Source organism: Spinacia oleracea, chromosome 6 (genome assembly GCF_020520425.1).
Source record: "Spinacia oleracea cultivar Varoflay chromosome 6, BTI_SOV_V1, whole genome shotgun sequence".
Classification (NCBI taxonomy): domain Eukaryota; kingdom Viridiplantae; phylum Streptophyta; class Magnoliopsida; order Caryophyllales; family Amaranthaceae; genus Spinacia; species Spinacia oleracea.
In genome coordinates, this window is record NC_079492.1 from 79,172,197 (window position 1) to 79,233,144 (window position 60,948).

The 60,948-nt window shown below is 41.7% G+C and overlaps 1 protein-coding gene and 1 pseudogene across 4 annotated transcripts; both read left to right on the plus strand.

The window, feature by feature from the left end:
• The first annotated feature begins 12,491 nt into the window (after nt 1-12,491).
• LOC130463819 (eukaryotic translation initiation factor-like) lies at nt 12,492-15,103 on the plus strand (annotated as a pseudogene).
• Nucleotides 15,104-25,750: 10,647 nt separating this feature from the next.
• On the plus strand, nt 25,751-56,649 carry LOC110802078 (DNA-directed RNA polymerase III subunit 1). 4 transcript variants are annotated; one of them, XM_056830822.1, is made up of 11 exons: nt 25,752-26,160; nt 26,279-26,408; nt 40,624-40,785; nt 44,333-44,496; nt 44,898-45,010; nt 45,178-45,277; nt 54,963-55,091; nt 55,197-55,345; nt 55,433-55,574; nt 55,653-55,793; nt 56,432-56,649. In XM_056830822.1, exons 3-11 carry the CDS (start codon nt 40,680-40,682, stop codon nt 56,525-56,527), a joined length of 1,140 nt encoding a protein of 379 aa, XP_056686800.1. In that variant the 5' UTR covers nt 25,752-26,160; nt 26,279-26,408; nt 40,624-40,679; the 3' UTR covers nt 56,528-56,649. The 4 variants fall into 4 exon arrangements, with proteins under 4 accessions (XP_056686801.1, XP_056686800.1, XP_056686803.1 ...); XM_056830825.1 differs by lacking the exon at nt 40,624-40,785 and adding an exon at nt 28,349-28,391 and having other exon boundaries at nt 25,758-26,160; XM_056830823.1 differs by lacking the exon at nt 54,963-55,091 and having other exon boundaries at nt 25,751-26,160.
• The last annotated feature ends 4,299 nt before the right edge of the window (nt 56,650-60,948 follow it).

Sequence of the window (60,948 nt, forward strand, 5' to 3'; positions counted from 1 at the left end):
GTCAGAACCAGGTGAGGCGCATTGGACTGCTGCCAAGAACATCCTAAAGTACCTGAAAAGGACTAAGGATCAGTTTCTGGTTTATGGTGGTACAGATGAGTTGATTGTTAAGGGCTATACGGACGCAAGCTTTCAAACCGACAGAGATGATTTCAGATCACAGTCTGGGTTTGTGTTCTGCCTCAACGGCAGAGCAGTAAGCTGGAAAAATGCTAAGCAAAGCACTATTGCGGATTCTACAACTGAAGCCGAGTACATTGCTGCCTCAGAAGCAGCAAAGGAAGCTATTTGGATTCGGAAGTTCATCGAAGAACTTGGTGTTGTCCCCTCCATTAAAGGACCAGTGGCTTTGTATTGTGACAATAGCGGAGCCATTGCCCAGGCAAAGGAGCCTAGGAGCCAACAGAAGTCCAAGCACGTACTGCGGCGATTTCATATACTTCGAGAGATCGTTGAAAGAAAGGAAATCGATATTTGCAAGGTTGGAACTGACGACAACGTCGCGGATCCATTGACTAAACCGTTGCCACAAGTGAAACACAACGCACATGTAGCAACCATGGGAATCAAGCATGTTGGAGAATGGCTTTGATTTTCTAAGTATTGTTTTAGAACATCTGTTAGATCTATGTTTAAAACAATTGGTTTAACCATTTCATATTTATGAAATTTATTATTTCATATTCATTTAATTGTGGTTTAGAATTAAATGATAAGTCCATGTGATTCAAATCATTCAAATGGGATGTCAAGATGGATTCTTTGGCAAAGAAACACCCATAAGTGAACTTTAATATTGAAGTCACAAAGGATCCCTAATCCAGGTCATTGAAAGGTGGACGACCAATGACTAATAAAGATTAGATTGCAAGTAGATTACTTAGTTCCGTTTCTTGAACTAGAGTGACTGGATGTCAGAATCTTTTGCATAAATACTTATTGGATCTTGTATCGGATTGACCATGAGAACTCTTTAAGAGATTAAAGTCATGTCATAGGTAGTTCTCATTAATGGTGATTAGAAACCGTTCCTAAGAACATGAGCGATTATGTCTGCCCGTTTGAGAATTAGTTCGCTTTGATACTAGCTAAACGTCGCACCGTAAAAGGAGGCTATAAAAGCAGTTATTGGGCGTACTATGAATCAAAGTGAGTGTTCATAGATTGCAAGAATGGATTGTCCTCCTATCTTTGATAGGATATGGTGTTGTTGTGTAACAAGGCCTCTCGGAGAGTTAGATACTGTAAAATGCATGGTCGTGCTCAGAATGGTTAGGCTTAACCTTCTGCAAAAGTTTGAGAGTTGAACTCTGTAATCCGAGAAACACTTCTGGACCTAATAAGGATGACTTGGATCTTACCTTATGTTCAGTAAGTAACACTAAGTGACAAAGGAATGTGGATGCACACTTGTCTGAATGACAAGTGGGAGATTGAAGGAAATATGTCCTTCACCCAAGGTGCATTAAGTCTAATACCAAGGTTCAGATTAATTGCAAACAATTAATTCAGTGAGATCAAGTGATCGGAACAGCTAGCTGGAGCAATGCTTCCGATCAGTGAGTTCTAATGGATATTGAACTCACAACTTACTCTTGACTGAACCTACAAGGTCACACCAATGACACGTAACAGATCACCGGATTAAATGAATCGGAAATTCATTTAATAGCTTTTCGGGATTTAAGTTGGAAACGTATTATACGATACGACCTTGCATCGGAATCATATATCATATCGCGAATATTCGTAAGCTAGGCGAAACGAATAAATCGTATCGTACGACGGTGATTCGTCGTATACGAAACGATAAATAATATATCGGAAATATATTAAATGCGAATACGAAGAGAGGCCCACGAGCCGAGTGCGCGAAGCACTCGAGGCCCATGGGCGCGCGCTAGGCGAGCAAGCAAAGGCCAAGGCAACACGGCAGCGCTGGCCCATGGCTGAGCGGAGCTGCGCGTGTGCGCGAGGGCCTGTGCAGCGACACAGCCACAGCAGCGAGGCCCATGGCCCAGCGCGCTGTGACTTGTCTCACGCGTGGCTTGCTGGCCGGCCTTGCCTACGGGCTTGGTCGGTTTAGTAAGGTTATGTAAATAACCTTATGACCTAATTTCCAACTACTACAATCACAATTTAGATTACACACAACCCTAGGAGAAAACAGAGAACCCTAAATATCTCTGTGCCTCCATAGTGTGTTAATCCCAAAAGCAAATCTCTTGATCGATTGTCTAAGCTACGATAATCAAGACGGATCTGATCGTGTCGGTGAACCAAGTAGAAGAACGACAAGTGGAGTTCTTTGTTCGTGTTCGTTGACGGATTATTGTGGAAAACACGCTTCGAATGTAAGTATGCTTAATCTGTGCTTTATACATGTTTCCTGGCTTTGGGGATTGTTCCGCACATGTTATTATGTTTAACTGTATTTTCCTACATCTCGTCATGGCACATGCCTAGCCACATGTTGGAGCTCAAAATCGCTCACAACCATGTTCTCTCGTCGTAACTTATGACACGTTACCTCTCGTCATAAGTCTATTGCTCTCGTCATGACTTGCAAGCTGTCATCCTAAAGATCTCGTCCTGACTCATTCCTAGCCACATGTTGGAGCTTAAAATCGCTCACAACCATGTGACCTCGTCGCAACTTATGACACGTTACCTCTCGTCATAAGTAAAATGCCTTCGTCATGACTCGCAAGGCGTCGTCCTAATGCTCTCGTCATTATTCATACCTAGTCAAATGTTGGAGCTCAAAATCGTTCACAACTATGTGCTCTCGTCGTAACTTATGACACGTTACCTCTCGTCATAAGTTTATTACTCTCGTCATAAGTAAAATTCCTTCTTCATGACTTGCAAGGCGTCGTCCTAATTCTCTCGTCATGACTCATGCCTAGCCACATGTTGGAGCTCAAAATCGCTCACAACCATGTGCCCTCGTCGCTACTTATGACAAGTTACCTCTCGTCATAAGTAAAATGCCTTCGTCATGACTTGCAAGGCGTCGTCCTAATGCTCTCGTCATGACTCATACCTAGCCACATGTCCGAGCTAAAAATCGCTCACAACTATGTGCTCTCGTCGTAACTTATGACACGTTACCTCTCGTCATAAGTGTATTGCTCTCGTCATAAGTAAATTGCCTTCTTCATGACTTGCAAGGCGACGTCCTAATGCTCTTGTCATGACTCATGCCTAGCCACATGTTGGAGCTCAAAATTGCTCACAACCATGTGCCCTCGTCGCAACTTATGACACGTTACCTCTCGTCATAAGTAAAATGCCTTCGTCATGACTTGCAAGGCGTCGTCCTAATGCTCTCGTCATGACTCATACCCAGCCACATGTTGGAGCTCAAAATCACTCACAACCATGTGCTCTCATCGTAACTTATGTCACGTTACCTCTCGTCATAAGTCTATTGCGCTCGTCATGACTTGCAAGGCGTCATCCTAGTGCTCTCGTCATGACTCATTCCTAGCCACATGTTGGAGATCAAAATCGGTCACAACCATGTGCCCCTGTCGCAACTTATGACACGGTACCTCTCGTCATAAGTAAAATGCCTTCGTCATGAATTGCAAGGCGTCGTCCTAATGCTCTCGTCATGACTCATGCCTAGCCACATGTTGGAGCTCAAAATCGCTAACAACCATATGCTCTCGTCGTAACTTATGACACGTTACCTCTCGTCATAAGTCTTTTGCTCTCGTCATGACTTGCAAGGCGTCGTCCTAATTCTCTCGTCATGACTCATGCCTAACCACATGTTGGAGCTTAAAATCGCTCACAACCATGTGCTCTCGTCGCAACTTATGATATGTTACCTCTCATCATAAGTAAAATGCCTTCGTCATGACTTGCAAGGCGTCGTCCTAATGCTCTCATCATGACTCATGCCTAGCCACATGTTGGAGCTAAAAATTTCTCACAACCATGTGCTCTCGTCGCAACTTATGACACGTTACCTCTCGTCATAAGTAAAATTCCTTCGTCATGACTTGCAAGGCGTCGTCCTAATGCTCTCGTCATGACTCATGCCCAGCCACATGTTAGAGCTCAAAATCGCTCACAACCATGTGCTCTCATCGTAACTTATGACACGTTACCTCTCGTCATAAGTCTATTGCGCTCGTCATGACTTGCAAGGCGTCGTCCTAGTGCTCTCGTCATGACTCATTCCTAGCCACATGTTGGAGCTCAAAATCGGTCACAACCATGTGCTCTCGTCGTAACTTATGACACGTTACCTCTCGTCATAAGTTTATTGCTCTCGTCATGAATTTCAAGCCGTCATCCTAAAGCTCTCGTCATGACTCATGCCTAGCCACATGTTGGAGCTTAAAATCGCTCACAACCATGTGCCCTCGTCGCAATTTATGACACGGTACCTCTCGTCATAAGTAAAATGCCTTCGTCATGACTTGCAAGGCGGCGTCCTAATGCTCTCGTCATGACTCATGCCTAGCCACATGTTAGAGCTCAAAATCGCTCACAACCATGTGCTCTCGTCGTAACTTATGACACGTTATCTCTCGTCATAAGTCTATTTCTCTCGTCATTACTTGCAAGCCATCAACCTAAAGCTCTCGTCATGACTCATTCCTAGCCACATGTTGGAGCTTAAAATCGCTCACAACCATGTTCCCTCGTCGCAACTTATGACACCTTACTTTTCGTCATAAGCAAAATTCATTCGTCATGACTTGCAAGGCATCTTCCTAATTATGCTCTCGTCATGACTCATGCCTAGCCACATGTTGGAGCTCAAAATCGCTCACAACTATGTGCTCTCGTCGTAACTTATGACACGTTACCTCTCGTCATAAGTGTATTGCTCTCGTCATAAGTAAATTGCCTTCTTCATGACTTGCAAGGCGTCGTCCTAATGCTCTCGTCATGACTCATGCCTAGCCACATGTTGGAGCTCAAAATTGCTCACAACCATGTGCTCTCATCGTAACTTATGACACGTTACCTCTCGTCATAAGTCTATTGCGCTCGTCATGACTTGCAAGGCGTCGTCCTAGTGCTCTCGTCATGACTCATTCCTAGCCACATGTTGGAGCTCAAAATCGGTCACAACCATGTGCTCTCGTCGTAACTTATGACACGTTACCTCTCGTCATAAGTCTATTGCTCTCGTCATGAATTTCAAGCCGTCATCCTAAAGCTCTCGTCATGACTCATGCCTAGCCACATGTTGGAGCTTAAAATCGCTCACAACCATGTGCCCTCGTTGCAACTTATGACACGGTACCTCTCCTCATAAGTAAAATGCCTTCGTCATGACTTGCAAGGCGTCATCCTAAAGCTCTCGTCATGACTCATGCCTAGCCACATGTTGGAGCTTAAAATCGCTCACAACCATGTGCCCTCGTCGCAACTTATGACACGTTACCTCTCGTCATAAGTCTATTGCGCTCGTCATGACTTGCAAGGCGTCGTCCTAGTGCTCTCGTCATGACTCATTCCTAGCCACATGTTGGAGCTCAAAATCGGTCACAACCATGTGCTCTCGTCGTAACTTATGACACGTTACCTCTCGTCATAAGTCTATTTCTCTCGTCATGAATTTCAAGCCGTCATCCAAAAGCTCTCGTCATGACTCATGCCTAGCCACATGTTGGAGCTTAAAATCGCTCACAACCATGTGCCCTCGTCGCAACTTATGACACGGTACCTCTCGTCATAAGTAAAATGCCTTCGTCATGACTTGCAAGGCGTCGCCCTAATGCTCTCGTCATGACTCATGCCTAGCCACATGTTGGAGCTCAAAATCGCTCACAACCATGTGCTCTCGTCGTAACTTATGACACGTTATCTCTCGTCATAAGTCTATTTCTCTCGTCTTTACTTGCAAGCCGTCAACCTAAAGCTCTCGTCATGACTCATGCCTAGCCACATGTTGGAGCTTAAAATATCTCACAACCATGTTCCCTCGTCGCAACGTATGACACCTTACTTTTCGTCATAAGCAAAATTCCTTCGTCATGACTTGCAAGGCATCGTCCTAATTATGCTCTCGTCATGACTCATGCCTAGCCACATGTTGGAGCTCAAAATCGCTCACAACTATGTGCTCTCGTCGTAACTAATGACACGTTACCTCTCGTCATAAGTGTATTGCTCTCGTCATAAGTAAATTCCCTTCTTCATGACTTGCAAGGCATCGTCCTAATGCTCTCGTCATGACTCATGCCTAGCCACATGTTGGAGCTCAAAATCGCTCACAACCATGTGCTCTCATCGTAACTTATGACACGTTACCTCTCGTCATAAGTCTATTGCGCTCGTCATGACTTGCAAGGCGTCGTCCTAGTGCTCTCGTCATGACTCATTCCTAGCCACATGTTGGAGCTCAAAATCGGTCACAACCATGTGCTCTCGTCGTAACTTATGACACGTTACCTCTCGTCATAAGTCTATTTCTCTCGTCATGAATTTCAAGCCGTCATCCTACAGCTCTCGTCATGACTCATGCCTAGCCACATGTTGGAGCTTAAAATCGCTCACAACCATGTGCCCTCGTCGCAACTTATGACAAGGTACCTCTCGTCATAAGTAAAATGCCTTCGTCATGAATTGCAAGGCGTCGTCCTAATGCTCTCGTCATGACTCATGCCTAGCCACATGTTGGATCTCAAAATCGCTTACAACCATGTGCTCTCGTCGTAACTTATGACACGTTACCTCTCGTCATAAGTCTATTGCTCTCGTCATGACTTGCAAGGCGTCGTCCTAATTCTCTCGTCATGACTCATGCCTAACCACATGTTGGAGCTTAAAATCGCTCACAACCATGTGCTCTCGTCGCAACTGATGACATGTTACCTCTCATCATAAGTAAAATGCCTTCGTCATGAATTGCAAGGCGTCGTCATAATGCTCTCATCATGACTCATGCCTAGCCACATGTTGGAGCTTAAAATCGCTCACAACCATGTGCTCTCGTCGCAACTTATGACACGTTACCTCTCGTCATAAGTAAAATGCCTTCGTCATGACTTGCAAGGCGTCGTCCTAATGCTCTCGTCATGACTCATGCCCAGCCACATGTTGGAGCTCAAAATCGCTCACAACCATGTGCTCTCATCGTAACTTATGACACGTTACCTCTCGTCATAAGTCTATTGCTCTCGTCATTAATTTCAAGCCGTCATCCAAAAGCTCTCGTCATAACTCATGCCTAGCCACATGTTGGAGCTTAAAATCGCTCACAACCATGTGCCCTCGTCGCAACTTATGACACGGTACCTCTCGTCATAAGTAAAATGCCTTCGTCATGACTTGCAAGGCGTCGTCCTAATGCTCTCGTCATGACTCATGCCTAGCCACATGTTGGAGCTCAAAATTGCTCACAACCATGTGCTCTCGTCGTAACTTATGACACGTTATCTCTAGTCATAAGTCTATTTCTCTCGTCATTACTTGCAAGCCGTCAACCTAAAGCTCTCGTCATGACTCATGCCTAGCCACATGTTGGAGCTTAAAATCGCTCACAACCATGTTCCCTCGTCGCAACTTATGACACCTTACTTTTCGTCATAAGCAAAATTCCTTCGTCATGACTCATTCCTAGCCACATGTTGGAGCTCAAAATCGGTCACAACCATGTGCTCTCGTCGTAACTTATGACACGTTACCTCTCGTCATAAGTCTATTGCTCTCGTCATGAATTTCAAGCCGTCATCCAAAAGCTCTCGTCATGACTCATGCCTAGCCACATGTTGGAGCTTAAAATCGCTCACAACCATGAGCCCTCGTCGCAACTTATGACACGGTACCTCTCGTCATAAGTAAAATGCCTTCGTCATGACTTGCAAGGCGTCGTCCTAATGCTCTCGTCATGACTCATGCCTAGCCACATGTTGGAGCTCAAAATCTCTCACAACCATGTGCTCTCGTCGTAACTTATGACACGTTATCTCTAGTCATAAGTCTATTTCTCTCGTCATTACTTGCAAGCCGTCAACCTAAAGCTCTCGTCATGACTCATGCCTATCCACATGTTGGAGCTTAAAATCGCTCACAACCATGTTCCCTCGTTGCAACTTATGACACCTTACTTTTCGTCATAAGCAAAATTCCTTCGTCATGACTTGCAAGGCATCCTCCTAATTATGCTCTCGTCATGACTCATGCCTAGCCACATGTTGGAGCTCAAAATCGCTCACAACTATGTGCTCTCGTCGTAACTAATGACACGTTACCTCTCGTCATAAGTGTATTGCTCTCGTCATAAGTAAATTGCCTTCTTCATGACTTGCAAGGCGTCGTCCTAATGCTCTCGTCATGACTCATGCCTAGCCACATGTTGGAGCTCAAAATCTCTCACAACCATGTGCTCTCGTCGTAACTTATGACACGTTATCTCTCGTCATAAGTCTATTTCTCTCGTCATTACTTGCAAGCCGTCAACCTAAAGCTCTCGTCATGACTCATGCCTAGCCACATGTTGGAGCTTAAAATCGCTCACAACCATGTTCCCTCGTCGCAACTTATGACACCTTACTTTTCGTCATAAGCAAAATTCCTTCGTCTTGACTTGCAAGGCATCGTCCTAATTATGCTCCCGTCATGACTCATGCCTAGCCACATGTTGGAGCTTAAAATCGCTCACAACTATGTGCTCTTGTCGTAACTAATGACACGTTACCTCTCGTCATAAGTGTATTGCTCTCGTCATAAGTAAATTGCCTTCTTCATGACTTGCAAGGCGTCGTCCTAATGCTCTCTTCATGACTCATGCCTAGCCACATGTTGGAGCTCAAAATCGCTCACAACCATGTGCTCTCATTGTAACTTATGACACGTTACCTCTCGTCATAAGTCTATTGCGCTCGTCATGACTTGCAAGGCGTCGTCCTAGTGCTCTCGTCATGACTCATTCCTAGCCACATGTTGGAGCTCAAAATCGGTCACAACCATGTGCTCTCGTTGTAACTTATGTCACGTTACCTCTCGTCATAAGTCTATTTCTCTCGTCATGAATTTCAAGCCGTCATCCTAAAGCTCTCGTCATGACTCATGCCTAGCCACATGTTGGAGCTTAAAATCGCGCACAACCATGTGCCCTCGTCGCAACTTATGACACGGTACCTCTCGTCATAAGTAAAATGCCTTCGTCATGACTTGCAAGGCGTCATCCTAAAGCTCTCGTCATGACTCATGCCTAGCCACATGTTGGAGCTTAAAATCGCTCACAACCATGTGCCCTCGTCGCAACTTATGACACGGTACCTCTCGTCATAAGTAAAATGCCTTCGTCATGAATTGCAAGGCGTCGTCCTAATGCTCTCGTCATGACTCATGCCTAGCCACATGTTGGAGCTCAAAATCGCTCACAACCATGTGCTCTCGTCGTAACTTATGACACGTTACCTCTCGTCATAAGTCTATTGCTCTCGTCATGACTTGCAAGGCGTCGTCCTAATTCTCTCGTCATGACTCATGCCTAACCACATGTTGGAGCTAAAAATCGCTCACAACCATGTGCTCTCGTTGCAACTTATGACATGTTACCTCTCATCATAAGTAAAATGCCATCGTCATGACTTGCAAGGCGTCGCCATAATGCTCTCATCATGACTCATGCCTAGACACATGTTGGAGCTCAAAATTTCTCACAACCATGTGCTCTCCTCGCAACTTATGACACGTTACCTCTCGTCATAAGTAAAATGCCTTCGTCATGACTTGCAAGGCGTCGTCCTAATGCTCTCGTCATGACTCATGCCCAGCCACATGTTGGAGCTCAAAATCGCTCACAACCATGTGCTCTCATCGTAACTTATGACACGTTACCTCTCGTCATAAGTCTATTGCTCTCGTCATGAATTTAAAGCCATCATCCAAAAGCTCTCGTCATGACTCATGCCTAGCCACATGTTGGAGCTTAAAATCGCTCACAACCATGTGCCCTCGTCGCAACTTATGACACGGTACCTCTCGTCATAAGTAAAATGCCTTCGTCATGACTTGCAAGGCGTCGTCCTAATGCTCTCGTCATGACTCATGCGTAGCCACATGTTGGAGCTCAAAATCGCTCACAACCATGTGCTCTCGTCGTAACTTATGACACGTTATCTCTCGTCATAAGTCTATTTCTCTCGTCATTACTTGCAAGCCGTCAACCTAAAGCTCTCGTCATGACTCATGCCTAGCCACATGTTGGAGCTTAAAATCGCTCACAACCATGTTCCCTCGTCGCAACTTATGACACCTTACTTTTCGTCATAAGCAAAATTCCTTCGTCATGACATGCAAGGCATCGTCCTAATTATGCTCTCGTCATGACTCATGCCTAGCCGCATGTTGGAGCTCAAAATCGCTCACAACTATGTGATCTCGTCGTAACTTATGACACGTTACCTCTCGTCATAAGTCTATTGCTCTCGTCATAAGTAAAATGCCTTCGTCATGACTTGCAAGGCGTCGTCCTAATGCTCTCGTCATGACTCATGCCAATCCACATGTTGGAGCTCAAAATCGCTCACAACCATGTTCCCTCCTCGCAACTTATGACACGTTACCTCTCGTCATAAGTAAAATGCCTTCGTCATGACTTGCAACGCGTCTTCCTAATGCTCTCGTCATGACTCATGCCTAGCCACATGTTGGAACTCAAAATCTCTCACAACCATGTGCTCTCGTAGTAACTTATGACACGTTACCTCTCGTCATAAGTCTATTGCTCTCGTCATGAATTGAAATTCGTCATCCTAAAGCTTTCGTCATGACTCATGCCTAGCCACATGTTGGAGCTTAAAATCGCTCACAACCATGTGCCCTCATCGAAATTTATGACACGTTACCTCTCGTCATAAGTAAAATGCCTTCGTCATGACTTGCAAGGCGTCGTCCTAATGCTCTTGTCATGACTCATGCCTAGCCACATATTGGAGCTCAAACACTAGTGGAAAAACGTTTAATTGCATCGCTGCATTTGCGTCGCCATTCTGAACATGTGACGCAAAAGACAAATTTTCACATAAAATTTAGTCATTTGCGTCGCAGCTTTGTTAAACTGCGAGGCAAATGACTCTAGGATGCTCCCAGAGTCATTTGCGTCGCAGATTAGTAAAACTGCGACGCAATTTACTCAATCAAGTGCGTCGCAGTTTTACTATTCTGCGAGGCAAATGACTCTGGTAGCATCCTAGAGTCATTTGCCACGCAGTTTAACAAAGCTGCGACGCAATGTGTATTTTTTTTCCTTTCAAATTCGCGCTTCACCATTCTGACTTAGGGTATTCGGCAAACGAATTGAAACATTGCTTCTACTCCCAAACGAAACCAACACTGCTTCTACTCCCAATTCCTAAACGAAACCAACACCAACACTGCTTCGTTCTCACCGGCAGCCATCGTTCACTGCCGTCGCCCACTCCTCCACTGCTTTCCCCTTGCGCTGCACTCCTTCTTGCCTCCCCTGCGGTTCTGCCATTCCCCTAAACCCTGCGGTTCCCCTAAACCCTGCTTCCCCTGCGGTTCTGCCGCTCCCTATTTAGATCCGCCGCCCACGGCAGTCGCCCACAGCACGGCCGCTGCCCAAGGCAGTCTCCCACAGCACAGCCGCCGCCGCCCACTCCGCCTCCATTGTTCATTGTCCTCTCTCCTCTCTTAGGTATTGAATTTTAATTTTGATATTTATTGAATTTTAATTGTGTATTTTAATTTTAATTGTAGACATTATGATTGAATTTTAATTATGCATTTTAATTGAATTATAATTGTTGATATTATTTTTGTCTCAGATTTTTAATATTGATTGATTTTGGCTTTCTGGGGTTTTATAAGTTTTTGTTAGTTTTGATTGATTTTTTTTTTTTTTGTCTAAAGTGGGTTTTGATTTTTTTGAATTGGGTTTGTTAATTTGTTTATGCTGTAGAATAATTAGTTCTTTTTTACTTTTATTTGGTGCAAGTTTTGTGAACTTTTGGCTGGATTAGCTCTTATTTGCCCTAATTTTAGTTAATTTGATTAATTTATGGTATAAATTTAGCTTATTGTTGGCGTGATTACATGTTTTGGAATCATTAATAAGGTTAGCTGGGGAATATTATGCTAGATCATTATAGTTTCGTCCACTTGATGTCGATTTCCAAGGATAGGGAGGGGTTTTATAATTCATACTTGGTTGAATTTTTAATTTGGTTGGTTTGTGTTAGATGTTTGATATGTTTTTTTAATGCAAGCCTTGCCTATAATATATAGAAACCAACGATTCTAGGATCTGTAGAATGCAATATTTTTGGGAGATGCAATAGCTATCTTCATTAGCATTGTTAGAAAGATATAAAGAAAATATGTGGGGCATTGTTAACTTTGGAGTTTTAATGGGAAAATTCGAATAATTCTTTTCATTGGATGAAATGCTTTCCCTTGTGAGTGGAGAATAAAGTAAATCAACCTTACAAATTATTGATTTATCCAGTCGAACAATGCCCATTCTGAGATGAAAATTGAATCTTTTATGCAGCCTGTATGATCAGATATTCAAGCCCGGCAAGTTAGTAGCAAACGCTGATTTCCATTTGTTCAAGGCTGGAGTTGAACCTAAATGGGAGGATCCTGAGTGTGCACATGGAGGCAAGTGGACTGTTTCTGCTAGCAGAAAGACGAATCTTGAGGCAATGTGGCTTGAAACTGTAATTTTGTAACATTTTGACCGAAGCATACCCCCCAATAAACTTGTTTTTTCCGTACAGTCTAACTTCCAACCACGTGGCTTAAGTGCTTAACTATTTGTTGAAATTTTTCTTTTGAGCAGTTGATGGCTCTAACTGGGGAGCAGTTCGATGAAGCTGATAGATATGTGGTGTGGTTGCTAGTGCGCGTTCAAGGGGAGACAAACTTTCACTGTGGACAAGAAATGCTGCGAATGAGGCTGTGCAGGTTTATTTTTTCTTTTTCTTTTGGCATAACTTGTTCTCTAAATTATAAACATCGTAGGCCATAGGCAAATATCTAGGCTTTTGTCTTCTGCTTGTTGTTCGACAAGTTCATGCTTTTCATTATACTTTGTTGCCTGTGCTTACCGTGCAATGTTCTTATGCTGGACATGAGGTTTTCGTGTTTTGGACTTTGGGCACAGGGACACCAGATTGGTGGATTTGAAAGTGTATTCTGTAGAATTTGGATGGGTAGACTTTGTTGTCCATTACTATATGATTTTTTGAAATGTCGCACAATAATTTTCATGGTAATGAATTTTTATTTTTGTTTTTGTCTTTTGAATTATGTGTATATTCTTTTGCAGCCAAATGATATTATAGCAGCTGAATCTGAGGGAGCTATGGCAATAGGAGTTTGCACTGGTGTTTTCGGAAAGGAAGAGCTGGAGCAAGTCAGCAATGGAGGTGCGGTTACGATAGCATGGATGAAACTATTTGTAAATTAATTCGATCAAGTTTACACTTGTAACCATGACAGAGTTAATCACATTAATTCACATTCTGCTTTTTACAAGGTTGCATATTTGCTGATCAAGTTCGTGATTCTGAGATGATCAAGTTCGTGATCATGTCAGTGTTATGCTGCTGAGGAAGCTGGTGAGGAAAAATGGTTTGTCGACGTGCCGTTGTTATTGGTCCAAGTTCAATCTGCTTGAGAAAGTGACAACCAGAGAATGCAGGCCAAGAATGTTCAAATTGGGCGAAGCTGTTTTCTTCATTTGTAGGGTTATTGCAGCTGCCGTTTTCTTGAATACTGTAGGAAGTATGCCCTGCCGAAGTTTGATCATTCTCAGCTTCTTCTTCCCATCTTTTATCGTAAGGATTTACAGCTTGATCTTTCTCTACCATGCACCTTAAATTGTTCATTACTTGATTAGCTAACTCTTTGAGTAATTAAGAAGAGAAGTTCAGAACATTTGTAAATTCATTTTGTTCCCTTTGATCTTAAAATGGAAGAACGAGTTCTTTTGCTGGCCTCTATGAAATTAATAGTCACATTTATATTCGAGCCATGGAAGATGTTTTATGCATTTTGTACTATTCTGAAAATAGTGAATATTTTTCTTGCTGCAAAGGAGGCATGGCCAGTCGGCCATAGTTGCAAACAAGATTAGAACACAGATTTTTTATATAGGATTCCTAGAGACCACACTAGTGACTGTAATCACACATAAAATTGTAGAATCATACTCAATTTTTTTTTGGTAAAAGTAGAGCATTATTCTGAACTTTTCTTCTTGAGTTAGGTGTAGAATTTTATGGCTCAATTCAACATGGTTATGATCAATTTTATTGTTTCTTCTGCCTATAATGTACACAGTGAGTTTTATTCTTGTTTCTTTGTTCATGTTTCCTCACCTTCTAGCTTTCCAACCCCCCTGGATTTCTTAAGAATGGTTATTTCTCGTTGTGTTTCTAATAAATTTCTGGTCTTGCTATTTATGTGCAGCAATTCTGGAAGCAGCAGTTCTGGGAGCAGCAGTTCTGACAGCAGCAGGTGTGATCTGTTCATTTTAGTTGTTATTCTGTTCTATTTCGTTCATGTTCTGTTCTGTGTTGTTCTGTGCATCCTATGTTGTTCATTCTGTTCTGTTCGTGCATTATGATACCGAGGCTGATTTGCGTTAGTTTGAGCACCTAATAGATCACGGTCTGACTAATAAATTCAAAGCTACCTTACAGATGGTCTCAAATCCTATATTTATGAAAGTAAATTCGCAGAATATTGATGCAATATCTGGTGGCTAGCTCACAGCAGCTGCTCATGACTTTCAATTTTGATTTACATTGATGCAACCGATGAATAAGATTCATCTATAAACCAGTGTGTCTGATAATCTGATAATCTATAAACCAGTGTGTCTGTTATTAAGGTAATGACTAATTTTTTGAGCTTGCTGAAACTCTTGGACATTTGTTTTCATGAACTCTTATGTTCATCTGGTTCTTTTTGTAGGATCTTTTACCTGTTTGTTGTTGCTTTTCTGCTGATCTACCAGTCACTTTTCCATCTATTTCACCAGCTTAGCTGCAATTTTCTTCGATGGAGGTTGTAGGAGTTGAAATTCTCTCTCTGACAGAACTATTAGCCATTTCTTGGACTGGATTTGGCTGTTGATGAAATGACTCTGCATCATATTGTAGGATTGCATTAAGTGATTCTTGTACTAACTTTATGGCTGCAGTCTGTTGCAGTCCAAGTTTCTCTGTCTTTGCAACTTGGTCATCAACTTCCTAGAGATTGTTGCTGTTTTTACTCAGCTCCATATTCAAGTTACTCATCTCATGGCTATTGTTTCCATCTCCACTTTCTTTTTCATCTGCTTGAATGATATCTTGGGCCTCATTCGTTTATGGTTCACTTAAACTTTTATGTTAAAAGTGTAGTTAGGTTATCAACATGTTGGGTGATCTATGGTGAATTTGCCTTTTATTGGGTTGTAACTAAAATATTAAAAAACGAATTTTTTTTTTTAAAAAAAAAGTCATTTGCAACGCACATTTAGCTAATGTGCGTGGCAAATGACTTTTTTTTTTCGCCTAAAAGTCATTTGCGTCGCACATTTAGCTAATGTGCGTTGCAAATGACTTTTCAGGCATGGTGCTGAAAAGTCATTTGCAACGCACATTAGCTAAATGTGCGACGCAAATGAACCTTATTTGCGTCGCACATTTAGCTAATGTGCGTTGCAAATGACTTTTCAGCACCATGCCTGAAAAGTTATTTGCGTCGCACATTTGCTAAATGTGCGACGCAAATAAGGTTCATTTGCGTCACACAAATGTGCGACGCAAATGACTTTTAGTCATTTGCGTCGAGAGCTTTTGCCACGCACGATGTGCGACGCAAATGTGCTTAAAAGTACGATGCAAATGACCCTTTTTCCACAACCATGTGCTCTCGTCGTAATTTATGACACGTTACCTCTCGTCATAAGTCTATTACTCTCGTCATGACTTGCAAGGCGTCGTCCTAATTCTCTCGTCATGACTCATGCCTAGCCACATATTGGAGCTTAAAATATCTCACAACCATGTGCCCTCGTCGCAACTTATGACCCGTTACCTCTCGTAATAAGTAAAATGTTGTCGTCATGACTTGCAAGGCGTCGTCCAAATGCTCTCGTCATGACTCATGCCTAGCCACGTGTTGGAGTTCAAAATCGCTCACAACCATGTGCTCTCGTTGTAACTTATGACACGTTACCTCTCGTAATAAGTCTATTGCTCTCGTTATGACTTTCAAGGCGTCGTCCTAATGCTCTCGTCATGACTCATGCCTAGCCACATGTTGGAGCTCAAAATCGCTCACAACCATGTGCTCTCGTAGTAACTTATGACACGTTACCTCTCGTCATAAGTCTATTTGTCTCGTCATGACTTGCAAGTCGTCATCCTTAATCTCTCGTCATGACTCATGCCAAGCCACATGTTGTAGCTTAAAATCGCTCAAAACCATGTGCCCTCGTCGCAACTTATGACACGTTACCTCTCGTCATAAGTAAAATGCTTTCGTCATGACTTGCAAGGCGCCGTCCTAATGCTCTGGTCATGACTCATGCCTAGCCACATGTTGGAGCTCAAAATCGCTCACAACCATGTGCTTTCGTCGTAACTTATGACACGTTACCTCTCGTCATAAGTCTATTGCTCTCGTCATAAGTAAAATGCCTTTGTCATGACTTGCAAGGCGTCGTCCTAATGCTCTCGTCATGACTCATGCCTAGCCACATGTTGGCCGGATCTCAAAATCGCTCACAACCATGTTCTCTCGTCGTAAATTATGGCACGTTACCTCTCTTCATAAGTCTATTTCTCTCTTCATGACTTGCAAGGCGTCGTCCTAACGCTCTCGTCATGACTCATGCCTAGCCACATGTTGGAGCTCAAAATCGCTCACAACCATGTCGCAACTTATCACACGTTACCTCTCTTCATAAGTAAAATGCCTTCGTCATGACTTGCAAGGCGTCGTCCTAATGCTCTCGTCATGACTCATGCCTAGCCACATGTTGGAGCTTAAAATCTCTCACAACCATGTGCTCTCGTCGTAACTTATGACACGTTACCTCACGTCATAAGTCTATTGCTCTCATCATGACTTGCATGGCGTCGTCCTAATTCTCTCGTCATGACTCATGCCTAGCCACATGTTGGAGCTAAAAATCTCTCACAACCATGTGCCCTCGTTGTAACTTATGACACGTTACCTCTCGTCATAAGTAAAATGCCTTCGTCATGACTTGCAAGCTCTCGTCCTAAAGCTCTCGTCATGACTCATGCCTAGCCACATGTTGGAGCTCAAAATCGCTCACAACCATGTGCTCTCGTCGTAACTTATGACACGTTACCTCTCGTCATAAGTAAAATGCTTTCTTCATGACTTGCAAGCTCTCGTCCTAAATCTCTCGTTATGAATCATGGCTAGCCACATGTTAGAGCACAAAATTGCTCACTCAAGTTTTCTAGTCGTAACTTATGACATGTTGCTTCTCGTCATAAGGTACTAGTTGTAACACTTACGACATTTTCAAAGGGTATTTACCTTGTAAAAAGATAAGACCCCCTTCGAGGGGCAAATGATGTGGCATAAAATAGCCAGACACCATGGCCCAAGGATAACTTGCCACATCGTCTCTATCATGACAAATCAACAACTCAATCAAGTGGATTTGCCAATGTTGCACCATTCCATAATACACTTATACACATTCCAAACACGGTCAAACTGGCCCAAGGCCCAATAAATGTTATTTGTCACATCTGATGTTGTTAGGTTATGATACATATGAACAACATAAATCATGCGGAAAAACCTTAATGCCAGGATACATATTAATTGCACATAATCATATAATTAGTCTAGGATGCATACACTTTGTAGCGTGCCCTCCCTAGCTGCGCCCGAACCGAACAAGAACAAGTCTTTAGGACTCCAAGTGTCGTCCCTCCGTAGAAAGTCCACAACACGTCTGGATCCGCCTTAAGATTGACCAACTAGAATCGCCCTTAAGGTACTACTTATTTTCGGCTAAATAGGGCAAGTGTTATGGCTGATTTTTCTGCTTAAAAATCCTAGCTTTGAATACTTGAAAAACTTGTGTCTAAATTTGTGAACCTAGGCACATATTTATAGACTCATGGAAAAGGATTTAGAATCCTATTAGAATACCAATTAGTTTAATTAGAATCCCTTTAGAACTCTATTAAATAAATTCTATCTACTAGGATTAGGATTTAATCATAGAACGAATTCCGATAGCTTTAGGATTCGTATCGCACACAACCGCACACGAGCACGAGCACCGCACATCCCATGTTGCGCGCGCGCCATGCTGGGCCTGGCCTTGTGCTGGACCTGGCGTGGCCTTGCTGCGTTGTGTTGATGCGCATGGCTTGCTGGACGCAGGCCTGGCTTCATGCTGGGCCTTTGTCTAGTAAGTCTCGTCCGATGCTAATTCGTACGACGCGCTTCTGATTAAATTCCCGATTCCGAAATTCATTTCCGATACGAACAATATTTAATATTTCCAATTCCGGAATTAATTCCCGTTTCGAACTAATATTTAATATTTCCGTTTCCGAAATTATTTTTCCGATTCCGATAATATTTCCGATTCTGACAATATTTCCGTTTCCGGCAATATTTCCGATTCCGGCAATATTTCCATTTCCGATAATATTTTCCGATACGTACCATGTTTCCGTTTCCGGCAACATCTACGACTTGGATAATATTTATATTTCCGATACGATCCATATTTCCGTTTCCGGCAATATCATAGTTTCCGGAGTATTCATTTACTTGCCTTTGACGAACTTAGCTCCCACTGAAACCAAGATCCGTCGATTCCGAATATCCATAGATGGAGTATTTAATGCCATTAAATACTTGATCCGTTTACGTACTATTTGTGTGACCCTACGGGTTCAGTCAAGAGTAAGTTGTGGATTAATATCATTAATTCCACTTGAACTGAAGCGGCCTCTAGCTAGGCATTCAGCTCACTTGATCTCACTGAATTAGTAACTTGTTAATTAATACTGAACCGCATTTATTAGACTTAACATTAAATGCATACTTGGACCAAGGGCATTATTTCCTTCAGATGTGACACTTGTCATTCTAAGAACGATCAGCCAATCATAGACTTTCTCCATTAGGGTTTTCCTTATGTCAAAGGCCTTATAAATACCCTCACTTTCCAAGACAAAGGATCAGATTTTTCTCTCCCCGAGAGATGGCATATTGAAAAGCGTAACAACTCTCTCTCTCTCTCTCTCTCTCTAAACTCTTTCCCTTTCTAAACTCTCTCTCTTTCTAAAATCTTATACTTACTTAAGCATCGGAGGGAATATTCCGAAAGGAATATTCTTGTTTTGTAGGTGGCACATCGGACTGGGTAAGCTATGGACTGCATATCTCCTCGTCAGCAAGACTCGGAAAAACTCCCACAACAATGAGTCCCTTCAATTTGACGATATATTCAAGATAGACTGTCAGGACCAGTCCTGTGACTAAGAAATGAATATCAAGTGAACTTGAATGTCAAAAGTTCAAAATGGTCCCTGGTCGGAGTTTTCTATAAAGGTGGACGCATAGAAAACGCTAGACGACTAGAATGCAAGATGACTAGTAGTTCTGTTTCTTGAACTATGTGGACATGGCAATGTCGCAATCATTTGCATAGATACTTACTTTGAGAAGACTAGTATCGGACAGACCTATGAAACTTTACTGTAAGAGATGAAAATCTGTCATAAGTAAATTTCATTACATTATTAAGACACTAATCCTCAATACCTGAGTGATTTGAGATTACTTGTTTGAGAACTGGTTACTTTGACATTGTCAACCGTCGCACCGTAAAAGGAGGCTATAACGACAACGCTCGGGTAATCACCTATCAAACGAAGTCTACCCTCAAGATCGCAAGATTGGGATTGTTGTCCCATAAATCGGGATGAGATGTTGTACGTTGTACAAGGCCACTCGGAGAGCTAGAAACTGAAAAATGCATGGCCGTGCTCAGATGAATCATAGGCTATAATTATCTGTTTATTTGATTAGTTGAACTCTGAAACCAAGAAATACCTCTGGACATAATAAGGATGACGACTCTTACCTTATGTTCATGAGCAAGCATCAAGCGACAAAGGAATTAGGAAATGCACACTTGTCCCTAAGGATAAGTGGGAGACTGAAGGAAATAATGTCCTTGGTCCAAGTATGCATTCAATGCTAAGTCTAATAAATGCGGTTCAGTATCAATTAATTATACAAGTTAATAATTCATTGAGATCAAGTGAGCTGAATGCCTAGCTAGAGGTCGCTTCAGTTCAAGTGGAATTAATAATATTAGTCCACAGCTTACTCTTGACTGAACCCGTAGGGTCACACAAATAGTACGTGAACGGATCAAGTATTTAAGTGAAATAAATACTCCATTTATGAATATTCGGAATCGATGGATCTCGGTTTCAGTGGGAGCTGAAATCGTCAAAAGGCAAAATATGAATACTCCGGAAACGATGATATAGCCGGAAACGGAAATATGGATCGTATCGGAAATATAAATATTATCCAAGTCGTAGATGTTGCCGGAAACGGAAACATGGTACGTATCGGAAAATATTATTGGAAATGGAAATATTGCCGGAATCAGAAATATTGCCGGAAACGGAAATATTGCCGGAATAAGAAATATTATCGGAATCGGAAATATTAAATATTTGTTCGAAACGGAAATAAATTCCAGAATCAAAAATATTAAATATTGTTCGAATCAGAAATGAATTCCGAAATCGGAAAACGAATCGGAAGTGCGACGTACGAAATAATTATCGGACGAGCTTGCTAGACGCAAGGACCAACACGAAGCCAGGCCTGCGCCTAGCGAAGCCCGCGCAGCGAGCAAGCACCAGCAGCGAGCTCAGCCAAGCAAGGCAGGCCCAGCCGAGCACGGAGCAAGGCCAGGCCCAGCCGAGCAAAGCAAGGCAGGCCATCAGCAGCACCAAAGCAATGGGCCGCGTGCTGCCAGCGCTGCTGGGCCGAGCCGCGCACAGCGCGCCCCTTTGTGGGCTGCGTGTGTGTGTGTTTGTGCGATGCTACGAATCCTTAGACGCTTAGGATTGTTCGATTAATGGTTTTCCTAAATCCACAAGAGTTAGTTGTTTGATTAAACACTTAATTCAAAAGGATTAATTTAACTAGAACTCTAATCGAATTAGTAAAATTGAATCCTAGTGGAAATCTAAGTCCGATATTTCCTCCCTATAAATAGGTGATACATAATCACAATTTATACAACACAATAATCATAAGTATTCATATAGTTTTAAGTTTAAACGAACTTAATAATTTGTCTAAATAATTAAGCTTTCGAATAACATAAAACCTTAGATAATAATCTAGTTAATTGAATCTAAGGCGGATCAGAACGTGCTGTGGACTATCTACGGAGGGGCGACACTTGGAGTCCTAAACTTGTTCTTGTTCGGTTTGGGAGCAGCTAGGGAAGGCACGCGTCACATGTATGTATCCTAATTTATGCTAATTGACTATGTGACAATTAATTTGGTTTCCTGGCTTTATGGTTTTTCCGCATGAAATATATGTTTTATATTTGTCATAACCTAACACCTTGAACATAACATACTAATTAACGTAAAGTGTAACCCGAATGAGCTTCAAAACACTTGGAACGTATATACCTTGAGTATGAACAATGGGGGGAGTCTTGTCAGAAACATGTACTCCTTGAATGATACAAGACGTTGTTTTAAGCTTTTATGCACTGGAATTCCTGTCGGTATGGCCCGACTGTCGGTAGAAAGTTCGACCCTTATTTATTTGGTGCTTGGTTGGCTCCCAACACCCTTATGTTCCCTCAGTGGTTATTATATTTTACCCGTTCGAACCTAATTCTTATTAATATGTGAGTCAAGAGTCATGTCGAGTATCGAGTCTGTCTCCATGCTTAATTGTTTATTAAATGGCTTTTGCATGTGGATTATTATAGTGTTGAATGAAGCATGTTAGACTAGGATTTCAGTCTAGCTTGTTCGTACTCAGCTTTTGTTGACTTCGTGCTTCATGTCATTCGGTCATGGCCTTTGTCTTAATGACCCTATGATGATCCATCAATGCACTTGCATGGTTGGGGAGTAGTTTTCAATAAACAGGTTTGTAGAGATAACTTGCGGGAGAAGTTATCATGGGATTGATTTGAGAGATTAATCTTTCATGTCCCTTGTATGCAAAATTATATTAAATCATAGCCTCTTGGTTTGTTTCTCTCCTGTCATAGACCATTTTATCTGAAAGACACAATGGAGAAAGAACTATAAGGACAAATTAACAGACAAAAGAAGCATGCTAGAAGAATTTAAGAACATTTGCTTATCATCTACAACAGTGAATTCCTTAACGGCAGGACAGCAAGGTGCTATGTCGCACACCTTTAATCAATAAAGCTACACATGTGAGAGGACCGCCATTACAAAAGTTGTAGAAATACTGCCGTAAGTGCCAATTTACCAGCCCTTGAACCAACTAAGGAAAATTTATAGATAAAACTGACCCACTTACCAGGGAACCTTTCAATATAGTGTACAAAATTAGAAATCCCGGGATCATTACTTGACAACTGGGAAGTTTTGAGTAATCGAGAGTCCTTTGGATGAACAAATGAGCTTAGTAAAGAATTGCATGTGGTGATATATTTTTTTAAACAAAGGGAGAAATTCTACTCCCGATTTTTCTTTTACAGAGTGCAGCTAAAGTGTGGAATTGCATATAAACTGATTATTGTAAGGAATTCAGTTACACGCGTACATATTATCCATAATCACCAATATGAAAATCATACGACAAGACGATTGGTAGTTTTAGAACATGTGAAGATAATGCAGTACTAGGAAGAAGAATGCAGTAGGATCATAACCAGTTCTAAGAAGAAGAAGGTTGTGGCATACTAATATTGCAAAGATCACAGGTACACATCTCTATATTCTGTATCAATTCAGAAATATGAATATAAACAATTAATGCAAAAATTGATATCAGAAGTTAAGGAAAATGAAAGAACTCCGGTTTAAAACATACTCTATAGTCTATACTCTCTGTATTATTTCAGAAAATCGGAATATAAACAAGTAATGCAAAATTGATATAAAAAGCTAAGGAAAATGAAAGTAATACACAATGCATATAGACTTTTCGTAGTTCATTTTGAGTTGTACAAGGGGGGAGAATACAGAAAGTAATACACAATGCATATAGACTTAGCTGAAGATTATGGAAAAGTAACAAATGAAGTTAAATAAAAAATATGACAAAGTATCTCAGAATATATACCTCATCTAAAGCCTTTTCCTTCAGTTGCTCGTAAGGCCTCAATCTCATTCGTGCACCACCTATCTCATTATCTTTCTCTGAAGCCATGTTTAAAACCCAAAATAAATTGTTGGAAATCAGACATAGCTAACCAAATCCATTGTCTTAAAGGAAGGATAGAATAAGTTCTTAATTATATAATTTGTCGAGAGCTAAATTTTTAACTATGCTAAAATTATGGAACTCTAAGCTACTACACTCAGTTTAAGGAAATATAATGAGGCATATAACCAAACATCTTTGGCTTAATTCATATTATTCAAATTCGACTAAAGCCACAATTTCACACAGTCAATTAGAAATTTGCAGAACCTCAGGAAAGAAAAAACCTAACTTTGTAGTTGAAATTGAATTTGAAAAATTCAGAAAAAAAAACCTAACTTTGTAACAACAATTACAAATTAAAATCGCAAATCGAAAATCCCACATGAAAATAACAATTACTAATTTCGCAGAACACACAAACTTAGCCGCAATTCTTCATTTTCCGATTTATTACCTAGATTGCCTTTACACCCACGAAACTTTTAACCAATCTGAAATCCTAATTCCCCTCAAATCCTCCCGAAGAACGATCCCTAAAAACCCTAATCTCACAAAACATAACCGTGCAAGTAAAAAACCTTAAATTCCGTGAAATCCAGAACAAATAAGAAAAAAAGGCAACACAATTGCAACTAAATCAACATGAACTTAATTCAAATGAAATCAACAAAACATCACAAAATCGGATATTGAAACTAAAAAATTACAGACCTGGAAAAGGTTCTTCCATTTTGGATCTGCGAGAGTGTAGCTTGCTGAACTCTGGATGCTCGCTTCCAGGTTCTTTCAAGTAATGAGGCGCCATTATCGCAGATTATTTTCTCAATCGGGTTTCCAGATCTAGAGGGGAAGTGCAGAGGAAGAGATGGAAGGAAAAGCTCTGGGTTTCACTTTTTTTCTAATGGAACAAGTTTGTTGGAAGATGTGAAAGAAGGAAACGAAAGAGACCCGGTATCAAATAAGGGCTCTCCTGCTTTTCTCGTAAATTGGCTTTGTGGGCCCAGGGTACACAGGAGACCCGTTATCTAAACTAACGGGTCTCACATTTTCCCTTTTGATTTTCTGTACGAAAAATGTGGGCCCTTTGATAAATTAGAGACCCGTTATTTAAAATAAGGGGTCTCTCGTTTTTTCCATCTTATTTTTCGCAGATAATTGTGGGTAATTTATGTAATTAGAGACCCGTTATCTTTAATATTGGGTTTCTTATATTAAAGAGACCCGTTATCTCAACCAATGGATCTTTTCTTAAGGGTTTCTTTGCCCATTTTTGTAGTAGTGATTATTTATTCTTCCGTATTTATAAACTCTATTTTTATTTTCTAGTCACGACTACTATATTTATTTATACTTTAGTTAATGGGTTTTAAACTATTTAATGCTTTGGTTTTTGGGCCTTAATGGTTCCAGGTTGTTGATTGACCATTAACTATTTATTATGTTTGAAAGTTAGTTAAATTTCGCTGCGTAATTATGGTAGATAGCCGTAGCCGTTATCACGGTGGCGGTAATATCTTGGTAATCTTTTATATAAGTCGAAAAAAGGAATTATAAATATAAGGAATTATCAGGGTGTTACATTCGGGGACTGTTTTTGACATTCTGTTCTCGTGAGTTGTTTTTTAAACGCCATTTCCAATCAGATTAGGGCCAGAAAAGTTGAAATTACGACACTTTACGAATACAGAACCATTTTCTACGATTCGTCCAATAATCAAGAAAATATTCGAAAAGTCACGAAAAATTTCGACAATATCAAAAACATATAAACATGCTAAAAAGTACTTAGTTACATGAAGCTCATGATACCACTGTAGGGGTTTACAGTTAAATACATAACATGATAGCGGAATAACCCCAAAGCCAGGAAACATGTATAAAGCACAGATTAAGCAATACATACGTTTGGAGCGTGTTTTCCACTTATGTCAACGAACACGAACAAAAACTCCAATCGTAGTTCCTCTACTTGGTTCACCGACAGTTCATATCCACCTTGATTGTGGATAGCTTGGATCTTGATCAAGGTTTGAAGCTTTTGGGAAAATACTCAACAATGGAGGCAAAAGAGAAATTAGGCGTAATAGTGATTTGGAAGCTTAGTAGGTGTTCAAACAAATTGACCTTTATTTTCAATGTCGGGTAACATGTAAATTAGGCACCATAGTCTAAATTTGGAAATTGGATTGCAATACTTCTATTATAATTTTATGTTAAATTGTGAAAAGCGTTATTTATTCCCTACTTTTATAATTATATATCTATAAGATAATTGGTATTTGGCATTCCGTATAGTGTAGTGACCAGTGAGTACTCTGTAATCCCTCTAATTTCATCGATCATTTTTGTTTACAAACCTCTAATGCAACCAAGTAATCCGATCAACAAATTTAATAATATGTTCAATGCTGAAATACTATAGGTGTTTTTCTTTACACGCGTTTATAAAAACTAAAATACGCTAAGTGTCAAGAAATGATACTTTAGCATGGTGGTAAACTTCTGAATCAAACTTGCATTAGGTCTAGGGTTCGAAACCTGACTGCACAAGTTCATTTTTATTTTCAGCTTCGCTCACCTCTCTCAATCTCGTCCGCCGCCGCTCTCTCTGCTGCCTGCCGTCTGCCACTTGCCGGAATATCAGATTCCGAAATTCAATCAGTCAGACGATGAATTCTCAAAACTCATTTCAGCTCACAAAACAGTTATTCATCGAGGAAGATGATTATCGTCAATTGTCACTTTGTCAGTATTGTTTTTTGAAAATTACAGTTTACCTTTATGTTTTGATTAGATTATATAAAAATATACAGTAAAATTGAATTTGATTTTGATTTTGATTTCTGGGTTGATTTGCATGCAGAGAAAGCCTCAATTTTACGATGTTTTCGGCATCGGAGATCAGTAAAATCGCCGAAGTTGAAGTTTCTCGCGGTGCTTATTATGATGGCGATAAAAGGCCGATTGCTAACGGTCTATTAGACCCCAAAATGGTGCACTTTCTCACTCTTACAAGCAATTTTGCTGATTTTATAATTTCGTTTTTGTTTTTCGGCAAATAATACTTAGATTTGCTTTTTAATTATTATTTTTATTTTTCGCTGATGTATTATTATTTTTAATTATTTAACCATTCGATATTTTATTTAATTCGATTTTCCAATGGGTTAAAATTTCCAATTTAATAGTGTTTTTTTGGCATGGGTTGCACACATCGTTTTGTGATTTAGCGGAGATAAATTTTGGTGATATAAATAAGAAATGCGTGATGAAATAATCGATCTTGGGACTAAAGAACAACTTATACTTTGTTATCATATGGGGTAATATTGCTACCCGGTACGTGGTACACATTTTTTGTGGAGTAATATAGCGGAAATGTGTTGATGAAAGTTATAATAAGTGAAAAATTAAGTAAATATTTAATCTATACAAATACTTGTTACTTGTATAACATTATAATTTGCATGATGTGAGAGTGATGGATAGCACAGTTGGTTAGAGCTTCCATCCCGGTTCCAGGTGATCCTGGGATCGATTCTCATCCCCGCCCTTGTGGCTCATTAGCACCAAAAAAAATAAAAAAATTGCGTGATGTGACCTTTGACAAACTTGTTGATACTGAAGTATTAGGAATAGAGAAAACAGAAGACACAACCGCTCACTTGCCAATTACAAATATGGAGTAGTAAGTACTAAGTAACTTTAATTTTGGTGCAAAACCCAACAAAATTTTGGCATCCGAAACAGGCCTTTATATTGTGCTAGAATACTTGGGAAAAAGAATTTTTGAATCAATCGGCTTTTTAATAGGTGAAATGATAGAAGAGACTTTGCCACTCTTTTGCAGTCCTCTCTGTCCAAGTGTCTAACATCCCTTTTAATGAGAACAATCTTGAGAGCATAATAAAGGGAGTTCCTTTAGTGAATGGTGTTGAGAAGAACATGGTTCATTTAGCGAGTTGGAAGTTGATGTTTGGATAAAAGAAGGTTGGTTTAGAATCTGGAAGATTGGTGTCCAACAAGATCTCGTTCATTAAGAAATGGCACTGACTATTTATTCTGAATTCTGACCACTGCTTTATCAAGATTAAGTATGAGTTGCAAAAAAATTGGTGGTTTACTTTAGCAGGATTAAGCTTTTCTAGCAGGAGTACTTGAAAATTCAGTTATTAGGCCTTAAATCAAATATTCAAATACACATCTGTTATTGGGACAAGGGTTTGGCAAAAGTTTTCACCACATAGCAAGTTTTACTTAATCTGTTTACTTGCCTTTTTAGATTATCAACAAGTCATGATGCTTCCATATCAGATTCTTTATGAGTCGGAAAGAAGCGCTAATCTGTCTCTTGAATTTTTTCATAAAACAAGGAGTCCACAGTAGCGGGAATCGCCGTACTCTCTATTTGTAGATGTCAACTGCATTTGATGAGCCAGTGGAGACTAATAGGATAATGTCATAGGATAGCATCTGCCTAAACTAATGATAGGCAATACATTTCTAGGCTAAATTGAGTTAAATGTCATAGATGATTTGGAAAGGGGAGGAACTGGAATACTTCCATAATGTGGAATAAGCCCTTCAATCATAGTGTAGGCTATTTTCCCTGTAGATAGACAGATGGATTTGGAACCTATAATCTCTGAGTGTTTGTAGGTGAATTCTGTGCGATAATGCCTTAGTAGTGTGAATTTCATGTTAGAAAGGATTTATAAAACTTTGCATAAATTAATGTGTGATAAACACTATTGCAAACCTAGTTGTAAATGTTACTAAGTGTCTTGCTAAGTTTGCTACACGATTTTACTTGTAATAAAATCTTTGGTTTTTGATGTTGCTTTTTGTCTGGTTGGTGCCTTGGTGGTCAGACATCATTCCTCTGAGTCTCTGAACAAGCTTTGGTATAACTCTTCTTTGCCTTATTCTGCAGAATAGATAGAGAAAACTCCTGTGAAGTTGGATGTGATATGTAGGTGAGCTCTCTTTGAATGATATATCTAAAAAGAGGAGGTTCATCGTCAATTAGAAACATGGTGCATATTTTTTTTTTTTTGACGAGGGAAATATGTTGTAGATTTGAGGGCCCTAGGAACCTTACCGAGTTTCTATTAGAAAGTAGAAAAACATTTTTGGACCTTGATGTGTTTCCCCTTACTGAGTTCCGATGTGATATGTAGGTGTTACGTTCCTTTCTTTCTCCAGTTTTGCTTATCTTTTCTGTTGACTTTTTCCCCCTGAAGAGCAAGAGAGAGGTGTTGGTATAGATAAAGGGGACAACATTGCAGAATCTGAACTTTTATTAGAATAAACAGGCATGTTATCTGTTCCGGTGTTGTAAAGATGGAAACAATGGGCTTCGAATGAAGGCCCTTTGGTATGTGTTGAAGATCTTGCTTGTTTGAATGAGTGGAGTCCGAATTCACCTGCACAAGAGCAAAGTCACTAGCCTCGGGGGTGTTTCCGAGGAAAGCCCCTCCGATGCCTAAGTAAGAATGATGCTCGGATTCTAGAGAGAAGTTCTCTAGAAGAGTAGTCTTAAGGCGGTAAATTGGACGTACCTTGAGGTGTGAGCCTTGGCGGCCTATTTATAGTGTTTGCATAATAAATGCCCATAGGTCATTTATTGCTTTTGGGCCTTGGGCCTTGATGGATGGCTGACTAGCCATTGGTGGGTTTGATGCTGTTTGTTTAGAGCCATTGGGCTTTGGACTTAGTGGCCCAATTGAGAATCAATTGGGAGCCCAAACAACATGCCCCCCAGACCCGGTCCATTTAGAATTAAATGGGTGGGTTTCCAGCTGTCAGAAGTCCGAAAGTTCCCTCTCTTTTTTGAAAAGAGATGATTTGCATTGATGACAAGTGTTGGGAGTTGTATCGCGTCGTGGAGATCGTGGGTTGAGGAAGTTGATGCGCCCTTTTCTTTTCTATAAATACTGGGTGCTTTGCTCTTTTTGAACTTTTTATTCCTTCTTTCAAACCCATTCTCTCTCTAAATTCCGGCGATCGCAGTGCAATTTGCTTCTTCAGATCTACGAAATTCGGCCAACTTTAGACTTCGGGAACTTGTGTTGTTCGTTTTATCGGCGAATTCCGCTTCGGAAAAAGGTAATTTGTTTCTGAATTCTCCTTTTTTTCTTCGTTTTTCCTTCTACCCCTCAATCTCAACCCTAGACCGAGAATTCGCGGCCATGGCAAAGAATAGGGGCAAGAGCAAGTTCGTCGTTGATTCCTCTAGTGAGAGGGAGAACGTGCCTTCGGGAAGGTTACCGAAAACTTCGAGGGGTCGGCCTTCGGAGAGGCCGGTGGAGAGGCGTTCGACTGGTTGGGATGCTTCAAAAGATGATGTTGTTGGCGGGTCTAGCGTGTCTGAACGCGCAACTTCTGGTAAGAAAGCTGGCTCTTCGGGTGTGCGCCGCTCTTACCCTGAGTTTCCAGTTCATTGGACTGAAGCTGATCCGCAGGGCAAGTATGCCCCGATTCTGCATGAGACCACTAAGATCGATGGTCCCTTGGAAAAATCGGTCAGTGGTGACTGGTTGGTGGAGGCGAAGCTGGGGAACTACCATCGGAGAGCCGAAGAGTTATATGGAATCCAGCATGCCTTGGGTTACTGGTGCGAGCTTCCCGACCAGGAGCGTCCTCGGGTGACTCATCCGCCGAGGGGGTTCATCTCTGTGTATACTCATCATTTGGAGAACGGTCTCCGCTTTCCTTTGGATCCCTTCGTTTCCGAGCTCCTGGTGTCGTACAACATCAGTTTGGCCCAGCTTACCCCCAAATCTGTGAGGCACATCATCGGATTTAGATGGGTGTGCGATTTTATTAACTTTCCATGCTCTGTTGCCGTGTTTCGGGATCTGCACGATCTGTCTTTCAACCATGCTTCCAAGGGAGATGGGTATGGTTGGTGGACCATCATCAACAAAAGGTCCCGAAGGAAGGGGGAGCCGAACTACATTACGGCCTACCCTTACCTCAGCTCTGACCATAATTGGAAGACGGAGTGGTTGTTCGTTCGTGTGCCGACAGATCCGAAGCATCCACATTTTTACCGCCCTCCGAAGTGGTTTGTGACTCCTGATCCTGATATGCGAAGCGTGGCTGCTCCGGATCGGAACCATCACCACTACGTGGATCTCCTCCAGTGGTTTTTGGCTCGGGAGGACAACTACAAACTGCCGTCCAACTGGCTCCCGAACCTCAACTATATCTTGCGGGAGGACATTCTTGCTGTTGCCGGTCTCAGTAGGATTTTTGACAGGGGTAGGTGTCTTTCGGCTGGGACCGTGCTTTAGTAAGTTTGTCCTCCTCCTTTTTGTCTCGTTTTATTGACTTTGCTTTGTGCTTTGTTTCTGCAGAGTACGGCTTTAGCTGCGTTGATCCTGTGGTCTTGGGCATTTCTTTGGATCTGAAGACCATTCACGACTCGGCCCCTGATTACAAGTTCGGGAAGGAGAATCCTCGTAATCCTCGTTTGAAGGATTACGTGCTGTCTCCGTCGGGTGTCGCTCGGATATCTGAAGTTCGAGCTGATCCGTGGGATTCTGCCTCTTCTCCCGAAGCTGTTCCGGTGAAAGTCGTGCTCCCTGATTTGAGGACAACCTCGGATCCGGTGAGTGTTTCTATATCTCGAAATCTTTTGTTTGTCTTTCTTTCTGGTTGGCCGTCGGCTAACGTCTTGGTCCTGGACCATCTTTTTAGGGTCCTGGGACTGACGCTGTGCCGCGTGCCGTTCCTTCGGTTTCATCTCCGGCTCGGATAGATATCTCTTTATCTAGGAACCGGGTACTTCGCGTTTTTTCTTTATTCCTTCCTTTGTCTTCTTTTATATTTATTGACCCTTGGTTTCCTCTATTTAGGATCAGCGCAAAAGGAAGGGCAGCACTCTTTTGAGGCCTTCTGCGCATCCGAAGAAAGCGAAAGCTTCTCAGTCTTCGGAGAAGGTATTTGTTCTGACTTGGAGCCTTTTGTGGTCCGTTCTCTCTTTTTCTGAAACTGACCTTTGAGCGTTTGCCCTGTAGGAAGAGGTTTCGGAAGTCATGCCTCCTCCCAAAAATCTCCTTCACTTCATGCCCTTGCCAGGGCAGAAGTTGAAGAGTGTGGTGGTTGCAGAACCGCCGCCCGTGGACCAACCGTTGGCTGAGGAAGATACTATCCCCTCTCCGCTGAAGCCGTCTGCTGCTTTGGGGATCGAGATCCAGGATATAACCAAGGTGATGGAGGCAATTGAAGCCGACCTTGTTCCTGGCTCGGATGTCCCTACTGTGGCCGAGCGGGAGGAAGAATCTGCTGACGTTTCTCTCGAAAGGGAGAGAGGTCCAGATAAGGAGATGGTGGATCTCACCGAAGCTCACGTGGAGGTTCCCGAAGCTGGGAAGGAGGTCCCTTCTGCTGAGGAGGAGCAACCCGAGCAGGGTCTGACGAGGAAGAGGCGCCACTCGACCTTGGGCTCTACTTCGACCTCGGCCCTGGATAGACTGATCCACGCTGACCCTTGCTCGGATGTTCCGCTGAAACGGATCCCCGAGGAGGTAAGGGAGGCGATGGCTCGCTATGCTAGAGCTCCGGTTTTGGGGGAGAACCCAATGGCTCACGTGGGATCTTTGGTGGGTCCCGAAGCTGCACGGGAGAATCTTCTTCGGGCCAACCCGCAGTGGAGTGTTCCTGGAGCTGAGGAGAGGAACCCAGCTATGATGGCTCAATATTATCTGAATGAGGTAAGTGTTGGAAATTTTGTTTTGAGTTCCGTTTTTGGTTTGTTGTTTTCTTCTTTCCTCATCTTTTCTCGTCTTTTCTTCTTTCCCAGGCTGTTTTCTGGTCCTCGTTCGCTTCCGAGTGTAGCTCGGTTGAGGAGAGGCAGTTGAGGAGGTATCAGGAGGCTTATGCTCGTGATATCCCTGTCTTGGACCAGAAGGCTGGGCAGCTCATGGCCGAGATGATGGACCTCAAGCTACTGTACCTTCAGTACAGTCGCGAGGCTAGGGAGTCGGCTGAGCAGATCGGGGCCGAAGTTGGGAAGCTTACTTTCCGAGTCGAGGAGGATGCTGAAAAGATAGCTTCCTTCGACAAGGAGAGGAAAGAAATGGCTGCCAAGTTTGCGAGCGAACTTGAAGAAAAAGACAGTCTTCTCAAGGAGATGACTTCTAAATTTGAGGCGGCCATTAAGCAGAGCCAGGAAGCGGAGACGAGGCTTCAGCAGTTTGTCAAGAATCGGGAGATTGTTCAGAACCAAGCTGACAAGGTGCCCGTTCTCCAGCTGAAGATCCGAGAGAAGGATGCTGCCATTCGGAAACTGGAGCAAGAGAGAGTTGACCTCTACACTGCTGATCAGTGTAGGGAGCAATACTGGAATGGCATCCTGGGCGCTCGGCGGATGTTCGCGAAGCATATGCCTCATTTTCCTTGGAATGAGAAGGTTCCGCTCTGGATGAGGGCCCAGGATCACTTGGTGGAGTGCCAGGCCGATCGGGACGAAGCTGAAGCTGAACGCCAAGCTGCTCTTGCAGAGGCTCGGGCCCAGAAGGCGACTTCCGAAGGTGATACTACTGCTGGGGGTTCTTCGAAGGATGCTCCCCTGGGGGATGCTCCTGAGACTCCCAAGAGTTAGGGATTCGGGCAGTCGTCTTCTTCAGAGTCGGTCGGTTCCAGTTGAGGACTTCCGAACATGTGCTTGCCTTTCCCCCTTTTGCCTCGGCGCTGCGTTGTACTCATTTCTTTTTGCTTTCTTTAGTACTTCGGTAGGCCGGTATTGTCTGTTGATGGCTGCCGATTTTAACTGTTTCATTTTGTTTTCAATTTTTGAGGCTTTCAATGTATTTGTACTCCCCCCAAATATTGAATAAAAAATGAATGTTTGTTACTTGGCTGCTTCTTTTCAACTTGTATTTTCGCAATTTTAGGTCTTTAAATCCGTAGATTTCTCGAGCTCCTCTTTCTGTTGACTTGCTAAAAACCTTTTGATCTTGCGAGCTCTTTAAATCCGTAGATCTGTTAAGAGACTTTTAAACTTTGCGAGTTCTTCAGATCCGTAGATCTGCTAAGAGACTCTTTGACTTTGTGAGTTCTTCAAATCCGTAGATCTGCTAAGAGACTCTTTAGTTTTGCGAGTTCTTCAAATCCGTAGATCTGCTAAGAGACTCTTTAGTTTTGCGAGTTCTTCAAATCCGTAGATCTGCTAAGAGACTCTTTAGTTTTGCGAGTTCTTCAAATCCGTAGATCTGCTAAGAGACTCTTTAGTTTCCAGACTCTTCAAATCCGTCGATCTGCTCAGAGGTTTGGATTGTTCTTCCGATCTCTTGTGGTTCGGAAACCTGGGCAAGAGATCGCTAGTCTGCCTCTTTAGTTATGCCTTCTGCGATCCGTGGATCTGAGCCGGAGTTTTATAACTTGATTCGAGCGACTGTTTGTTGCGAACAAATTTTATTAGGGTACCGCGAATCCGAGGATTCTGGACGATTCCCTGAAGTGTATGATTTGGTCATTTCTTGCATTTTATCAAGGAATGGGCAAAGTCAACCTGTTTTTAGTCTCGGATTGATCAGATCCGAGGCTGCATATATATATAAAGGGACAATAATTATAGAGATAAGTTTAATGAAACACATGGTGCCAATGGCTTTCCTCTTCTCATTAAACAACTTACTTGGTTTACAGACAGAGATCATACAAAATATTTCTTGAGAACATCGGTATTCCAATGGTTCTTCAGAATTGTTCCATCTAACTGTTTCAGCATATACGTGCCTGGCCTTTTTTCGGAATGGATGATGTATGGTCCTTCCCAAGTGGCTGAGAGTTTGCCATGGATCCGTCCTTTCTGAACCGAGGCGGCGTTTCTGAGTACTAGATCACCGACTTTTAGGGGTCTGGCGTTGACTCTTCGGTTGTAATGCTTGTTGACCCTCTGCAAATAGGCTGCGTTGAGTGTCCTTGCATCGTTCCGAGCTTCGTCCAGTAGATCGAGAGCTTCGGATAGAAGTTGATTGTTGCTTTCTCCTTGGAGCCCATCATACCTGTTGTATGCCTGGATCCTCAGGCTTTCTGTTCCGATTTCCACAGGAATTACAGCTTCGGATCCGTATACAAGGTGGAACGGTGTTTGCCCGGTAGCTTCTTTCTCAGTGGTCCGAAGGGACCATAGCGTTCCGGGTAGCTCTTCTAACCATTTGTTTTTGTCATCTTCGACTCTTTTCTTGAGTGCATTGAGGATGAGTTTGTTAGCAGCTTCGGCTTGCCCGTTGCTTTGTGGGTGACAGACTGCCGAGTACGCTAGGTGTATGCCGAACTGTTTGCACCACTTTTGCAACGGGGTGTTGTCGAACTGTTTCCCGTGGTCGAAGACCATCAGTCTTGGTATGCCGAACCTTGTGATGATGTTCTGCCATATGAACTTGCGGACCTGAGGTTCGGTGATGGAGGAGACAGCTTCGGCTTCGATCCATTTGCTAAAATAGTCGACTCCTACAATCAACCACTTCTTCTGGTTCGTCGCTGAGGGGAAGGGACCAATGATGTCTAACCCCCACTGTGCGAATGGTAAGGGATACAGTGTTGATTGTAGGGTTTGAGCTGGTTGATGGATGGCTGGTGCGAACTTTTGGCATTTCTCGCATTTCCTTGCCATCTGCTTTGCCTCGGAAACCATAGTGGACCACCAGTACCCAGCCCGAAGGGCTTTATGTGCTAATGTCCTACCTCCAATGTGGTTTCCGCATATCCCGAGGTGGATTTCCCTTAGGATGTAGTCAGCGTCTGTTGGACCCACACATTTTAGCAGCGGAGCAGAGAATGATTTCCTCATGAGCTCCCCTTCGGCGCTGATGATGAACCATCTGTTGAATCTTTTCAGTTTTCTCGTTTGCAGCTTATCTTCAGGAAGTTCTCCCCTTTCTTTGTATGCAACTACTGCGTCCATCCAGCTAGGTTCGGTACGTAAGCTGCATACTGTGGTGGGTAGCAAGTCGATGCTTCTCTCTTGGTGAACTTCCACGTGGACCGACCTGTTTAGATCGATGAGTGTTGAGCTTGCGAGTTTTGACAGTGCGTCTGCTTGCGTGTTCTGTCCTCGGGGGATGAGGATGACTTCAAAGGATCTTAACTTTGACGTTAAGGATTTAATTTTTGCTAAATAGGCTGTCATGCTGGACCATTTGGCCTCATACTCCCCTCGGATTTGGTTGGCTACAAGCTGGGAATCAGTTTTGAGGCGAACATGTTCGGCCTCCAGGGATAGACAAAGTTCTATCCCTGCGATTGCGGCCTCGTATTCGGCCTCGTTGTTGGTTGCTTTGAAGCCGAACTTCAATGCATACTCTATGCTTTTCCCCGTCGGGGGGATTAGTACAACTCCTGCCCCTGAGCCGTTTATTGTGGAAGATCCGTCAGTGAAGACCTCCCAAGTGCTTTTCGTATCATCCAACATTTCCTGGTATGAGCACTCGGCCAAGAAGTCTGCCAATGCTTGTGCTTTGATTGCTGTCCTCGGCTGATATTTGATGCCGAACTCTGATAGTTCGAAGGCCCAGGCAGCCAATCTTCCTGACCTCTCTATTTTGTCGAGTACTTTTTCGAGCGGTTGGTCAGTTAGCACTGTGATCTGGTGGGAGTCGAAGTATGGCCTCAGTTTTCGTGCAGCTACCACTACTGCATATGCGACTTTCTCGATGAGTGGGTACCGGGTTTCGGCCCCTGTGAGTGTTCGGCTGGTGAAGTAGATTGGCTGTTGCTTCTTTTCTTCTTCCCGAAGAAGCACTGCGCTGACGGTTCCAGGGCTAACTGCGACATATAGGTACAGGGTTTCCCCCTCCTTTGGTCTGGCCAGTGTCGGCAGTTGAGCTAGGTGGGCTCTGAGTTGCTGAAAAACTTCTTTTTGCTCCTGTTCCCATATCAGTTCGGGATCCACTTTCCTCGGGACCCCCTTTTTCTTGACTGGTTCTGCTTCTCCTCCGGGGAGGTTCTTTGGTTTCAGTGCCTTGAAGAAGGGGGCTCCCTTGTCCGAGGCTTTTGATATGAACCTTGTTAGTGCGGCTAACCTGCCGGTTAGCCTCTGCACATCTCTCTTGGTCTTCGGCTCGGGTAAATCCAATGCCGCTTGGACTTTGTCTGGGTTCGCATCAATTCCTCTTTCGCTCACCATGAATCCGAGGAACTTCCCTGACTTCACCCCGAAGACGCATTTTTTTGGGTTCAGCTTCATGCTGTATTTCCTCAGATTTCCGAAGGTCTCTGCCAAGTCTTTGACATGGTCTTCCTCCTTGATGCTTTTTACGATGGAGTCATCTACGTAGACCTCCACATTCCTCCCTTTCTGGTCGGCGAAGACGTGGTCAACTAACCTCTGGTAGGTGGCTCCGGCATTTTTCAAGCCGAAAGGCATCATTTTGTAGTTGAACACTCCTGCGCTTGTGATGAACGCTGTCTTTGCCCTGTCATCGGGGTGCATGAATACTTGGTGGTAGCCTGAAAAGGCATCCATGAAGCTGAGCAGTGCATGGCCGCTGGTGGAGTCAACCAGTTGATCTATCCTTGGCAGGGGATAGCAGTCTTTGGGGCAGGCTCGGTTCAGATCTGTGAAATCTACGCACATTCGCCATGAGCCGTTCGCTTTCTTGACCATCACCACGTTGGCCAGCCACTTCGGATACATGCATGGTTCGATGAATCCGGCCTCTTGCAACTTTTTAACCTCCTCGGCGATGGCTTTGTTTTTCTCCGAGGAGTAATTTCTCTTTTTTTGCTTGATTGGCCGAGCTTCAGCGTTGACGTCCAGCTTGTGACAAATCAGCTTCGGATTTATCCCTGGCATATCTGCTGCTGACCATGCGAAGATGTCTTTATGATCCCTGAGTAATCGGATCAAATCGATTCGGAGCCCCGAGCTTAGGCCCTTGCCTATTCGGACGCTCCTGTCTGAATCCTCTTCGAGGAAGATATCCTCCATTTCTTGATCTGGTTCGGGAGATAGGGTTTCGGGGCGGGCATCAACTTCTGCGGGAGACAAGCTGCTCGTGCTTGCTCTTCTCCTTTTTGCCTCGCTTTCCTCTCCCTTAGCTCCTTTTTCTTCCTCGGGGCCGTCCTCTAGTTTGGGCTTTCGGACAGCAGTGTGGCAGGTTCTTCTCGCCACTTCTTGATCACCTCTGATTCGTTCGGCGAATCCTGCATCCGAGACGTATATCATCAGCTGGTGGTATGTGGAGGGGACTGCTTGCATCTTGTGAATCATGGTTCTCCCCATGATTACGTTGTATACGGAGTCGCAGTCCATCACCAAAAATTCGTCCCGAAGGGTTTTTGCTGCCTGGCCTTCGCCCACTGTGACTGGCAGGGTGATCTTTCCTCGAGGGATAGCTGCGGATCCGTTGAATCCGATCAGAGGATAACTGACTTTCGTCAGTGCTTCCTCTGGCTCTTCGAGGATCAGCTGCTCGAAGCAGTTTCTGAAGATGATGTTGACGGCACTTCCTCCGTCGACTAACACTCGATGTACGTTGTGGTTGTTGAGGTCCATGGAAATGACCAGAGGATCGTCATGTTTGTACTGGACTCCGAAGCAATCATCAGCAGTGAAGGTCATGTTCGGGGGGTGTGGTTGGTTGTCTCCAACCGCGCTGAAGTTGACCCGATGGGAGAGGGCTCTTAGGTGTTTCTTGCTGGCCTGGCCAGACTTCTGCCCCCCGAACACCACCAGGATGTCGTTTTTCTTATGTCCTGTTGCTTCGTAGACCCTCTTCTGGGGTTGCTCATGCTGTTTGCCACTGGCGGCCTTTTCTTTCTCCTCCCTTCGGTCTAACAAGTACTGTTTCAGGTAGCCTCGGCGAACGAGGTCCTCAATGTTGTCTTTCAGCGAGTTGCACTCTTCGGTGTGGTGACCGAAGTCATCATGGAACTCGCACCACTTGTTCTTGTTTCTCCGAGCTGGGTTGGACTTGAGCTTCCCCGGTAGTTTCCACTTTTCATCATTTCTGTTGAGGCTAAATATCTCTTTTCGGGGCAGAGCTAGTGGAGTGTAGTTGGTGTATTTGGGTTGAAGTTCACCCCTTCTCCCGTCTTTCTTCGGGCTCATCTCTCTAGCTCCTACTTTCTCTTTCCCCTTCCTTGAGCCGCCCTCGGGCTTGCTCTGGGTATTCTTTGTGTCTCTCGGATCCGACGATCCTTTCAGTCTTGCAGCGGCCTTGTTGAACTCCTCGGTTCTGATGAACGCATCAGCCATTTGGAGCACGTCAGCTATTCTGGAGGGGTTCTTCAATGAGAGTTCGTCACGGAACTTCCCTTCCTGGAGCGCGTGCTTCAAGGCGAAGATGGCCACGTCTGGCTGCAAGTTTGGTATGTTTGTTGATTCCTTCATGAATCTGGCCATGAATTCTCTCAGACTTTCGTCTCTTTCTTGTTGGATTGAGGTCAGTTCTGCTGTGGTTCGCTCGGGGCGATTGTTGCTCACGAACTGTGTGCAGAATCTCTTTTTCAGCTTTTTCCAGCTCTTGATCGATCCCTTCGGCAGCGATCTAAACCACTCTCCCGCCACTCCGGTTAGCGTGGTTGGGAAGTATTTACACCAGCATGCTTCGGAGTAGGGACTCAAGAACATTTGCTGCTCGTAGGAGATGACATGATCCCTCGGATCTGTGATTCCGCTGTAGGTTAGGTGAGCTGGCAGTCTTACCTTCGGTATTTCTTCCATGATCAGCTCGTCCGAGAAAGGGGATGACGTAGGAGTCATGATTCTTTTCCCGAGTCTAGCCCTGATGCCTTCGTTTGCCGAGGTTCTGTGATTAGAACGTTCGGGCGTACGATGGGGGCTAGGGGTTCGATCATGCCTCCTGTCTCTTCTTCTTTCTCGGCTACTGACCTCGGGTCGTTCGCCAGATCTGCTCGACTCACCTACCCCGAGTCTCGTATGGATCGAAGGTCTTAACCTTGAGTGGACCGAGGGCCTCAACCTGCTGAGTACCGAGCTTCGGATCCGAGTGTTACGAGTAGTTGATTCGCTTTGGAGAGCTGTTGGAGTAGGCGATGGTCTCGCAAACCAATCTGGTTGCTGTTGTGCCCTTTTTTGGGTGTCCCACGTGCTTTCCATCCACCTCGACGTCAAGTGTGTACCTGTCAAGGGAAGGAGTTCTCGTTCGGGTCTGGACACTTCCGCACTGGGTGGCTCGTTCAGCCTTCGCCTGGTCCTCCTCTCTTCTCTGCGGTCATTTGCTAGTCCTTGCTGCTTCTCATTGAAGAGGAAGTTTTGCATGATGGTCATGGCCGCAGTGAGCTCTTCCCTAGTTGGAATCGGAGGTCCTGCATTTGTGGCGGTCGTAGCTCTGCTTGGCTGTGACCTCGCCATCGATTGAGGGTGCCCCTCTTGGTCAGATTCTGAATCTGACCGCACCATCATATCGTCGTCATTGTTGTTAACAACATCGTTCACCATTTTCGCGGAAAGAGGTGATTGATGTCTTTCAAAGGCTTTGAAGTGTTCTTCCCCACAGACGGCGCCAAATTGTTCCGGTGTTGTAAAGATGGAAACAATGGGCTTCGAATGAAGGCCCTTTGGTATGTGTTGAAGATCTTGCTTGTTTGAATGAGTGGAGTCCGAATTCACCTGCACAAGAGCAAAGTCACTAGCCTCGGGGGTGTTTCCGAGGAAAGCCCCTCCGATGCCTAAGTAAGAATGATGCTCGGATTCTAGAGAGAAGTTCTCTAGAAGAGTAGTCTTAAGGCGGTAAATTGGACGTACCTTGAGGTGTGAGCCTTGGCGGCCTATTTATAGTGTTTGCATAATAAATGCCCATAGGTCATTTATTGCTTTTGGGCCTTGGGCCTTGATGGATGGCTGACTAGCCATTGGTGGGTTTGATGCTGTTTGTTTAGAGCCATTGGGCTTTGGACTTAGTGGCCCAATTGAGAATCAATTGGGAGCCCAAACATTATCTACAACGTACATAGTAGATTCTTTTTGTGTGAGAAATACTGGAATGGCGATGTGTCAATGCAGTCACTGTAATATATTTTTTTGGTATTCTTAAGCTATGCTGTAAAGGTGGCTGTTGGAAAGCGATCAAGGGGTTACAACTTTCAAAATATGTTTGGAATTTTGTTCTACTTTGAAAGGATTGGCCGAATGGGGTTCCCAGAAGGCTTCTGTTTGGCAGCCATTGAGCCATCATATCTGATGTCTTTCTAATTGTGTTGATTAATATCTTCCCTAATGCTGGAGTATAGGGTTCCATGCTAGACGTAGGTGGGATACACTGCAGAAGCTAGAATTTTTGAAAAAGATGAGGAAGTTAGATTCATTGCACAAAATTGATCTGAGGAAGACGATCATGAAGAAGTTTGTCAACATAAAAGAAATAAAGTGCTTAAGATGCGGATACATGAATGGTGTGGTCCTACTTCCCTTATACCTTGCAGATGAATGTTAATGCCTCTGTTTTTCCTTTTAATATCTGTATCTTTGTCTCCCTTACCCTGCCTCCCTTTTCTTCTTCTCTCTGCATTGCTCTCTTGCAGTCTTACTATTTTGGAAATAGGCTGCTACTTTGACCAAATGGATACTATTTTTTTGTCTTTTATAGAGGTTACTTTTCCCTTTTTCCTTTTTGACACCTGTAAACTTACAAGTTCTCTGGTTTATTTGGAAGGAATTCTATCAGGGTGTCCATTTCCTTTTTCTTATGGATAAGAGGGGAGGGGGATTGCTTTGGAATGGACATCCTCACTTCTAGTCTATTTTATTGTTTCCCAACCAAACGCTGGCTCTAAGCCTCTTACCCTGGGAGTCTTTTTTTTGCTTTTTTGATAGTAGCCTAGGAGTGACATGGAAAGGGATATAAGAATGGCCAGTGGATGCCTAAATTTGGGTTGGTAAACTTGATATGAATTAGCTTGGAAACAAATAATTGCAGAAATTAAGGAAGAAGAAGCTGATTTGATTAATAAACTGAATTGCAGGAAATATGATGGACATTCAAGCTTCCGAGAGGATTGATTGTCTCCCTAAGTAACACTCTAAAAGCTAAACCAATTACTCATCGATATTCAACATAATTCTCTCTCTCTCTCTCTCTCTACTATTCCTTATTTATAGAGCTTCTACTCTAATAAAGTTGAAGTGGTTACATGAAGAAAACCCTTTAATGGTACATAAAATAAACAAAGGGAGTACTTCAAAAGTTTTATTATATATAATACTTTTCCACTAACTTATAATGCTCACTAAGTATGATAACATCAAATGAGAACAATTGTAAGGAAAAAAAAGACTCATATATCTAGAAGTTGTTTCTAGTGTGGAGTTCTTTGCGTTTAGATAGATTGCTCACAAATACATAATATGTAGATCTTTATTCTTTGTTTTTTTGGCAACCTCGTGAGTTTCCAGGATCAAAATTCTTAAAAAGATAAAATGCATAGAATCAAATCTGATTTGTTATAAAAAAGAGCTAACCATGCAGGAGAAATTGGAACAAATGTTTAATCTTTATGAATGCAAAATGAATACGCGGACTATAAAGTTTGTTAGTGACTGAAGAAATGAATTTGAGACGACGATAACCATGAATCATTAGTAGAACATAAGCTCTAACTACTCTATCCCAAAATTTGCGAACTAATATTAGCTTCAAACTTGAGTTTGAAGCTACCTGCTTAGAGGACTTGCTTAAGGAAGCCCTATTATCACCACTTTGTTTAGATGAATCTTTCCTGCTTTGTTTGCCTGCAGCCCTGCAGCTTGTTTAGCACAAGGGAACAAAAGAAACTAAGGTGTAATCCGATACCAAGGCACCTCAGGGAGTCAAGGTAGCTGACATTAAGATAGAATCATATCATGAAACTCAACCAGAAACATAGAAGCTAAATAACAAGCTACAGAAGTTGATAGCAGCAAGTCTAGTACGATAGTAATTAGAGAATCAACTGTCCTAAGCAGAAGAAATTATGGCCCTGTTTGGTGATTAGCGGTTAGCGGTTAGCTGTAGCGGATTGAATTAGCAGTTTTGACTAGCTTATTGAATTAGCAGTTTTGACTAGCTGATTGGATTAGCAGTTTGTATAAAAGTGTTTGGTAAATAGCTATTAGCTGTTAGCTGTTTGAATATGTAAAATGACAAATAAGGACATTGTCATATTGAATGGTTTAACTTAAAAGTACAAATTTTTAATATGATAGATATACATGTAAAATATATTTTTGTGGAATAAAATGTACTACATATATCATGAAAATAATTAAACAATATTTTGCAAAAATAATATTTACATGTTTGTGCAAATAAATAAATAAATAAAAATTTCAAGAAAAAAATCCAAATAAATAGAAAAGGGCAGTAAATAATAAGAAAAAAAATTGGGAATTTTTTTTTTTCAAGGAAGGATTCTTACCTTGGATCTACTATGGAGGTGAAAGGTTTCATTTTGAACCGTAGGTAAGAGAATGAAAGAGAATGAAATAATGAAAGCAGTATAATGAATTAATGCAAAACACTAGGTTGTTGAGGACAATGTGGTAAATTCACGTTAAAATCCCAATCCTCTAATGAAAAAAGCTGCTCTCAGCTACTTTTTGGATTTAGAGGTTTGAGAAGAATCAGCTATTCCAAACCTCTAACAACCAAACACTCCAATTAGAGGTTTTGAAAGGTCAAACCTCTGAATTGCTTCAATCCTCTAATTTTCTACCAAACCTCTAACAACCAAACACCACCATAGAAGCTAAATAATAAGCTACCGAAGTTGATAGCAGCAAGTCTAGTAGGATAGTAATTAGAGAATCAACTGTCCTAAGCAGAAGAAATTATGTAAACTATCCTGGCAGGTCACCGTAGATAACAATTATGAAACGAAATTACAATAATGTAAAGAATTGGAACCAAGAAACATATTAGCCAAATCACTCACAACCCATTATATGAAGGATATATCTTTAAATACTGAAGTTGAAAATTTTGATTCTGGAAATTTAAGGGTTTTCCATGGAACTCTCCAGAATCATATAATCAGATTTGATGTCTAGCAGTCAACAAGGGATGGTTGAAAGAGATATGGTATCCTGCCAAACCTTGCAAGACATGTTCAACTGAATGTTCATTTGAGTTGTGCAGACACAGAGGAAGATGAATGGAGTCAAGATTTTCTGGACAACCGGACTAAAAGTTAGTTAAGAAGTGCGATGTTTAGTCCCATCTCCCACTACTAAGATTATTTGCATGTAGATAATTTTGAGGATGATGGGGTAAAGAAGGGCCGGGCTTATTGGGATTTTTCTTAGGCCACTTATTTGTTGATGAATTCTCCTCTTCCTGTATCCGCTCTTTCTTTCTTTAATTTACTTTGTATTTCTTATTTTTAAGAGTTGAACTGCTGATGCCTTAGGAAATTGCATCAATAATGCAATAGGAGTTACAGAAAAATAGTAGAGTTTAGCTGGCTGATTAATACTCTTAGTTTCAGTTGTTCCAAGGTTAGTTGTTTATTTTGTGTTCTTCCTTGTTTATGATGCATTATTCTTGAGTTGTAAAACCTACCTTCACGGTAAAGTGGAGAAACGGTATATTACAGCCTACAATTTACGTCAATTTCCTCCGAGAGATAGGCCCTCCACTTGGAATCATCAAAGATATGATTTATGAGAATATTATTTATATCCCAATTGATAAAAGTAAGTCTGGCGAGATAAATTTAGATCCTGCGTACATCCATTACACTTTGCCTTTTGTTTTCAATTCTTAGTTGTTGTCTGTTGATTCTTTCTGCAAGTGTGTCTGCGCTAGATCTCTCTGAATATAGAAAGGGTGTTTGTTTTGGAAGTTGATACCTTTTCGTTTGTGCTGCAATCATTTTCTTTTTTGCTTGCTTCTACATGTTGATATATGATATCTTCTTTATGGGGAGAGTTCACTGATAGTGTCCGGCTAATTTTATATTCCAGGAAAGGTGAAGAAGGGCGTGTCTCAATTAGCTGTAGTTCATTGTGTCCCAAAACACAAAAGAGTTGATGAAGAGGATATGGTTGATGAAGAGAGAGAAACATACTCGATTAAAACTATATATCCGCATGATGCACTTTTGTTATTCAACCAAATGCTGGATCAGGTGAAGTCTTGTCTTATGAGCCGACAAAGTTTGTACTTGCATATGCATTTATATGCTAATATAACTAGCAAGATCTATGACCTCTATCCGAAAGTGAAAGCATATCCTGTTACATTAATTTACTGCTTCCCATTTTCTTTGGAGTTTGATTGTTAAAAAGTAACAACACACACACAAAACACACACAAAGACAAACACACACACCAACAGTTTATAGTGGAGCAGTATAAATGAGAGCTGACTTTGAGGCTAGCCAACTGAAACTAATTAAAATAGATAATACCTGTGGAACAAAGGAAGTGGACTTCAAAAAATCAATTAGTTTTCTAGAGTTTAATTGAGGAAGGTGTTATAACCTTCTTGTTCTAAGCTAGTTTGTACTTATTTCTGTAAACTTGCAGGAAGGTGAGCTGCTCTGTCTTGCTGATAGACCGGAGAAGCTTATATTTACCAATTTATTAGTTCCTTCAGTGGCCATTCGTCCATCCGTTTTTGTGGATGGAGGAACTCTAAGGTTTGATTTTTATATATCAGTTTGTACCACTGCCTTCTTCCTTCTTTTTGCCTTCTCTTTTCTCTCATAATATTTGGGCAAAGGGTGACTTTTGCATTCAAGTAGTATTCGAAGTTCAGATTATTTTTAATGTTTCCTCTACATTGTTAAAATGTGAACACTTGCAGCAATGAAAATGACATTACTGAGAGGCTAAAGAGAATTATTCAAGCAAATGCTTGCCTTCGTCAGAAAATGGAAAAATGTTGCAACTCCCACAATTTTCTGGTGAGATAATTGTACTATTTGTTTTATTTATTTTTTCGTAGAATTGGGTTGCCATTTTGATAACTATTAGTTCTCTTTGTTTAGCATCTACATTTAATATACCAAATTCTATGAAATAGGTACACGTAGCCTTTCATTACAAGCTTCAATGACTTTAGGTAGCTAAAAGTTACAAAATGAACAACATACTCAATTACATAGGAGCTGACATAGGGCCCATACTCCAATGCTGTTATTTCAGCTATCTTAATTCTTGATTACCTTCTGAGTACAACTATAATTTATGATGCTAAAAAATCTGTCATTCCTTTTGTATTGTTGCTGGCAAACGAATGGTTGGATTTTTTAGGGAAGAACTTCTAGCCGGAAGGCTTATGGGAATAGAGTGAGTTCCCTTGCTTCTTTGAGGTGTTTTCCTGTGGCAATACATTTCGTGGCTCATGTCTAAGTGATACTCAGCAACACTGTCATTTTATATTGTGGATAGTTTCATGATACCATACCCTAACATATCATTTTTTCATTGCCTCTTATGAAGCTTTATTTTAGGTCAGGTTCTAGGGAGTCGAGTTTACTCACAAAAATATAAATTTCTACGAGCCTCTCTTTTAGGTTAAGGTTGTAGGGAGTCGAGTTCAGTCATAAAATTATAAATTTCAATGAGGGTCTTTTAGTTTATCTCTACAGCTGCTAAGAGATTGTTTTTTTATTAAGCTCATAGGGTACTGATGTCTTACTTCAGTGATAGATATATATTCAGTGATCCATTTAATAATATCTGTCGTAAAATGAAAGTGGACAATTTTTCAATACTGAAACTTTGTTAATATTATGTTAATGATATTCGACTGAATTCCTTAGTGATTATGGAGTTATCTTTAACTTTTGGCTCCATTGGCCCCATGTAATGAACTTTGTTTTGTCAGGACAAAAATGACCTATGGCATCCCATCCTCTTTCTTCTTATTTCATCCCTTGAATTTGAATTAATTCTCCTCTTCTTCCCAGTATTTTTTTTCACTTTAAGGTTTTTGAGTTGATGTTGTTGCTTATTGTTAACCCATCAATTATGGTCTTAGTTCAGGGATTAGTATTTATTTTATTCTTTTTAGTTTTCCTTTCTCCGGATATCTTTGGGTCTTACAAGAATTATCTTAGACTGCCTTTTAGCAAGAAGCCTCGAATAGAATGTAAGTTCTTTGTGTTGGAAAAGAGTCTGCCCGATTAGTCCGACCGGGCGAATTGAAGAGATTATAGTATGTTGAACGCGCGCCCGATCGGGCTGATGGTGTCCGATCGGGCGGAACATCGGTCAGAGAACAAAAGACGTACTTTTGTACGTTGTCTTTGCTTCCTCGTGATTCATTTTGTAACAACTCTTTTAATTGTTGTTTAAGGGATTTTTTCCTTCTAATTATGTTGAGTATTATGGTGGTTAATCCTCTTGATTAAGGGGGTTATCAAACTCTTCATTATCATCATTAATCCCATTGATTGTTGTCATTGAACTTCTTTGAGTTCTTTGGCTTTCTAGAGCTGTTTTGATTCCTTCACTAAATCATTTGTATACACTTTATTTTTGATTTTTTGATGAGTCAATTGGTGGTTATTATCCTTGTTTAAGGATATAACAAAACTTTTCCAATTTCATGAATTAATTCCTTTGATGGTCATTGATCTGTTTTGATCTTTTGATTTCTTTTGATGGTTGGTTTTCCCCTTACTCCTTATATATACATTCTTTTCATTCGGAAAAACTAACATGAGGAAAAAACCATATACCCCTTTTGAGTTCATGAGAGGTATCAAACTTGTCTTTGATATAAGATGATCCATACTTTTCTTCAAGCCTTTTTCCATTCCTTATTCTTTTGGGCATAATTTTATGTGGCTCCATCTCATCACCCAAAAGTGTCATTGTGTTTTGAGAGTTATGTAAAAGGGGACGAATCGGTGAATACAATTGTGCATGCCGGTTGCACCAAATCTCATTTTCAAGGCAGTGGTTTGGTTACCACGGCGCAACGATTTCTAAACTCGTTCTTATTATTATTCTAGTATTTTGCCTTGAAAATCCAATATTTACAACACTTTGTAGGAGAGTCTGTAAAAGGAAGCAAGCTAATTTGTATGTCTAACGTTGGTTCACCTTTATAGTTGCCTGGTTTTTCCTCTTTATTAACTTCCAAATTCAGAATTTCTCTGAGGTTGCTAATATTTCTGAGAGATATTTGAGATACTTTATTGGGTCTTGGGAGGGGAAGGGAAGATGGACATCCCCTTTTTTCGAACGTTGTCACAAACCAAAGAAGAGGGGCCTTAGATTTGGGGAGTTTGATGTCCAAGAACATTTCTAGACGTACAAATAGGAGATTTTAGTATTTACTTTGAGGAATGGGGATAAGGTTCTCAAATTATTTGGTAACTCATTCTAAGCTAGATTTTTTTTTTGATAATTTGCAGGATTTTATTCAATTGGCTTTCCAAAGTACAAGGATCAAATACATCTTTCAATTCGGTCTACTGATAGCCAAAGACAGCTTGGCAAACATAATTAACTTTAGCATGATTCATCATAGCCAAGCGATAAATTCAGCATCTCTCACTAGTCCTTGTTTAGCCAATGAGTCTGCTACAATATTTGTAGCCCTGCTTCTATGGATGATTTCCAGATTTAAGCCCCCCTTTCTTGCGTTTCTTATGAAGTTTAGTTGGAAATTCATGTTCCATGGCCCTCCCGAGTCATCGTTGCACCACCTGACAGCATTTGATGAGTCTGATTCTATGACTAGTGGGTGATTTTTGAACCTCTCGCATTTGATGGAAATCTGGACGGCCCTGAAGATAGCCAGAATTTCGGCACAATTAATCTCAATGGCGGGTATTGGGCTTGAGAACATGCACATAAACTTGCTGCTGCAGTTGCGAAGTACTCCCCCGATTGCTGAAGCAGATTGCACTCTATTCACTGAGGCGTCCACGTTCCATTTAAGGGAACCAAAAGGCGGTGGCGACCAGTTTTGGTCCGTGGGCAGCGATGGAATGTGGCCTAGCTTCCCATTGGGCCTTGCCCACATTAGGCACATTGGGTTTCTGAGAATGTCCTCATGCGAATAGGGGTGTGAATCTCTCCACCCCTTCATCCACCAACTAAGCCTTGTGAGTGATAGTTCTTGGAGTTGTTCCACTGTGCTTGTGGTGTTGTTAAAAATCCGGTTGTTTCGTTCCTTCCACAGCGTCCACATTATGATAAAAAACATTGCAAACCAAACTTTCTTGAACAAAATTCCCTTGCCCATGAATCTCCACTGTTCGAAAGCCTCCATAAGGCTCGAGGGGAAAGCCCACTGGAGTCCCCATAGGTTTAGCCACCAAGACCAAAGATTCCAAGAGTAGCTGCAATGAAGTAGCAAGTGGTTGTGATCTTCAGCAGATGATTTACATAGTGCACATGTATTTTCCTCCATCGGGATGACACCAATATGGGCCAATTTCGCCCTCGTGTTCACTTTTCCAAGTAGGGCAAGCCAAATAAAGAACTCGATACGGGGGGGCACTAGACCGCGCCAAACTCCTTTGATAGTGTCATTGTGTGCATGAGCATAAGGTTTTGCAAGCTCCATACATAGGGATTTAACCGAGAAGTTTCCTGATTTGTGTGGTGTCCAAACAAGAGAGTCGTCGCTACTTGGTGATAGATGAGCGGTTTCGAGCATAGTTTGCAGCGATGATCTTTCCTCTATGTCCCTGGGTCTTAGGAGTCTGCTCCATGAGAAGCACCATACCCAATTGTGCCCATCCCAGACCCCCATAGATGCTATTGTTGCGAGTTGATTTGTGGCCAGTTTGAAAAGGCGAGGGAAGGAGAGTTTTAGAGGTGTCTCACCGAGCCAGAGTTCATGCCAAAATAGGGTTGTAGACCCGTTCCCGACACGCTTCCTGATCTTATTGTTTAGGATAGAGCCTGCTTGCGGGTGCTTCAATACGGCTTTGCATATGTTCATCCATGGTCCTCCCTTTGGTGGTAGAAACAGATCACGAATTGTGAAGGATGGGGAATATAGGTACTTGTTGGTGATCACACGGTGCCACAATGTGTTTGGTTCATTGAAAAATCGCCAGACCCATTTGAAGAGCAGTGAGAAATTTCTATGTATGAGGCTTCCGATGCTTACTCCGCCTAAGCATTTGGGAAGTTCTAACAGGCTCCATGGGGCAAGGGCGAGAGATTTTTTCCCAGTATATCCACACCATAGAAATTGCCGTTGGAGCTTATTTATTTTTTCAATGATGCCTTTGGGGATCGGAAATAGTGACATGTAGTATAAAGGCAAGCTTGAGATTGAGGCCTTGATGAGGGTAATTCTACCTCCCAGGGACAGCATTTTCCCTTGCCATGTTGCAAGTTTCTTGCTTATGCGATTGATTATGGGTTCCCATGCATTAAGTTGAGAGAGTGATCCACCGATGGGGAGCCCTAAGTATGTGAAGGGGAGGCATCCTATTTTACATTGCAGCGTTTCCGCGGCATTGTTGAGCCATAATTCATCAATATGTATGCCGATCATAGATGTTTTGTGGAAATTCACTTGTAACCCTGTACATAGATTAAACAAAATCAGTGTCTTCTTGGTATTCATGAGGTATTCAACATTTGGAGGACAAAAGAGAATGGTGTCGTCCGCGTATTGTAAGTGCGTTATTTTCAGACCACCATTCCCCACCTCTATGCCCTCCCATAATTTCAAGGATGTAGCTTTATGTATCACAAGGCTGAGACTTTCCACCACTATGTCAAATAGGAAGGGGGATAGTGGATCCCCTTGACGTAGTCCGCGGTGGAGTTTGAAAGGTGGTGATGGTGATCCATTAATGAGAATCGAGGCAGCCGCGTTCATGGTACAAGCCGTGATCCATTTGCGCCATTGTATGGGGAAGCCCATTTGATTTAGGGTCCAATCAAGGAATCCCCATGAGACACTATCAAAGGCCTTGTGGAAGTCAAGCTTTAGGATTATTGAACTGATCTTTTTTCTTTTACATGTTTCAATCAGCTCCCCTGCTATGAGTGCACCGTCTAGGATTTGTCGGCCTTTCACAAAAGATGATTGGAAGGGCCCTATTAGGGAGTCCATGACTTGTTGTAATCTTCTTGCTAGAAGCTTTGAGATGATTTTGTAGGAACATCCAACCATACTGATTGGTCGAAACTCGTTGAGGCCTTGTGGGTTGTCAACTTTTGGTATTAACGCAATAAAAGCCACATTCGAGCCTTTTGGCAGTGCGTTAGTTGACCAGAATTTCTCCACGAGAGCATATATATCTTCCTTGATCACGTCCCATGCTTCTTTGACACACTTAAAGTTAAATCCATCCGGCCCCGTGGCTTTTTGGGAGTCACATGAATCTACGGCTTCATCAATTTCTAGCCGTGTGAAAGGCTTGATTAGCATGGATGCCTGTTGTGGGGATAGTTGTTTGAAGTCCAGGTTGCTGAAAGTGGGTCTTGTGGGGAATTCTTCCCTGATGATTTTTTTAAAGTATTCAACCGCCTCTTTCTGGATACTTGCAGGGTTATCAATATTAGACCCATTAATATTCAAAGAAGTGATGGAGTTTTTCCTCTTTTTGATGGATGATATAGCATGGAAATATTTGGTGTTCTTGTCGCCCTCCTTTATCCATTTCACACGAGAGTTTTGTGCCCAATAGGTCTCTTTTCGCTTCAGCCAGGACCACAGTTCTTGTTGGTTTGTTTTCCTGTCTTGTATTTCCTCGGACGTCAAGTCTCGATCGTTTGAGATGAGATCAGTGGCATGGATTTTCTCCTCCAGCAAGGCAATGTTGCTGTCAATGTGGCCGAACACAGTGGTGTTCCATATTTTAATGTTGCTTTTGACTTGACGTAGCTTTTCTACAAAAGATAGGTCACTGTTGTTTTCCCATGCTTGTTTTATGACTTTGAGGCATCCCGGGTGTGACAGCAAGCAGTTCTGGAACCTAAAAGGTTTGGGACCCCAGTTTTTTTCACATGATTTGACTATCAAAGGGCAGTGGTCGGAGATGCTTCTTTTGAGGATGGAAACTTGGAGGAAAGGGAAGGTATTAATCCACTCTGGGTTGATCAATAATCGGTCTAGCTTACTTTTTGAGGCACCTCTAAACCATGTGAACCACCCATTGGAGGCAGGAACTTCCATCAACTGGGTGTTTTGAGTGAATAATCTGAAATCATCCAGGCTTTTTTGGTTGACAATTTGGCTCCCCCTTTCGTTCGGGTTGAGAACTTCATTGAAATCTCCAAGAATAAGGCACGGCAGGTTTGATTGGGTCCAGAACTCATGAATTTGCAACCACACACTTTCTCTTTCTTCGTGGTTACAGGGATTATAGATGTTGATGAGGCAGACCTTAAAGTCTATTGCGTGGATGCACCCACTCAAAGCAATCCAGTGTTTTTCGGTGGTTATAGCATCAACGGTGAGGAAATCCCTATGCCACAGAGATATGAGTCCACCAGAGTTTCCAATGGAGGGGGTGATAGAGAATTCAACTCCATCTTCATTCCACACAGTCTTGAGGAAGCGTTGGTTAAGAGTTTCCATCTTTGTCTCCTGGATGAACACTATATTGGGTTTGTGGTTATTGATTTGTTTCCTGAGGTGGGCTCTTTTGATTCGGGCATTAAGCCCTCCGATGTTCCATGATAAGATAATCATTGGAGGCTTTTTGGTGATGAGGGTTTGTTGCCTACTTGGTTTCCCAATCATGTTTTTGGCAACTGATGATGTTTTGGATTCGTGAGGCGAGTTCGGCGATGGGTCCATCAAACGACACACCAAGAGTGTTTGCAAGCTTTAACACATCAGATGGGGTTATACTTTGAAGATTGGTGTTTGGCATGGTGGGCGAATGGGGTGGGAGGGTGGGGTTGGCTTTTTTTGTTTTTCTTGTGAACTTTCTAGCCCTTCTCTTTTCATGGGCCAGTTTTATGGGAATTGGAATGCTGTCCTCGAACCCTGGGGGAAAGATCGGCCCAGATATGTTTGATGATGAGTTTGAGTAGGATGATTGGGGCTTTCGAAGGGGGCCAAATCTGTTGGATGTAGAAATTGGGCTTGACGGCTTGTTGGGTTGGGGGTAAAGTTTTGGGTCTACTTGAGAGTACAGCGGCAAGATTTCTTTTGGGGGAAGGTCCAAAACGGGGTCAGATACAGAGATCTTTTGGGAAGGTGTGCAATCAGTTGCAGCAGCTTTTGAAACTGACTGTCTATTGGAATTGGATCCATTCTCCTTGGGGGAACCCAATTTAGGACCTTGGGAATCATGTTGTGCCGCCTTCTCATTAATGGCTTTTTGTGTAGTTGGAACGGTTTGGTTGGTAAAGACTCTTGGTTCTCCTGAGGTAATGGTGACGTCATTGTCATCCTCCAGCTTTTGGCTAGGGTAAGTTTCTGGTTTGTGGATGCATCTGTCATGGGTTTGTTTTGGATATTGGGATTCTGAGGTGAAGATTGGGTATTTCCTGCCATCCACATCAAGATGTAGTTTACAATTTATCATGAAAAGGCAATCAGTGATCAACATTATCTCTGCACATTCATAATTTGAGTACTCTACGGAGGTGACTCTGCCATAGACACTTCCAATCTTATGGAAGTTTTCATAGTTCCAAGCTGTGAGTGGGACGCCATAAATGCTCAAGGTCGTTCTTCTCCATTGACAAGCAACTTTGTTGTTTACATTTCTGATATCGCTGAACCATCGGTCCAACCAACCGTTATCTAACATTGCTTGTTTCTCCTCCATTGATTCAAAGGAGATCAAGTGTAACACTCCGCCCAAGGGTTTGATTGTAATACTGGTCACACCTTCCGCAAGTATGTTTTCCAAAATTTCAGCCGAATTTTGAGACGACATTGCCACAGCCATGACTGATTTCTCAAATTTTTCGCTGGTATCCATGTTTTCACGACCCTTAATAACTAGAGCCATTTCCTCTCCAATCACCTCCGCCACGATCTCATCTCGGGCTGCAACCGTATCTTCGCCGAGAATTTGCGAGCTGACCTGCCTAGCCTTCGAGGGGGTTTTTATGAGAAAGTCTGGTATTGGCTCCTCAATGTGGTTGTGGGTGGGGGATAACATGTCTTGGGGGGAGATTGCGGGTTGGGGGTTGGGCATGGGTGATGGAGGTATGGGATGAGCTCTCTGAGTTGGGTGATGTGGGGTTGCGTTTATGTTAGCTATTTCCTTGTAGGTGCGTTGGTCCCTCCAGGAGGGTGGGAGTGAATGTTTTGATTGCTTTGTTGATGGTTTTGGTATGGTTTTGATTGGGGGGCTTTGGTGCACCCAATTCTCATCGTGGGAAGCATGGGTGTCGAACTTGGCTGGCTGAACTTTTAACGTTCTTCCTTCGAGTTTCACTCCATTCATTTCCATGATAGCCTGGGTTTGAGCTTGGTTTTCCTTGAATCTGATGAAGGCGAAGCGGTATTGGTAATTTTGGTTTGGGGAAGATGGGATAGCTATGTTTTGGATATTTCCGAATTTTCGGAAGAGATTGGCTATGTCTGAGTGTCTGGTGTCAGCGGGGAGGAAGGAGATGAATATGGTTTTTCTGGCGGTGGGGTTACGGTGGTTGTGGTGTTTTTGTGGTTGTCTTCTGTTTACCTGGGTCCATTTGCTCGGGGGTGGGTTTCTCTCACTCTCTCTCTCTCACTCATTCTAAGCTAGATTAACACACAACTTTCTTCTCCCCCCTACCCCTTTCTTGGTTGGTTTGAAGAAAGCTAATATAGTGGAGGGACGATATCCCGGCAATGTGTTCAGTTGTGAACCAGAACAAAAAAGATGTGAAATAAAAAATCTTAGACCGCTAGAAATTCTTTTGCAATTAACCAACTGAGTGTAGTAGAAGCTTGCTATCAAAACATCTCTCCAAGTAGTTAACTTTCCTTATCCTCCTTGAAACCTACATAACTCATACCTTGGAACATATTAAAACATGCAAATCTTTAGTACCATATGGTCTATGCCACAAGTTGAATATGATTATAATGGAGCAAGTAGCATGGTAGAATCTAAACTGTGTTTGATGAATTGGGTGCAGGTTATTACCACATAAATAATAGGATCTGAATAGAATCGTAAAATTGGTTTTTAAAGTGGAGGCTAAGGTACTTGTGAATGTTTTACAAGAAACTAAGGTGAAAAGTGAAGTTCTCGGGAACATAATATGTCAAGATTGTGGAAGACACCGCCCCAAGGTTAATATTCTTTGTTGAGTAGCATTTGCTATCGCCAACTATATTTCATGTATCAAATCAAACCATTTAACTTTCCAAGTAAATATGCTGTGGCATAATAAGCCTCATAGATTTAATCAATATAGTGTGCATCCCTGGCTCCCTTGAAGGAATTGAGTGTACTTCCCTCTACAATCTTACGATGGCGAAAGCTGATACCGTTTTGACATGAATCTAGAGGGATTTAGCAAATTTTGTACTAAGGTTTTATTTTTGCAGAAGAAATTGGGTTTATCGTTTCCAAGATACTGGTCATGTAAGCGTATGAGCATATTTGAAATGTACTGGTTGAACTTTGTTTAGGATGACTGGCATTACCTTCAAGTTGAAGTTGCTCAATACATAAACAGCGATCGCAATTTATGTAAACTACGAAGCCATTGTCTGGGTTTGTTCAACGCTTAAAGGGAAAGCAAGGACGTTTTCGTGGAAACCTGTCAGGGAAGCGTGTCGAGTTCACAGGAAGGACTGTCATATCTCCTGATCCTAATCTGAAAATCACAGAGGTCCAACATATTTTAATCTTATAGCTAGCTGTTGGTTCTTTGTTTATAGTACGAAGTATGTATTTTTGATAGGAACTAGAAAATGGTGACGATTGTTTCTTGCAGGTTGCAGTTCCACTACCAATTGCAAAAATCTTGACTTATCCTGAACTTGTGAACCGTCAAAATATAGAAAAGTTGAAGCAGTGTGTGCAAAATGGGTCAAAGAAGTATCCAGGTGCAAAGTTTGTAGTGGAATCCAATGGTGATAAGACGTGAGGTTTTCTGAAAACCATGCAGATTTTATAAAGTGTAATTGTAGTTACCGGGTGACTGCTGATATTATTTGTGTTTCCATGCAGGGATTTGTCATTTGGTAATCGAAAAAGGATAGCCAATGAACTGAAGTTTGGTTCTATAGTTCATCGTGACCTGGAAGATGGTGATATTCTTCTTTTTAACAGACAACCCAGCTTGCATCGGATGTCTATGATGTGCCATAGGGTAAAGGCTAATTTCCAACTCTGTGTTTAATTTATGTAGTGAAGGCCCAATATTGATGCATAAATGCGATGTTTGTAGGCTAGAATAATGCCATGGAGAACTTTGAGATTCAATGAATCTGTTTGCAATCCATACAATGCTGATTTTGATGGTGATGAGATGAACATTCACGTTCCACAAACCGAAGAGGCTCGGGCAGAGGCTTTAATGTTGATGGGGGTAAACCTGATTCCCATAACTCCTTATTGTTGTTTTTGCTTACCTGTCTGGAATATGACCTATCAGCTCATTCTTCTTGAATAAGTTGCGACTCTGAAATAGCTGTAGGTCGGCAGTGGGCTTATTTGGCTGACTGATTCCGTGTCATGAAAATGGGTTTATGCTTTTCATCTTGGATCCTAATTCTTCTAGCATGCCTCATTCCCTGTTGCTGGGTGGGTGTTCCTTTTGTCTAAGATGTTTGGTATTGTTTGAATGACCTGTGAATTGCCTAATCATATCCAAGTGTTTTGGTGGTGTATGTTTTTATTATTTGTTATTGTGACACATTGTTTTTTAGTTGTGACAGAGAAATTGTTTGTACGGTTATTTGAAAATGGTCTGGGTAAGAGAGAAATATTTTTAGAGCTTATGTAGTGTTTATCTGGCATGGCTTAGCATCTCAACTAGCAAGTTCGTCAAGAAGTTTAAAGTCTCAAAATTACTTTTACTTTGTATTAAATAAACTTATTAGGATTAATTTTGAAAATCAATTGTTTTAGAGCTTACAGGGATTTTGGTTTAATATGATATGTGGGTATGGAAAAAAATCCCGCAGCTTTGAAGTAACGTGTTATTTTTGTAAAATTGTGTTGCAGGTGCCTAAAAATGGCACCATTTTGGTTGCTTCCACTCAAGATTTTTTGACGTCGTCATTTCTAATTACGAGGAAGGACACATTTTATGACCGTTGAGTATTTTCTCTTATGTGTTCTTACATGGGAGATGGGAATGGATATGATTCGTCCTGCTTATATGGAATATGGAATATCTGATATTTCTTTGCAGTTATATTTGTTTGGTAGAACTTGTACTACTTTGCACGTCCAATGGCTTTGTTATTTACTGAAAAACAGCCCTTCCTTTCTATTGAGCTTTTCAAGCAAATTGCTTTTGATTCCATGTCCAAAGTCTCCAAACCTAGGTCAGTTCAGCAACCAAGATTTTAATACTATGTCGAGGACTCCACATGTTTTACCTTTCTTCCCCCTTCAATAATGTACCTTATAATATGCAAATGTTTACTTGCCATTTCACTCAAAAGGTCGAATAAAATAAACTTGTCGGCAAATTTCTGGTTTGGCTTTTGTTTCCATATTCATCTTCATAATACGCCGTCATACTTGTTTGGAGATTGAAAGCAATGGATATAACAAAAAGAAGTGAAGCCTTATTTGTTCTGAGAGTCATAATAAAATGTAAAATCGTTTTTAGGTCTACTTGCAAGAGTTGTAAGTGTAACCCTTGTTGAACAGATCTCTTCGGAAGCTGGCGATTTAGATAAGATCAATTCTAAGTTTGGGTCTATGCACATAATGAGCTGCATTTGTTCTAATAGGAAGGACAGGAAGAATGTTGAAAAAGGAATATAGTTTCCGCTCTTCTCCTTTTACACATAGGTTCTGCTTAGTTCTCTACCAGCTGAATTAATACAAGCCTTGCTTTGTTTTCGAGTTAAGGTAATGTTTGGGGTCCAACATTTCACATTTTCACCATTTAGGACCTACACCTTTTTTTTCACCTTTTTTGGGACCTCATTCTCATTTTCCGGCCACTTAACCCAACTTTAACTCACCTGTGGTTAATCTATCTAAAAGGTGTTTTTTTTAATGCAATAACTACATAATTAAAAAAAATGGCAATCCTATTGTTGCAGCGATTCAATCCTTGCAATCAAGAATTTTTTCCAGTGTTTCTCATGTATTCATTCAAAATTTTAACGGGTTAAAAAATCATTGGGCATGTTCTCTTTCTTTATCAGTCATCTTCCTCTTTTTCAATTGCTCTCCTCAATTAACGCAACCAAACACCTCAAATTAAGAATTAAAATCCTATCATCTTAATTTTTTTTTCGATGATGAACATTCTGATCATTTAGGCATCTTAATTAAAACCAAGCTGGAGAAACTCCACGTTAACAGCAGACTATAGAAAGAAAATGCGGCACATAGCTTCGAGGGAAAAGGAATAAGGGTTTGAGAGGTGACGGGGTGTTTGATTAATTCCTTAGTTGGGTCGAATTGGGATTGCTGGACCACAATCGTGAAAGAAATAATGCCCTTGGTCCAAGTATGCATATAATATTAAGTCTATTAAATGCGGTTCAGTATTAATTAACAAGTTAATAATTCAGTGAGATCAAGTGAGCTGAATGCCTAGCTAGAGGCCGCTTCAGTTCAAGTGGAATTAATGATATTAATCCACAGCTTACTCTTGATTGAACCCGTAGGGTCACACAAATAGTACGTAAACGGATCAAGTATTTAATGGCATTAAATACTCCATCTATGGATATTCGGAATCGACGGATCTTGGTTTCAGTGGGAGCTGAGATCGTCACAAGCAAGAAATGAATACTCCGGAAACGATGATATTGCCGGAAACGGAAATATGGATCGTATCAGGAAATATAAATATTATCCAAGTCGTAGATGTTGCCGGAAACGGAAACATGGTACGTATCGGAAAATATTAATGGAAATGGAAATATTGCCGGAATCGGAAATATTGCCGGAAACGGAAATATTGTCAGAATCGGAAATATTATCGGAATCGAAAATAATTCCGGAAACGGAAATATTAACTATTTGTTCGAAACGGAAATTAATTCCGGAATCGGAAATATTAAATATTGTTCATATCGGAAATGAATTCCGGAACCGGGAATTTAATCGGAAGCGCATCGTACGAATAAGCATCGGACGAGGCCTGCCGGACGAAGGCCCAACACGAAGCCGGGCCATCGCCCAGCAAGCCAGCAAGCCACAAACGCCCCAAGCCAAGGCAGCGCCCAGGCCCACCGCAAGGCAGGCCCAGCGCGCGCCAAGGCCACGGCAGCGTGTGGGCCTCGTGGCATGGGCTGCGAGCTCGCAGGCCGCGCGCGCATAGGCGCCACTCGTGGGCTGCCGTGCGTGTGTGTGTTTGTGTTCATACACGAATCCTAAAGCTATTAGGATTTGATATATGATTAAATTCCCAATCCTAAAAGGATAAATTAATTAATTAGAGTTCTAATAGGATTCTAGTTTAATTAATTCGTATCCTAGTAGGATTCCAGTTCCCTTTCCATACCTCTATAAATAAGAGCCTAGGGTGATAATTTATAAAAACAATTGAAGTATTCTAAAGGTAAGATTTTGAAGAAAAATCAGCCACTCTCTTGCCCCTAATCAGCCGAAATCTATACTACTTTAAGGGCGATTCTAGTTGATCAAGCTTAAGGCGGATCCGGACGTGCTGTGGACTATCTACGGAGGGACGACACTTGGAGTCCTAAAGACTTGTTCTTGTTCGGTTCGGGCGCAGCTAGGGAGGGCACGCAACAAAGTGTATGCATCTAAACTATGTTAAATGATTATGTGTAAATAATATGCTTTCCTGTCTTTATGGTTTATGTTTGTCATATGAATCATAACCTATCAGTGGTATCACGAGCCTCTTATTATTTTCATAATCTAAATTGCATAAACATGGTTAAATATTACAAATTTGCAAGGAATTAAAAGGGGTGATTAATTTTCGTAATTGTTAATTAATTGCAAATATTGTTTATTTAATTATATGTACGCAGTTTTTCGGCAGTTTCTTCGTTACTCATCCAAATCGAGTGATTTTTGTGTCAATTCCGCATGTAAAAGGCATTCTAAAATTTTGAACGCAAAAGTTTGTAACTATGACTTTTCGGAGGTTTAAGTTTTTCGAACGCAAAAGTTTGTAAATTTAAGATGTTAAATTAAATATTTGCGATTCTTGTTGATAAATCTTGAATTTTTGATTAACCTATTGTATATGTTTAACAAGTTTGAATGCCTAGCCTTGTTAATTATGCAATCTAATTTGTAATTATGATTAATTTGTTAAAATTCGGATAATTTAGAATTGATTTGATTTTCATAATTAATTAATAATTTAATTAGATACCTATGCTTAAAAACCACCATAAAAATTGTTAATTTGTGTTAAATTTTAAATTTTTATGACCTAGATTTGAATCCATGATTAATCGGAAATTAATTGATTAATAAATTTTCGATTTTTCGCCCTAAAATTATGAAATTAATATGTTTTATTAATTTGTCATTAATTTTGAATTAAATTTTTTTAAATTTTTATGCAATTCGCTCATAAAACTTGCACGCACAAAGCAATGGACGCTACGTGTTACCCTTAAGGGGTGTTGTATAGTGCGGGCATGCGACGACGAGCAAGGGAGCTCGTCGCCCATGCGGTACGAATGCAGCGAGCAAGGCGAGTGGCGCGCGAGCACAAGGCAGCAGCCCTGCCTTGTGTCGAGTGCTGCGAGCATGTGGGCGATGGGCGAGCAGCGATGGCATGGCACGAGCATAGGCGCGCGCGCGCGAGGGCGAGAGCTGGTCGCCCAGCGATCGCTGCTCCGCGCACCAACACGCGTGGCCTCGAGCGCTTGCTTGCGCGAGCGAGCGAGCACCATCGTAGCTGCTGCGATGCTATGGGCAGGCAGGCTGCGCGCAAGCGTGGCTTGGCTTGCTGCGTTTGCGCGTGGCTGCTGCTACGATGTGCCATGGGCCAGCGACAGGCCGAGCAATCGACGAGGCTTGGGCGCAAGCCTAAGTGCTCGTCATGTTACGATTGTCGAGTTTTAAATTTTAATTTGAGATTTTCAGTTCATGTAATTTTAATTAATTTTAAAATTAATAATTTAAATTGTTTTCTTGGATTTTAATTTTGAATATTATAATTATTATAAATTTTATTTATTCTAATTATTTTACTAAAATTAAAAACCTTGAATTAATTTAAATTCGACTGAAAATAAATTAAATAAGTGGATTCAATTATAAATTTATATGAGCTTTAAATTTTAATTAAATTTGTATGTTTCCGGTTAGACTAGAAATACATTTTTATGTTTAAAATTAGTAAAGCATATGAATTTATTGGTTTAAGTGGGAGCCCCTTTTAGTGATAAACTCTTGATTAGGTCTACAAATCCTTTAAGGTTAAACAACTTGATTAGAATTAATAAGGACTGAATAATTGGTAGATTATTGGTGCAATTGATTAATTGCTGCAAATGTTTATATGATGCATACAATGTGTTTTAACTAACCAATTATGTGGGCCATTCATGATAATG

Excerpts from the sequence above, each read along its gene's own strand:
- LOC110802078 (XM_056830822.1), top strand. The coding sequence starts at position 40,680 with ATGAGGAAGTTAGATTCATTGCACAAAATTGATCTGAGGAAGACGATC. Across the intron at positions 55,346-55,432 it reads GAATCCAATGGTGATAAGAC|GGATTTGTCATTTGGTAATC; the intron begins GTGAGGTTTTCT and ends GTTTCCATGCAG. Across the intron at positions 55,794-56,431 it reads AGGCTTTAATGTTGATGGGG|GTGCCTAAAAATGGCACCAT; the intron begins GTAAACCTGATT and ends ATTGTGTTGCAG.